This window comes from Jaculus jaculus, chromosome 1, assembly GCF_020740685.1.
Source record: "Jaculus jaculus isolate mJacJac1 chromosome 1, mJacJac1.mat.Y.cur, whole genome shotgun sequence".
Taxonomy (NCBI): domain Eukaryota; kingdom Metazoa; phylum Chordata; class Mammalia; order Rodentia; family Dipodidae; genus Jaculus; species Jaculus jaculus.
The window spans coordinates 110,042,842-110,114,930 of NC_059102.1; the positions used below are offsets into that span (position 1 = coordinate 110,042,842).

The following is a 72,089-nucleotide window of genomic DNA, read 5'->3' on the forward strand; positions in this document are numbered from 1 at the left end:
CTACTATGCCCTGAATTCTTATATTGGATCTTTTCATAGTGTCCCGAATATCTTGAAATTCCCACTCATACTTTTCTATAAGTTTGTCTTTCTCTTTGTTGGACTGTATTAGGTCTGCCACCTGGTCTTCTAGCTTAGATATTCTGTCCTCTCCCTCATCCATCCTACTGGTGAGATTTTCTACAGAGTTTTTTATTTCATTAACTGTGTTCTTCATTGCTAGTAATTCAGACTGGTTTTTCTTTATTATTTCTATTTCCTTATTTATGTCTTGTATTGCCTTCTTTATTTCATGAAATTGTTGTCCTGCATCTTCTTTGATTCCTTTGATTTCCTCTTTAAGTTCCTCTTTGACTCCTTTGATTTGTTCTCTGACTTCTTTGAACATATTAACAATCATTCTTTTGAACTCTTTCTCAGGCATTTCCTCTAACTCTTTCTCACTGGAGGACATTTCTGATGCATTAATACTTTTAGGTGGGTTTATATCGTCTTGTTTTTTAGTGTTTCTTGTGTTATAATGTATATATTTTTGCATCTTGGATTAAGTTAATGCTTGGGTTTTCTAGCTAGCTGTGTATTCTTAGCTGTATCAATTGATTTGATGTAATATATTTTCAGGGTAGGACCTTAAGGTGTTAGGTGTGGCTCTTAAGACTCTCAGAGTATCTACAAGATGTTCTTAGGGGTTGAGTTTCCCTGCTATAGGAGTATTCAAGCAGGCTGAGTGGAATAAAATACAGGGACATTCTAAAATTTAACTAAACACTGTACACATTCAATCAAAAACAGCCCCAAGTATGTATGCAAGAGTAGTTATTATAATGACCAGATCCTCTATCAACAAAGGGGTTAAGATTTCTGGTCTGTTGAGGGATCCAAGTCAGCTTGTGACCAAGTGAGACCCTTCCCTGTTGCAATCCCAGTTACCTTGGATGATTTTGGTCTCAGTCAAGTTGCTGCCTGGGCCGTCGGGCTGCTGTTCTGATTTCTGGAGCTGGGCACTTGCTTTTCCTGTAGGGCAAACCGAGCCTGGCAAGTGTGGCCCTGCAGATCAGCACCCCTGCTGCTGGAACTGCTGCTGCTCAAGCTGCCCCTACTGGGACTGTAGCCACTGCTGCTGAAGGTGTTGCTGCTGGACCCACCGCTGCTGCTGCCTCTGCTGCTGCTGAAGCTGCCACAGCTGGAGCCGCCACTGCTGCTGAAGCTGCTGCTGCTGTGTCCACTGCCACTGCTCCCCCTGAAGCTGCTGCTGCCGCCGAGTCTGCTGCTGCTGCCACTCCTGGGTCTGCTGCTGCTGGGGCCGCTGTTACTGGTGCTGGAGCCGCTGATGTTGCTGCCGAACTCTGCTCCTGCTTAGGTCCCGCTGTTGGCGTGGCCGGGTCCCGGGCTGCTGTTCTGTTCTCTGGAGCTGGGCTCAGGTGGTGGGGGAGGGGAGGGAGCCGCGGCTGCTCTGGTTCTCTCGCTGCTCCAAGCGTTCTTCTACCTCGCGGTCTGCTCCACCGTTGCTCGCTGCCGCTCTCCCCTCACGTTTCCCGAGTTGCGGAGAGCGAGGTGTGAGGGGAAGCTCCGGCACCTGGCTTTTCCTGCGGCTCGAGCCAAGTCTGGCGGCTTTCTGGTGTGCCGTGGTCGCGGCGGTTGGCCGAGCTGCCGGAGCCGCTTTTCCCGCCTGTGCAGGCTCTGGACGCTCTGGAACTCTTCTACTTCACTGCTGCCACTTCAATTTCCTATACACCTCACTTTTTAGTAAAAGTGTGTATTTTGCTGAGTTTTTTTGGTCTTTTTTTTCCCCCCTAGGCTGCTTTGGCGTGGTACCTACGCTGCCATCTTAACCAGAAGTCCCCTCTCTTATTTTAGAGCTTTAAGTGAAAATTAAGTGTGCAAGGACCCCTAGATGCCCTGAAGTGGTAGTCTATTCACTCACTTACCCATTCACACCTCACTGTGTAAGCATTTGCTGTGCTGGAAAAGTGTTGGCTGTAGGGGTAACATCAGCGAATAAGACACAAGGTCCCTGACTACCTATGATTCTTTGGGAGCTGAGCTTCTTCCCTTACTTTTTCATCTATTTTTGCTTTGTGCTCATTTGTAGTTCCCCCTAATTATCAGTTCTTAGGAAATGAGTGGAAGCCCAGATTCCAATTCTGTGCAAGGCACATACATTGGGTGAGACTGGCCATATGCCTCAGTTGGCACATATTTCTTTTGTCAGGAAAGGATTTGTTATGTCTTTAATGGGATCTTAAAAAATAGAGCAGTTTTTGCAAAGGTTCATTATAATAAAAATTAACAGCATGGAAGGCAATACTGAATTTGGTCAGGGGGGATGTTAGATGAAATACAGTATCTGAGGCACATTCAATATTGCTTGTTTCTTTCCATGAAATTCAGATTTATCTGGGCATATTTTTTCTAAAGTTTTCAATCTTATCAGACATAATAAATTTTATTAAATGGGTTAGATGAACAGTTAATCTGTCAGTATAGTACAGCTCCTTTTCCCAATCACTATCATGCAGGATTATATTAAAAGAAAGCTGAAGGTTTTTGAGTATTATAGGGAATTCTGTCCTGACCTTACCAAAATGTCATACTGGGGATCCTTAATTATGGTGAGTAACACAGACATCGGAAGTGGTGCAAAATATTTAGGAACAAAAGAACTTCCAAGCGCCTTTCCTATCGTCTTGGGCTTGAGCGAGTGATACTGGTGAGTGTGAAACTGCTCTATAGAGGGCAGGATGAACACAGAGTTCACAGCACAAGCATTTCTTTACATAATGTTGATCTCAGAGACCAGAACAGCTCCAAAGGAACTTCCCTCACTTGCCAAGAAAGAGCTATTTTTAAAAACTCTTATTACAAAATACCCCTCTATTTAAATATCACAGCACTAATCCCTTAGGAAAGGTGTTGTATTATCAAGAAAATGGTAAGATAAAAAGATTTAGGAAGGATTCTTAAGGAAATTCCTCTCTTTTAAGCTGAGACTTTCTGAACCTTCATAGATAAATGACTTCAGAGATTCAATATGTGGTTTGTGCATGAATATTTTATGATGAGTTTAGAGAACAGATGTTCTCATATTTTATCCTCTTGAAGAATTTGAAAATAATCTTTAAAAACTGTGTTTGGTATTCCAAAGTACTTAACCTTTGCTCTAGGGGTAATTGCTGGTAAGCATCTTACCCACTAGGTGGGTTTTTGAGTGTTCCTAAGTCGCCCAAACATCCATTGCTTCTGGCACCTGGTGATCTTGTGGAGTAGGCTAGGGTTTGCTCTGTACAAATGTCCCATGATGTCATTGCCAGTAGCTGATAGTCCTTCCCTCTAGAAGTAGAAGGCAGAGTTAATCCAGCCACAAAGTAAAGAACAGAAGAAACGGGGGATGATGCTGTTACAAAATGAGGGTAGACAGACAGAAGAGCTTTCATTCAAACCCTGAAGTGTTCTTATGATTACGAAGCAACTTCAATGGACCAGAACATCCAGAAAAACTGACCAGAACTTAGCCTGTGCTTCCACTTTCCTGTGATATTGGAATGGAAATAGGACGGGACAATTGGGTGTCAGCTGTGATCCATCCATAGGGGAGTTGTCAAGAGAGAGCCTGTTTCTTCAGTTCTATAATTTATGGGTCACATACATTAGCAATAGTGAAACCAGAATGTGCTATTTCAAAACCCTAGACCCCAGGGAACCTTACTTGCATATGAATCTCACTCTAGCTGTATGTTCTTGGAAAAATCATGGAAGCTTAGATCATCTATCATTTACAAAGCATTATTGATAATCAAATAGCATATGAAAAATATACCAGGTATTTAATAAATACCTAGTTTAAAAAGGAACAAAATTAGATAGATAAAACCATTCCAGGTGGGCTTGGCTTTATGTTTCTGAAGTCTTGGTCTTTTCTTAGAACATCACAAATAGACTTGTTGGAGAAAAGGTTGGAAAAAGTTGGTGGGTGGAAGAGGTAGGTAATCTAACCCTTGGATTCCTTGGAAGATGATGCAGATTCTGTAGTGAGTGAATATCTGAGCCAGTTAATGGTGTTGTGTCTCTGGGTTTATGGGACATTAGAATGTGCATGAAAGGACTAGGTACTTAAGCGATGGCCTACTTTGTAGGGTAAGTTTGGCTGGAAAGACAGTGGAGAAGGAAGAGTCTTCTCAAAGAAATAGCATTAAGTAGATGGACAGACAACATAGATAGTAGGTGCTTGACAGGTGATGAGGATTATTGAATGATGGTACTGGTGCTACATTCGTTACAGTATACTAGATGGGTAGCAGGGAACCTTGGTAGATGGTGGGGTGCTGGATGGATGGTAGGGGACTAATTCTGGTGCCAGTGATGAGCAGGGGACAGTCGTGGACACTCCACTTGAAAACCACAAGGGTTCTTCCCTGCCTAAGACCATTTTTTTGAGGCAAGCCCAATAGACTGACCGTTTTGTTTTTAAGAGAAAGAGAGAGAGAGGGAATGAACTGGTGTACCTCTAGCCACTGCATTGGAACACCGGACGCGTGTGCCCCTTGTGTGCACGTGCAACACTGTGCACTTGTGTCACCGTGTAGTAGGCTTATGTGGGACTTAGAGAGTAGAACATGAATCCTTAAGCTTCACAGGCAGGCGATGGGTTCTAACACAGTTTACACTTAATTTGAAAATAAATGATGGCTGTTTTCCTTCATTGCTGCAGTGTAGAATTCCTGGCTCCCTATGGCCTTCCTGTCTGCTTTCCCCTGGAAGTTTCCTCAGCACTCTTCTTCCTTCTGGGCTAGCCTCTCCCAGACTCAAGTCCTCAAATGTCCTCTTTTCCACTGCAGATACTAGTTCTCCTCCTGACCACCCCACTCTCAGTCTTAGAGGAGGTTGTGAAAATACCAGGGAAGACTTTTATTTTGCCACAATATGTATGATCCTTACACAGCTGAAGCATCTTTCCTGCTTAGGCCTCAGTTACTGTCTCTTTAAAATGCCTAGGTTGGAATCTTTACGATTCTTTCTAGTTCAGAAATTCTATGACACAGTTGAAAAGTACTCTTTGGTCATATTTACATTCACAGTGGTGAAATGAACTCGCTGCGATGCTTTGGGAGTTTTAGCTGGTGTAGTGGAACTACTCATGCCAAGGGCTCACCCTGGCAAGAAGACGTGGGGTGAGTGAAAGGAAGATTTCATTTTCACCCTGAAAAGCACTGCAGGGAAGGGGTCTCCAGCCTCAAATTACTTTAAGACATGAGGCTTAAGTAAATTCTTACTGTAGTTATCAGCCTCTTAGAGGGCTATTGAAAGCTAAATGTTAAATATTTTAAACAAGCCATCACCAAAGTCCATAGAGAAAGCACTCTTTAAGAACACTCCTGACTGGGGATGTAGCTCTGTCGGTAGAATGCTTGCCTAACATTCACAAAGCGCTGGATTCAATCCCCAGTACTGCAGAAAATTGGGCCTGGTTGCACATACCTTTAATCCTAGCACTTGGGAGGTAGATACAGAAGGATCAGAAGTTCAAAGTCGTTCTTGGCTACAGAGTGTGTCCCAGACCAATCTGAGATGCATGAGACACTGTCTTAATAAACAAAACCAAAATCTTCTCTGGTGTCTTCTAGAATCTTCACCATCTTTTTTTTTTAATTTAATTTATTAGTTTTCATTTCAGTGAATACAGGCAGTTTGGTACCATTATTTAGGCTCATCTGTGATCTACCCCCTCCCATTAGACCCTCCTTGTTAATGAAAATGGGTCGTGCATTGTGGAGTTAGCCCCCAGTTATTAGCATGATAAATGTCTCTGCAAATCATGACCCAACATGTAACTCTGACATTCTTTCCGCCCCCTCTTCCGCGAGATTTCCCTGAGCCATGTTGGGTTCATTTTTGGTCTGCTTCAGTGCTGAGGTGTTGGGGGATCTGACCATCTTTGTATATGTAGTGGGGTAAAAGATTGCAGGGTTGTTGGGAATAGGTATAAACCTGTCTTTCGTGGCTGCTGTGAATAGAGAAGTCACTGCTGTTAAGTCTGGGCTCTCACACCTGCTGTTCTGCTTACCATTGCCAGGCATGGCTTCACCCACCCTCCTATTCTTCTGAATCCTGAAAGTATCTTTTTCTTTTCTTTTCTTTTCTTTTCTTTTTTTTTTTTTTTTTTTGAGGAATTCAGTTTCATAGCCACAAATACAATGAGCCCAGGGGGAGTTGTCAATCTGCTAATCCATTTCCTTGGAAGTCTACTTGTAGGCTTTTCCATATTTAATGACATTCTACCAGCAGGATAAACATACAAGCAAGGTTGAGTCATCTTTCCTCTCCCCTTGGATCAGGAACCCAAGAAAACAGGTGCTGAAAGCAGGTGGGAATGCTGGTGAGCAGGATGTTGCTTACCCTGTGCTTACACTGCTCAAGGGCCCCAATGGGGGAGGGCAGTGGGAGAGAGGAGCAAGGGGACTCATCAGCCAACCAGGGGCTCATCTCTATAGTGCTGGAGCATCTGCAGAGAAGGGGAACTGTGTGGGGTGCCTGCTTGAAAGCAGTTTTCCCAGAAACCCTTTCAATCAAGGCCAGAAAGAAGAGCTTTACACTGCAGTAGCTGAGAGCACCTGGTGTAGGATGGGGAGCTGAGCCGCCCTCTGGGTTTTCTTAGAGATTTGGGCCACCACTGTAGAACCTATATGATTGGGCCTTGAGAGGAAAGAACTAATTATACATCCCACAATTGCAGTTTGCTCTTCTGGATGGTGAACAAGAGGTGGGGCCCAAAAAATATGACCTTGAGATCTTTTTGAGAATATGGAATTTTTCAAACTGGAAGACAGAAATGAGAGAAGAAAACAGGCTTCCAATAAGATGAACAGAAATCAAAGTATATGAAAGGGAAAGTGGGAGAAGGTGACATCATAAAATGCTTATGCATACATCCTCACCTTGTTCCACAGTTGACTTTGGAGAAATTTACACATGTATGTAGCAGTTACCATCTAATTGCTGGGACAAAACACCCAACCAAAAGTAGATAATTGGGAGGAAAAGGTTTACTTTAGTTCTACACTTTGGAGAGAAGTGTCATCACGGTGAAGAAAGCATGTAACTGGCTCACATCTTCATGCTGCAGGGGAGTGGCAGGCATGAATGAGCTAGCTTGGCGTTGTCTGAATAGCTGGTGGACAGGCTAACAAACCCCAGGGCCTGTCCCCAGAGAAGCACCTGCTCTAGCCAGGCTCCACCAGCTGGGAACTAAGTAGGAAGCTTAATCACAAACACTTGAGGTGATGGGGGCTTTTTACATTCAAGCTGCCCACACATGCGATGCAGAAGGGTAAGAAATAACTCAAAGGATTTGGGTTTAAAAAGGGCTTTGGGACATCTGGTAAAGATGGCAACATAAAGGCATTAATAGTTCTTGTCCCTTCTTAGAAACACACTGAAAACAACAATGAGAAAAAGAAAAAGGAAGGGAAGAAAACCCTTACCTCTGTGAGGCAAGACCATAACCCCCAACCACAAACTCTGAAGCCTGCCTCCCACTCCTGTGGAATCTGCAGAAACATTTAGATGTGGGACAGCTCAGGTCTCCAGTAGTAACACAGAGATTTCCCTAAAGGGGAGAATTACACCCTGGAAGGAACCTTTGATGACTGTAATTCATGTTAGGATGGGGTGGTCACCCAGGCAGGTAGGTCAGCCCTATAGAAGGCGGATGGGTTGGAAAGAAGAGAAATTGTCACTAAAGGTGAAATTACACACTTACCACTTGTATTGTCTAAAAGCTTCTGAAGGCCACCTGCCCAAAGTGACGTGGGGGGAAGAGGTGGAGGAGGCAGCCTCTGCTATTTTTCAGATTGTTTACATATTTTTAATGTGGGTTCTGGGGATCTAATACTGGTCCTTGTGCGTGTGAGACAAACACCTTCCTGATTGAGCTATCTCCTTAGCTCCAGCCTGGCGTTTAAAACTCTTTTCTGAAGGGCATGGACCAACAGCTGAAGAGACATGGGCACTCAGAGTAAAGGAAAGAATAGACCTGAGGGAAGCCATGTTGAGATAACAAACCTAAATTCAGGCTCCTTGCTCACGTCTATCTCTCCTGAATGAATTTTTCAATAAATAGCCGATTTCTTGAAAAGTCAGGAAGGAACAAGAACTAACCCACACAAGATTTAAGTATATTCTTACAAAGGAAGGAGGCATATGACTTATAAGGGGGCACGAGCATGAGACATCTTGGTTATGTTTGCAGCCTCCAGGATGCTTCCCACGGGTGCGTCTGGTGATGCCAAATGAAAGCATTATTTCTGTTGTGAAAAAAAAAATAGACTTGGTCATGGACTCGAGCTAGCCAAGTAAATATTTTCTTGGCAGTGTACAACATCAGTGCAAAATGCCCATTATGCATAGTCTATAATTATAGCATTCAATTAACATTCTCAAGTGATTATCATTTTGGGCATGGCGGTGGCTGGGATTTGGAAGATGTGAGCTCTGCCTGAGATTTTTGCTCAGAAACCACTAGCTGATGTTTGACTTTGGAGGTTTGGTATAGGCACACTGGGGGAGAGGAGAGGATGCCCAGGGTGTGTGAGCTGTGGCAAGTTCACATCATAACCCATTGCAACTTGTCTAAACTTTTCAGTGAAACTGATTTTAATGAAAAAAATATCTACTTTTGAATCTAATAAGTACTTTCCAGTATTAATTTACTCAGTTCATTTCTGGGCCTGTGAGGTTTGAATCAGAATTTTCAAGAGGTACTATAGAAGGAAACATCATATATGTAGAGAGCAAATAAACCCTAATGCAGGAGGGCAGTGATTATCTGGATTCCTATTATGAGCAATTGGTAACTGTTTCTCAAGACTCTCTGTGAGGACAGTGATGGATTAGTTTTGCATCTCTGTGACCAGATATCTGATGTAAACAACATAAGGGAAGGAGCTATTTGATTTCTGGTTTCAGAAATGTCAGTCCATCATGGTGGGGAGGCATGGTGGAGCAGAGCAGTTCATGTCACTGTGGACAAGAGCAAACGGGAAGAGGTTAGGGACAAGATATTACTAAGGGCCCATGCTTGTCATCTATTTCCTCCAACTGAATCCCACCTCCCAAGTCTCCAGAACCTCTGAAAATAATGCCACCAGCTGTCACTTACACTTTAAAAAATATTTTTATTTATTTATTAGAGAGGGAGAGAAAGAGGAAGAGAGAGAGAGAGAGAGAGAGAGAGAGAGAGAGAGAGAGAGAGAGAGAGAGAATGGGTGCACCAGGGCTAGCTCCAGCTCCAGCTATTAGAAACAAACTCCAGACATATGCACCACCTTGTACATCTGGTTTACATGGGTCCTGGGTAATTAAACCTGGATCCTTTGGTTTTGTACTAAGCCAGTTTTTCACGTCCCAAGTTTTAATAAATAAGACCATGGAGGATATTTCACATTAAGTCTTAACAGGTGATATTATTCCCCATTTTACAGAAGAGAAAACTGACTCAGAGAGGTTAAATAATTGGGTTAGAATGACACAATTAGCACCCAGAGGAGTCCAGACTGAAATCTAGTTATGAGATACTGAGTCAGTTAGCATCAGAAGAGTCAGAGAACTGAGTGTTCTTTTGTCCAAAATGTTTCTTAAAAGAGCCTATCTACTTCAATACTTTGATGAGGTCCTAGACAATAATATGAATATATGCATTTTATTCCACCCTTATGCAAAATTTCATTACAATAGCCAAAAGGCTATCAGAAGAGAGGGAAAAAACCAGTGTGAACGAAAATGGTAAAGGGTACTTTCTACTCTCTATATAGGGCAGGAACTTTCTGAAAGTTGCAGTGTGAGGGGAGTTCCCCATTGCCTTTGTTTTTTCTAATATTTTATTTATTTGGGAGACAGAGAGGCAGATACACACACAGAGAGAATGGGCATGCCAGGGCCTCTAACCAATGCAGATGAACTTCAGATGCATGCTCCACCTTGTGCATCTGGCTTACATGTGTTCTGGGGAATCAAGCCTGAGTCCTCAGGCTTCATAGGCAAGTGCCTTTATCTCTCCAGCCTGTCTCAGTTTTTTTTTTTTTAATTTTATATTTATTTATTTGAGAAAAAGAGGGAGAGAGAGGGAGAATGGGCATGCCAGGGCCTCCAGCCACTATAAACAAACTCCAGATGAATGCCCCCCATTTTGTGCATCTGGCTTACATGGGGCCTGGAGAATCAAACTGGGATCCTTTGGCTTGCAAGCAAAGGCCTTAACTGCTAAGCCATCTCTCCAGTCCTGTCTTTCTCTCTTTTTTATTTTTCAAGGTAGGGTATCACTCTGGCTCAGGCTGACCTGAAATTCACTATGTAGTCTCAGGGTGTCCTTGAACTCTCGGCAATCCTCCCACCTCTGCCTCCCAAGTGCTGGGATTAAGGGCGTGTGCCACCTTGCCCGGCTGTCTCTGGTTTTTAATGTAGCCTGTGCTTGGCACTAGCAGGTGGTAAGAGTCAGGCCTGGAGTCTCCTCACCTGAGAGGCTGATCACTTACTCAACTGGTGCTGAGGCCACAAGGATAAACTGGAAAGGATCTTATGCTCCAATGGTCTAGTCTTTTGTGGGACACAAAATGATCTGACCTGTGATAAATTGTAGGGAAGGACTTGGGAAACCCAGAGGAGAGACTGACTGTGCCAGGGGCCGGAGGTCAGGAAAGATGACACGGCTAGACATTAAAGCTCACCAGGTGATATTCACCAGGGAGCCAGAATGCAGCTCTGAAGGGATGGAGGCTCAGGAGAGGGAGAAGAACACATAGTACACAGACTGTAGATAATTGGAAAATGGAGGGGACTAGGCAACACACGCACACACCCCCTCTCCTAACAGGCACACCTCCAGGTTCATGAGGAAAGTTTCTTAGCAGGAAACTGAGTGTCTTATCAGAAGCGTGGATGGCAAGCAGTGCTCTCCTATGCGTCAGAGTGTTTTGGGATATTTCTGAGTGTTCTGACAAGAGTCACCATGAAGGTATTCTGGGAAGAGGTTGGGATTGCTAGAGAGGGCATAGCATAGTTTTGTACTCATAACTAATCTGGTGGGTTCAATGATGCCACATCCCTAGATCTCAACAAATAAGACTGAGAAGCAGTCACATTAGTCCTGGCTAGTACCCACTGAGCATATTTCCTCATCAACATGCTCATATGGTGTCATAATCCCATTGCATGTGGTGGCCAAGATGCACAAGAAAGAGCCTTGGCATACACAGCAGCTCAATAGCTGGAAGGGGCAGCCTTGAGTTTTCATTGAGTTATTCCTGAACCAAGCCCAGTGTGTGTGTCTTCCACTACTCATTAATGGTCTCTTTTGGAAGAGCAAATAGAGAAGCAAACAGTTTCGCATTTCATTTTTCCAACACCTTAAATGTCTGCTGTATTTCTATGTGTTTGACCAAGGTTTCTCAGACTATACCTGTCCTGATTTAGTATATGTTCTCTCTGCCTGAAACTGCCTTCATTGCCATTTCCCCAATTGACTTGTCCTTCAACACTTAGCTCAGCTGTCATTCTGCTCCTTCATACACCTGCCATGGAGCACCATCATCTCAAATTGCAGCCATTGGGACATCTGCCTCTCTTCCGAGTCTGGGAACCCCCAAGGATAGAGGCTGTGACTCATTTCTCTTTACCTATCACCCAGTGTATAGCAAACCTGAACAAATGTTGAAGATTGTCTTGAAGCAAAGCCCATGAATATTTGGAGGAAATTACAGTTTTAAAAATTCTTTGCTTTGAACTACTGTGTACATTCCTGGTTTTGAGTCACTATGTACTTAAAAACAAAACAACTCTCTGCTTCACCCCCCCCCCCCATCTCCACCTCAGACTCCTCTATGCTGGTATTGTTCCAGGTTCTAGGATATGGAGGTGAGTGACAGAGGTAGTGTCTGCGCCCAAACTGAATGAGGGAAACATGACACCTCCATTTCTGGTACCAGAGGGAGGAGCCATTGATGTTTCCCCTATATAAGAAATTAGGGTTATCTTTCTCCCCCAATGTTGTCCTCTGATGCCTATTTTTACAAAGAGTTGCTCTAGTGGTTAGATAGGGAAACACAGAGCCATTGGACTGGGTCTTCACAATAAGTGCAGACATAGGTGTAGAAAAAAATGGTGCTCCAGGCCTCAGGAGAACCAGGTTCTTGTGTGGGTTTCATTTTCAAAGGCCACATGAATTTAGGGGGAGCACACTCTCCTTTGGCCTCAGTTTCTGCTTACACAGAAAGAAGAGTTGGGTAGACAGTCTGTAAGTTTCCTTCCAGGAAACTTGAGTCTGGACATATAACTTGAAGCAGGTCCTGAAATCCATCAGCAGGCATGCTCTGATTGGGAAGAAACCCCATGGCCCACAAATTGGACCTTTTCCTTCCCCAGCTGTGTGATTGGCACCTCATCCATAAGGTCATAACATCTGGCTTAGGGAATCAGAGCACTGTCTCCAAATTGACTGTCAGCCTTATTGCCAATCGGTGAAAGCCACCTTAACATCTAAATGAAAGTCCATGATATGGTCCAGCATCGTGGCTTCAGAAAGGCAGGGGCAGCATTCTAAGCACAGGGATGTGAGTCTGTTTATTTGTTTCCTAATTCTAATTAGAGAAAGGAAAGGAGTGTCAGGAGTCTTTAGTGATTCACATCTTAATAGCCTGGTTATAATTTATTAATCCCTTTCATCAAATTTTCAGCATCCCTTTCCCCAGGAGCCAAAGACTGACTCAAACATATTTATTGTTTCTAGGTGGGGCGTCATTAAATATTTGGCATCTCCTAAAGCTGTTGGGAAACTGGATTATATGCCCTGTGCAGGCACATGATTTTTGAAGGAAGAAGCATGAACTGATGAAACTTTAGTTAGAATGAGTGGTCTATGCAGATATGCAGACATTTAGCCTTTAAAATACTGTGACCACATACTCCTCTCTAATCTCATTTTTACCAGAGCCACTGTGTCATGTTAATGTGCAATTTCCCATCACTAGCAACTCATTGACTCTCCTGAGAGTGAGGTGCCAGCACACACAGTGTGGCCTGCTGTTACTCATCCGTTTCTCTTAATGTACACTGCACCAGAATATATGCCACCTCATCTAAGCTCAACCATCACAGAGAAGGAGGGACTGCGGCGGTCAAAAATCAGGAAACTGAACAATGGATAACGTAATTCAGGATCATAATGTCTAAGGTGGAAAAGGCTTTTCCGAGGCTTTCATTAGTTTTCTCTGTGTCACTATGGCCACAACACCCAAGTGAAACAACTTAAAGGAAGAAAGACTGGTTTCCGAGCGTTTCTGTTCATCATGGCATGGAAGGCATGTTGGTGGGTACATGTGGCAGAGTTTTTCACATCACTATAGACCCTGAAGGCTGGAACCAGGAACATGGGGTATTATCTTCAAAGGTCTTCTCCTAATGACCTACTTTTGCCAGCAAACCTCCACCCTGGAAAGTTCTACAGTTTTCCAAACCATGCCTCCATGTGGGGGACAAGGTTTCAAAAACGTGATCCGTGGGAGAGATTCTAGATTTAAACCATAATGAGAGCTATAAATTCTTCTAGGCATTTCCACTGAAAATTGCCCCCCCCCCCCCCCAAGACAGACAGAAGTTTCATGATCTTTGGAGGCAGGTTTTTCAGTAGGAAGAGCTTCTTCCTCAAGCTGAGATTAAAACAAAAACAAAAGCAAAACTTGTCTTGCTTTTCTCTTGTCTGCAGTTTTCCTCAAGCAGTTCTTGGCTTTTTCTTTTCTTTTATTTTATTAAATAGAAACTTTGTGCGGACATGTCATGTGTACCATCATTTCCCTCCTCTCTGCTCCCACTCCACTGAGGGCCTTCCTCCTCAGTGGGATTGCTGGTGTTCACCCTGGAGTTGTGGGTTATGAATTGTGAGAGCAGCAGTCAGTCATTGTGTGTGTGTGTTGGTGGGGGGGGGGCAATCTTGATTGCAAATGGTGAGCTGAACTGTAGGTGAGGGCAGAATAGGGAGAATATGGAAGGAGACCCAGCCAAGTTCAACACAAACACCAGAAGCCTGAGGCAAAATTGACCTGGGTACAGTGGGATATTACCCATATTGTGATGGTATGACTATGGTTCACCCTCACTCACAGTCATGTTGAGGCTTAGTCCTCAGTGTTAACAGTGCTAAGAGTACAGGACTGGTGCCATGCTCTTGAACCTTAGATATGTGAGCTACGTAGTTTCTTATTTATAAAGTACTTAGCCTCAGGTCTTCTGTTCTAGCAGTAGAAAGTAGACTAAGACATGTATGACTTGTTTTGATTAGGAAAGGAATCTCCTGTATAATCCAGCCAAATTTATCCAAATTCTAGAATATATTTTTAGTACCAAAGCCTCAGCTATTAATGTCTTATTTTGAAACTTGTGGGGCATGACACCTTTTGAACTTCTCACAAGGAAAATGTGGTTAGGCCAAAACAGAATCTAGAGTTTCCTGGTTCCTTTGACAAATGCCATTTTTTTCTTTTTAATTTCTTTTATTGACAACTTCTATACTTACAGACAATAAGCCATAATATTTTATGCCTCCATTTCCTCCTTCACAACTCTGCTTTCCATCATATCCCCCCCCCTCTCTGTTAGTCTCCTTTATTTTGATGTCATTGTCTTTTTCTCCTGTTATGAGGGCCTTGTCAAGGTATTGCTATGGACTGTGAGGTCATGGATATCAAGGCCAATTTCTGTCTGGGTAGTTGCATTGTAAGGAGTGGTACCCTTCTTTTGGCTCTTACACTCTTTCAGTCACCTCTTTGGCAATGGACTCTGAGCCTTGGATATGATAGAGATGTTTCAGTGCTGAGCACTCCTCTGTCACTTTTTTTTTTTTTTGAGGTAGGGTCTCACTCTAGTCCAGGCTGACCTGGAATTCACTATGTACTCTCAGGTTGGCCTTGAACTCACTGCGATTCTCCTACTTCTGCCTCCCGAGTGCTGGGATTAAAGGCACGCACCACTATACCTGGCTCTTCTGTCACTTTTTGTATCACTTTTCAAGCTCAAGACTTCTGATATATTGGACATTGAAAGGGTCCATCCTTAAACTCACCTGACTTGGATTAACCTTGGAGTAGCATAGTACATGTATGGATTTAGACTAATCAGTTTCAGAGTTATCTATGAACTCTAAGATGCTCCATTGGCCACCCTATGACATCAGCCATGTCTTTGGGCCTTATGCTTCTGAGTTATTCCACTTTTTGTAAATCAGAGGGGTACAACATTTCTTTATCAAGTTACAGCCTGGCCAGCCTTGGCTTTCTTACCTACCCAGGTTGTCCTGGGAGAACAGGGGCTTCAGAATTGATAACATGTCTTAGAAATTCACATCCTTCAATTACAGAATCCTCTTTCTTTCTTTATTATTGTTATTTTCTTAAAATTTGAGGTAAGCCCAACAGAGTGGCCTTTTGTATGCAAGAGGGTGAGAGTGAGAGCAAGAGCAAGAATGAACAACAGAGAAGATAGATAGATAGATAGATAGATAGATAGATAGATAGATAGATAGAGAAATGGCATTCCAGGACATTCAGCCATTGCAATTAGACTCCAGATGCATGTACCACCATGTGTGCATGTGCGATCTTGTATGCTTGTGTCAACCTTGTGTGTCTGGCTCATATGGCACCTGGAGAATTTAATATAGGTTCTTAGGCTTCACAGGCAAGCACCTTAACCACTAAGTCATCTCTCCACCCCCCTTCTTTCTTTCTTAATAATAATTGATACTGTTAAGCTTTGTGAAATCAGTTCCTTCCCAGGAACTGAACCATCTACACATCTGTCTCATTGCAGTATATAGGGGCCATTTTCATGGTAGAAGCCAGAATACACACCCACCACCCAGCTTGTTGCCAACCCAAAAATAGTTTCTCAAAGGGCCACAAAGTCTTCCCGTGACTAAACACCACACATCTGTGTACATCTCCCAACCAGCTCACTGAAGAGCAAGTGTTTTCTGGGGATGCTTACCCTGAACCTCCAGAAATATAATGAAAACCTCACAAGGTACAAAATCTAGGAAGCAAAGTGGCTGACATCAAACTTTCCATTACAAGCAACAAATTCATTTGAGCAATGGGGTGTGGGATGGACTGTGTATTGAATTTCTTACTAATGGGATGCTAGAGGAGATTTGTATTGCCTGATGCTGTGCAGCTATTTCCTCAGAGAGTTACCTTATGTTTACCACAGAATATGTTACTTTGGCCAAAACCCAAATAAAACGAGGCAACATGTGGTCTTCAAGTGAGACTGGTCATTATTATTATTATAATAGTATTAACCATATGTATAACAGTGACCTGAATCCTTGTGTTGCAGTCAGCTTCTCATTGCTGGCACAAAGCACTTGATCAAAAGCAACTTGTGGAAGGAAAGAATTTATTTTGGCTTATAAACTTGAGGGGAAGCTCTATGATAGCAGGGCAAACAGTGGCATGAGCACAGGCTGGATATAATCTTCTGTCCAACATCAGGTGAAAAAAGTTGGAGAGTGTGCCAAACATAAGCCTGCTCCCAACAACACACCTCCAACAAAGTTAAAATTTCCCAATTGCCATCAGCTGGGGATCTAGCATCCAGAATACATTAGTTCATGGTTGGGGGGTACCTAATTCAAACCACCGCATTTTGCTCCTGTCCTCTACAAACTGATAACTATGCATGATGTAAAGTTCAATGCATTCAGTCCAATTTTAAAAGTCCCCATAGTTTTTATCAATCCCAATGCTGTTCAAATATACTCAGAGCCCAAGGTCTTTTACCAAGCCATAAAATGAAAGTAACAACCCCGCCCCACACAAAGAACCACCATAATGGCACAAAACAAACTTTCACTCTGCAAAAGATGGCAAAAGACACAGCAAGGAAAGATTTAACCAATATAAGATCTGAGACAAACAGGGCAAATAACCAAGTTCCGTAGCTCCAGGTCCAACATCTCTAACCAGTCTTTGGAGTTCCAATTCCACCCTTTCAGCTAGGCTGCTCATAGCAGGGGGAACAATCCCAAGCTGGCAGCTCTCCTTGGCAACTATCTCATAATCTTGGCATCCCCACTGGGTCTCCACTGGAACCCATGGTTCATCCACATGTGTCCATTGGGTCTCCATGCAGGGGTTTCCAACAACCCTGCTTCACATTGCCCATGGCCATTTCAAAAAACAAAACCTTGTTGCAAATCCAATGATCCTCTCTTTCCTGCATTTGTTATACTTCATAGTACAAGGTGGGCTACCAAATTTGTTAATCTGGGGGTGATAAAGACAACTTTGAAGAGCAGGACACTCTTTCAGCATTCTGGCCCCTTACTTTCACAACATCCAACATTCTTTCTGTTGTCCCAATGCAGATCAGCTGTCCCAGTCTCAATAGTTTCAACCTCTAAAACCACTGCAGCTGAACAAAATCTCTATTCAGCCTGAAACTTTCATTTAATTTTGTGCCATATATTTCTGCTCACACCAGTTCATTCCTACACAATGCAACCTTGCACAAGTTCTCAGGACACAGGCAGGCAGAATGCAGCCAGTCACTCACACATACTACTTCTAAACCAGTCCAGACAAAGCTCTTTATCACCCTCATAAGCTGAACCTCATAGTTCTCATTGCATTGAGGTTCTCCAACTCTGACCACAATCCATAAAGCTGTACTTACAGCACTTCAAGGAATCTCTTAGACCAAGGTTTAAAATACTTCCGCATCCCTCCTGCAATCAGTTCCAACAGGCCAACAATCAGGTTTCTAGCAACAATGACCCCATTTCTTGTCACCAATTATACTGTTACAGTCAGCGTCTCATTGGTGGCAGAAAGCACATGACCAAAAGCAAGTTGTGGAAGGAAAGGGTTTATTTTGGCTTACATGTTTGAGGGAAGCTCCATGATTGCAGGGATCCCTTGGCATAAGCAGAGGTCAGACATTACCTCCTGGCCAACATCAGGTGGATAACAGCAGCAGAAGAGTGTGTCAAACTCTGGCAAGGGGAATCTGGCTATAACCCCCATAAATTGCTCCCAACAACACATCTCCTCCAGGAGACTCCAATTTCTAAATGACTATCAGCTGGGGACCTAGTATTCAGAACACAGGAGTTTATAGGGGACTTGTAATTCAAGCCACCACACCCAATCACTTGATATACATTATCTTTGTTACATTTTCATAATGTTGGTTGGTAGTGCTAAGATAGTAAGGTATTTTACTGAGCTTTCAAATCCACAAGTCCTTGGTCATCTTTCCACCTTGTCTAGCACCAGTCTGAACAAGGTATGGATGGACAAAGCTAGTCAGAGAGAAAATGATTATAATAGTAGAGAAAGTTTGGTCTCAGCTTTTCCTGCCCTGAGGAGGTGAGCTATATTACACTTGAGCAGAAAGACCTAGCTTTGTATCCTGAGTACAATGAAGCCACTTCAGGCCATAGCAGAAGCTGCTGTTTCCATGGGCAGAATAAGGAAGAGCATTCCCAAGGGGGAGATCACAAAATGTGAATAGTGGCTTTCTGATGTCGTATAGCAGTTTAAACCTCCTACCCCCATAAGATGAGCAGTGTGAGAGAGGCCTCGTGTAAGTTCCAGCAGATCAAAACCTTCCAGAAAATAAAAAGCATTGAGGAGCATTTGCCAAGCATAAGTAATCATTTTTGCTTGTGTGTTGTGTGTGTACACACATGTGCACATGGAGGCCAGAGGTTGAAAAGAGGGATCTTTCTCAGTCACTCTCCCCATTATTTTTAAAAATATTTTTATTTGTTTATTTATTTGAGACAGACGAGAGATAAAGAAAAGGGGGGAGAGAGAGAGAGAGAGAGGGAGAGAGAATGTATATGACAGAGCCTCCTGATAACACAAATGAACTCCAGATGCATGTGCCTCTTTGTGCATCTGGATTTATATGGGTATTGGGAAGTTGAGCTCTACCATCAAGCTTTGCAAACAAGCACCTCTTACCATGGAGCTATCTCTCCAGCCCCAAGTCTACCTTATTTTGTGAGACAGGGTCTCTTCCTGAACCTAGAGCTCACCAGTTTGGCTAAGACTAATCAGCCAGTGAGCCCCAGGAATGCCCTGCCTCTGCCTCCTCGGTCCAGAGACTGTAGGGGTGGGCGATTATGCCTTGCATCTTATGTAGGCTACAGGGATCTGAATGAAGGCCCATCTTCCCAACCAGAAAGTGTTATTTAGCTGTTTATTTCTCCCATTGAAAGCTCTTATTGTTAGCACAAAAAAGGTAAGTGACTGAGATATGTGCAGATGCTCTCTACTTTTGAACCAGGGCTAGCATCCCAAATCAGTGATGGCTCTCATCCCTGCCAAGCTCAGAATCATTCTCTGCATGATGCCCTAAGCATCTGTATTAGATGATTGGAACTGGCAAGCATATGAACTCCTTTTTACCATCATTACCTTAGCACTCCAGTGGAGCATCGCCTATCATCCGGGTCAGAAGAGCCCTGTTTAAGTGGAGTGCGTGAGAAGGTGTGAGCAGATATGTTGGCTATCCTCCCCAGGTGGAGCCTGCAGCCAACATGCCCCTGAAGTTTCCTCTTTTCTAAGTTAAGGAATGTGGCTGTTGTACTCAGGAATTAGAAAACTCTTGCCTGAGCCTTCACGAGGCCTTTTCTCCAGCCCTTGCCTCTTCCCTTGTATCCAGATCTGGAACCAATGACTGGGCAGCTCGGCCTTTTCCTCATGGTGCATGTGCTTCTTAGGCCTCATAGTCTCACCTGCCCTGATGTCCACCTGGAAGTATGCTCAGCACGGCACAGTGCAATAAGCAGATAAAACAACTCATATCCCAGATAAGTGCTAAATCTGACAGGAAGTCAGTAAGCACATGTGGGGTTTGGATGAACACCCCTGATATAAGATCCCCTTAGCTAGCATAACAGCATCTCCAAGATGTGGCTGATGTTATCCCCTATGTACAGAAAATAAAACTGAAACCTATGGGGGATTAATGTACCTTCAGATCTCCCCTTTCGAGTCCTATCTATTTGGTCTCATTTCTCTACTCTACAAATAAAAATAGCCTGAAATGCTCTTGATAAATGCTTATAGCATGTGGCCAACCAATACAGAGAATAGACAACCCAAGAAGTGGAGACAAAAATTAAGCTGGCCCCTTCCACTTAGATATTCTCAAGTTGAAGAGCTGGACATTCATCTCAACCCCATATTTCCATCTCCTGGAAGCTGGTATGTGTAGCTGGCATTGAACATCCAGATAGGTTTGCTATTTAGATGCTACAGGTGAGTCCTGACACAGTCATTTCTTTTGTTGACATTTTGAATGCTGGAAGAGCAGGACATGTAACAGAGCTGTGTTGGAGCACCTGGGTTCACCTGGGGTGGTGCAATAGGGTGCAGAAAATGGTGGAAGCCCTGGTCTGACTATGGCTCCTGAACAAAGTATCCAGTTTTCTACCAGAATCCTATGTACCTATGGCTGGGATCCATCAGAGCAACAAGGAACAAGAGGGAAATGGATATCTAGACCTAATTTAAGAGTGATTTGTGACAAAGTGGGGTTATGTCTAATATTTCTGTGGACTAGTTAAAATAGGAAGGGGTGCAAAATGATAGCTTGATTGAATGGTGGCAGACTTGGGGTGTTTTGACTGCAATCATGGCTTGCAGCTTTTGGATATCCTTTATGTAGTCTTGAGCTTGTTAGCCACATGGGTGGTAGGAGAGAACATAACTTTTTAGCCAAGAATAGGAGTGGGGGGATAGCATGGAAGATGTGTTCACCAAGGTCTTGAGAGTGTAGACCTGCTGTCTCAATGGACCCACGTGGGACCAAATGGCAACAGTGAACAAGGACAGAGGAACAGTATTGCCAAGAGACTACTAGGACTGTTCCATGATGGATAACTTTTCCTCTTGCAGGTGACAGTTCTCTGTGGTGAACCTGGCCGTAAGTCATGATAGTAACTAGAAAGAAACAGAAAGTCAGCCTCTGGAGAATATAAGAGATACCACCTATTTTTTTTGGGGGGGGGGTCAAGTCAATGTCATGTTTGGATTAAGGACCAGCATGGTGAGGGGCAGGTTGAGAAGTTGTGGCAAGTAGCAAGATCAATAGATGCAGCCCTTCTCTGCGTCTCCTCTTAGGGGATCCCAGACTGGGGCTTCTTTTCTGCTGGAGTTGTGGGCCAAGAAGCATCTGTGGGTTCTCCAAAGGTCGGCAGGACCCAAGAATAGTGCTGGAAAGAACAGTGTGGGCGAATGACTTGGTAAGGCAGCCTAAGCTTTAGGGAGTGGCTTGCTTTCCCTGCACCAAATTTAGGGCCTGTCCTTATGGGTCAGTCTGTTCTGGCCAAATATTCAAACCAGAAGTCATGTTATCCCAGGTTTACATTTCAGCTGACCCCAGTTATCAAGACACTTTTAGGGTTTTGGCTGTGATTAATGATGAAGATGGCAGGTGTCCACCTGCCTTTGTTTACCTTCAAGGATTACGGGTCCACAGTGAGCAGCTGCAGAGATCCAGAAGTTCTAAGCCTGCCTTCCACAGACACAGCTAACTGTAATCATCTTCAGGATACAGATAGTCCTGTGGCCCAGAAGGTAGAATGATGGTGGAAACTTGGCTCCAAGTTTCCTTACCTGACATTTCTGACCTTAGTCTTTCTTCAAATCTGGCATACACACACACACACACACACACACACACACACACACACACACACACATTGGTTTTTCAAGGTATGGTCTCACTTTAGCTCAGGCTGACCTGGAATTCACTGTGTAATCTCAGGGTGGCCTCAAACTCATGGTGATTCTCCTACCTCTGCCTCCCAAGTGCTGGGATTAAAGGCATGCACCACCACACCCTACTTCAAATCTTGTATTTAAGGATGTGTCACTTTATTACCATTCCTAATGTCCTAATGTTTTCATTAAAGGATTTGGCATTTTATTTGTTTATTTTAATTATGTTTTATTTATTTATTTATTTGAGAGGGAGGGAGAGAAAGAAGGAGAAAGAGAATGAGAACGAATATGAGCATATCAGGATCTCTTGCAAACAAACTCCAGACCCATGGGCCACTTTGCGTGTCTGACTTTATGTAGGTACTGGGGAATTCAACCTCAGCTGCCAGGCTTTGCAAGCAAGTGCCTGTAACTGCTGAGCCATCTCCTAGCCCTGGCTTTGACATTTTAATCTCCCTTGAAGAAAAAAAAAAGGCATCAAATCAGGAATTCAAGCTTGTAGCCAATGAACTTTCCACCCTTTTTAGGAGAAACAATCTCTAGGATCCCAAGGAAACGGAGGTCGAGTACTCACCCCAGGGGAAGAGTCTGCATATGTATAACTTATTTTGTCTTAAAAAAAATACCCCAAAACTTTGTGATGTCCTCCCCCTCCCACCTCCAGTGACTTTCAACTTCCTTTCCTTTCCAAAGTCGTCACAGAATTTTAGGCAAATTAAAGCAGGAACATTTGATCTTCTCCCCAGATGTTTTGATCACAGAAGGGCCACATATGTGCACACATTCCTGGGTATTTTTAGAGTTTTTACAGGATCCAAAATGCGAATTTTTTTTTTTTTTCACTCTGTTCTTTGTGGCCGATGCTGGCCGAGGCTGAGGCAGAGGGCCTGGCACAGAGAGGCTTCCAAACAGCCTCACTCAGCACTGTGACGCTGGGCAGGAAGTCACTCTGCACCGCTCTTGGAGGCCGGGATGCTTCAATCCCTGGAGCCTCTGTAGCCACTGAAAGCAAACAAATCACTGTGTTGAGGAATTACAGTTCACACTGATACTTCCTGGAAGAGTTCCGGCTACAATTCCCCAGACACACATACACAAGTCTCCAGGAAGGGATGCCAAGTAGAGGGGAGGAAATGTTGGTCAGAGAGTCACATGCGCCTCCTGTTGGTTAGACAACCAGCCCTCTCTACTCTGCCTAAGTCTCTCCACTTGTAAACTGAGATGAACCCTACTTACCACAGGGCTCTGAAAACCATGGCCTGCAAGGGGGCTTCCTGGTTTTGAAAATAAACTTGTGTTTGGGATAGTCACACCCATCTGTGTGTGCATTGCCCTTGACTGAGCTGCAATTGTACTGTTGGCCAGTTCTGACAGAAAACAAACAGGCACAGATATAAGCTAGTTACTCTCTGGCCCTTTAAGGAAATGTTGGCCTACCCTATCTTGGCCCTTCCAGGAATAACCGAAGGTTTCCTCCAGTCAGCCACTGAGACATCCTTCCTTTGTCTGGGGCGGGAGGGGGTGCGGTGGGAAAATCAGTGTTTCCCAGAGGTCACCTTGGTGTCCACCACAGTAGCCTGCTCATCTCCGCGTCATGGCTTAGCTTCTTTCCTTTTTCTTCTCTGACTTCCTGTCTCCCCTTGACCACTAGTGCTTCCAGTCATCTCTCCTCCCCACTCAAACCTCAAACTGTCAAAGTCATTGACAGAGCAGGGCATGCGCTGTGTTCTGAATGGGAACCATGGTGCTGAGCCACCAATCCCAGAAACAAAGGGGAGATTGTTCTCCATAAAGTGAACCTTGCCACAGGAGGGAAGCTGTCACAGAAATGTGCCCTGTCTTTACTTTCCTCAGCTTCTCTTTGCAAGCATGTTAGGAAATTTCTAGGTGTTGAGCAGGCACTACTGTGAGGAGACCTACCATGTCTCTTTGGCACCTTTTTGGGCAGTGGTGCTCTGCATGTCAACCTGTGAACCTCCTTGTCCTGCTTCCTACTTTTCTCTACCCACACCACTGAGTTTGCCATGCTCCAGTCAAGTCCCACAGGTGTGATCCTTGCCTCGGGCTCTGCTGTCTAGAGGACCTGGGCCAGGCGAGGGGTCAGCTTAACTTTCTATAAGGATTCTGTTGACTCTGCTACATTTGACTTGTACTACATTCCATTTTTCACAAACCTCACAGAGATTAGTTTCTGAGGTGTGACAGAGGTCTTTTTTTATTCATTATGACTTAAATTTGACCAGGGAAGATGTTTCAATAATTACTAATAACATTTATTACTGTGAATATGTGGGACCTTGGATTGATTCCGATTCAAGATTTATTGGATTCTGTTACACTCAATTTACCCAGGAGGAAAATAAAGTTTAGAGAGCATAAGCCACTTATCCTAAATTGCATAGTAAGTGGCCAGGCCAGGCAACGAAACCCTATCTGATGGATTACAAAGGTTATGTTCACAACTATAGGCCTTACTTATATGGATGGAAAGTAAGCATAGGAAAAGATGGTCAACATCACCAATCCCCAGGCAAGGCAAGGAAAACCTTAGCATGATACCACCACTTGCTCACTGTTGCTGCTAGCCTGTAAAAGGCTGGCCATACCTAGTGCTGGTGAAGATGTGGACAAACCATAGTTCTTGTACACATTGATCCTATAATTCAGCCATTCTTCCTAGTTATTTACCTAATAAAAATAAAGATGTTTACACAGAGACTTGTGTATAAGTGGTCACGGAAGCTTTATCAGTAATAATTCAAAATGGGAAAAAAATCCAAATGTCCATCAACAAGCGAATGGTTAAACAAACTGTCATGAAACCATACAATGGAATGCCACGAGGCAATAAAAAGGAGTGAACTTGGGCTGGAAAGATGGCTTAGTAGTTAAGGCATTTGTCTGTGAAGACCAGGAACCCAGGTTTGATTCCCCAGTATCCATGTAAGCCAGATGTACAAGGTGGCACATGTGTCTGGGGTTCATTTGCAATGGCTGGAAGTCCTGGTGTGCCCATTCTCTCTCTATCTGCTTCTTTCTCTCCAATAAATAAATAAAGAAAGAAAGAAATAAAAATTAAGAAAAGGAGTGAATTCTTCATACATCTAATAAGATACTTAATCCTTGAAGTGAAAAAAACCAGACATAATACATGTGGTAAGATTACATTTATACAAGGCACTGGAAAAATGCCAGTTAAATGGTGGGCAGGTCAGTGGAACCTGTGAAGATAACACAGAGTAATGGGCACGATGGATGACCAAGGAACACAGGCAGCTTTTAGGTGTGTCGTCTCAGTTATGGGAGTGTTTTGTGAGTGCACATAAGTCAACCCTAATCCAGTTGTACACTTCCAATGTGGTTGTCTTAGGTCAGCCATGTCCCAATGAAATGCCCCAAACAAAGACCAAGAAACATCATTAGATAATGGTCCTTTGCTGCTGTCTCTTGGGATTGCTCGTGAAAGCAAAGATGAGAAAACAGGCCAGCATATCTTGCCTTGGCAGATCTGGAGTCATGTAGCTAGCAGAGAAAAGGAGGAGAGGGACTTCTTTACTTGGCAATTTTGAGACTTCCCATTATCTCCTTGAGTCTCAGCATTTCCATCTATAAAATGGAATGCATCTTTCCACTCTACCTTCTATGAGATTTATTTGAATAAAACAAGTGACCATGTGTACATGAACAAATTTCCCCAGCTGCATGGCAGTCAGTGCCAAGCACTTTGTGAAAATTCAAGTCTTGGATGCTCTTTGTCTAGCCTGAGGTGTGTTGGGGGCCTACACATCTTCCCCTGGAAGAGGCTGTCCATCTTTCTTCTGACTGCTCACACTCACTGCATTTTTGTGGCTTTACTTTGGACTGTTTCTGGCTGGTCCTTCCAGACTCTTTCCTGCCCCCATCCTTATTTTATTGGCCTGGCTGGCATCCTATCTTCTGTACATTGTTTTACCTCCTCAAATATCTCCTGCCATTGAGAGCTAGGTTGACCCATTCACCATATATCCAGGGAGATACCAGTGGGTGGCCCTATTATTTATGTTCTCCTTAAGCACTGGGGACAGACCTCCAAATGTCAAGGGAGCCCACAGTTTGGTGGCAGACCTACCCTGTGTGACATACTGTGGCAGAGGAGCTATGTGCTGGCTCCAATTATGAGAGATAGAGGATAGCTATAAGGAAGGGCTGCTAAGAAGAAGACATGTCACAACCGGACCCAAAAAGTTGGCTATTTGATAGAGAGAAGTGAGAGAACATTCCAGACAGGAAGTGGGATCTTTTCCTCATAGACTAGCATCTTGGAGTATTTAAGACACGTGAATGATTTAGTGTGACCATAACCCAGAAAAAGGTGAGGCAAAGGGGAAGTTGGGCCCAGGTCATGTAAAGAAATCTTGGTGTATGTGTGCTGAGGGCTTAGGACTGGGATTTGACACGTTGGGCAGGTGCTGATGTGTTTCAAATCGTGTGGGCTAATTCCTGGGACTCTATTCAAATATTCTCCAGGGACTCTTTCTGTGAGGGCCCAGACTTCAAAATGGTGGCTCCACATTGGGGCCAGATAGTGATACACATTGTACAACACCTTCCCACAGAATCCCTGGTCTTTGCCCACTAGATAACAGCACTAGCCCAATTGTGACAAGTGAAAAAGTCCCCAAATCTTGCCACATTTCTTCCCAGGTAGAAAACAGCTCCCACCTGAGAATCACTGTGCTGGGGTCGGGTATTTTTGATGTATTCCTTTTGAGGATGCATACAGACAACACCTCCTGTGTTTGCATTCTTTGCTTTTTCTTGAGGTCCAGCAACCCTTGGCCTCCAGGCTTTCCATGAGGTACAACAATGGTGTCCTTGGCTGTCTACAGAGCCTCACTCAGCACCTAGGGCTCAAACTCTCCACTCATGGGGGCACTGGCTGTGGCTAGCTGTGAGGAGCCAACTGCCAACAGCTCTGTCCACCTCTGCTTCAGGCCAAGGCACCAGATTCCCTGTGGGGCATGCCACAGAGACTCTTGGATAAGTTTCCACCTTGAGGTCAGCTGGGACAGAGCTATCCAAGCCTTTTGGCACTGTCCCTTAGTTCCCTTATCTGCCAAGCCATGGCTTGGAGGGACAAGTCAGCTCAGGAAACTTGCCAGGGAGAGAGTACCAAGCTGGGGACACAAGGCCAGTGGTGGCAGCTGGAACCCATGTGACTTGTGCAGGCTGTGTGAGTGTCACAGGGCAGAGCTGGCCACTGGCTCCTTCCTTGGCTCCTTCTGAAAAGCTATCACACGACTTCTCTATGGGATCTTTGTGTTAGGGACGTGAGAGGGAGGTGTGAGGGAAGAGGGAAGTGCTTTTAGGATCCAGGCTGAAAATATAAAACACACATGTGTGTCACAAGTTGATACTCATCACATGACCACATTGGATTTGCAATGCAAAAATTAGGCTTTGGACATCCAGGAAAATCCATCACAGTGCCTGCTATGTGGAGGCCGGGGTAGCTGAGAGAAATGGCCCACCAGGAGTAGAGTAGAAGGCTGGGTTACAAACCCCATCTCCCCCAAAGTTACCACAACAAGGGATAAGGAGATAGCTAAGTTGGTAAACGGATTGTCTTGAACACATAAGGACCTGAGTTCAATCCCTAGAACCTGTATGAAGAAAGCCAGGTGTGCTGGAGAATGCTTGTAATTCCATAGCTGGGGAGGCAGGGACAGGTGGATTCCTGGACAGCTGGTGAGTTCCAGGCCAGTGCGGGGCCCTGTGTCAGAAAAGGGGGAAAGCACCTGAGGACTGACATCTGAGGTGGTTTTCTGGCATCCATCTGTGCACACATTCATGGGCCTGTGCATCCCCACACAAAACGTGTGCAGGTTTGCACACATGTGCGCACACACAGTCACGGAAACGACACAAGCAGCTCAAGTTCTTTCCATATGCTCACTCCTGTGTTAACACCACAAAGCCCCATTCCCCAGTGAGAAAAACTGAGGCCCATAGCCTTCACAACCTGCTGCATTTTCTCTCTTCCTTTGGGCTTTAAAAATTTTTAACTTACAACCATGGCTCAATTCACCTCTCTGTACTTCCAAACTGCACACACTGGATAAACCTTCCTATTGCAGGGTTATAGTGGGGGATCTTAACCTTGTCCCGCCTCTGTGTGTTAGAGCTACAAGTCGGCTGGAACTCAGGATCCTAAGTCACCTACAGCTTAGCTTAGCAGGAGGCTATGAGTCAGGCTGATTCCACGGGCTGTGAGGAGGGGCTTGGCAGGCCCCTGGGCAAGGACAGGAAAGCCCCGAGGGCTCCCTCAGCAGGCCCAACTCAGTCCTCAAGGGTCGGGTCGGGAGCTTTTTTTAGCTGCCCCCAAATCCTAGCAGGCCTGGATGGTCCTCCTGAGCTGGCGTCCTTGCTGCTGGAGAGGACAAAGGCTCATGAGCAGGCTCTGCCCCTCTGGGAAGACAGCCACCTGCCTCGTGCTTGCCCGGTGTTTCATCTCAAGGGCTCTCACTTTAAAAATGTTTAAAAATAACATTTAGCATATTTAATCTCATTATATAAGCAGGATACATCCAGTGTAGAACAATCAGGAAACCTAGAAAAGCATAAAGAAGCAAATTAATAACTCACCATCAGCTCACCAGAGAGCAGCACAGCTAGAATGTTAGTGTGTTGTCTCTCACCTGCTCTTGAGTGGAGGATGTGTATATAGCTCTAAAAAGTAAAAAAAAAAAAAAAAAAAAAGGACTCATACTTATCAAAAACTTAAATAAAAGAATTATGGACTATTGTACATATAGTAAAAGACACGACTTTTCATATTGCTCAATGCAGTACATTTTTGTACATTTTTTGGGCATATTTCCCCCTGTGACAGTTCCAGGGCTTGGTATATAAAACTTTCCCAGGTCCTGAAGGCTTATTGTACCCCTTCTTGGTTTGTAACTGTACCCATCTCTGAGATGCCATGAATGTGCTGGCTTCCATCATCACAGAGTGATTTGCCTATTTCTATTCCTTTGAAAAATATTTTTATTTATTAAATACTTCTATAAACATTACTTGGCAGTTGTAGTCACACTTCTGTACATGGAATGGTAAGCTATATTCTATGAAGAGTTAATATAGTATCTTAGGTTGATTTCTTTTTTGGTCTAGTCTTTATTTTTTAAGGGGGATTGGTCTATTCTTGAGTGTCACATGAATGGATTTGTATGGCATGTACTTTTGTGTCACTTACCTCATATGTAGCATCTACCCCAGCCCTAAGGTACTTGTCAGTGGTGTTTAATTCTGCTTTGGGTACACACTGAGCAACTGAATGAATGAGCAAGTGGATGAAAGAACAGATTTTGCTTATGGTGTGGCCTCCTAACAGGTCGCTGTGTTCCCAGTAGCCACCTGACTGTCCATGTGGAGAAGAAAGAGCAGGCAGGTGGCTCATGAGAACAGACAATGACCTGGATCGTAATGGGGCAGAGGGAAGAGTCAGGAGGACACAGGTTGTCCATGCCCCTGGCACATGGGCGGTCTGGGCTGCTGTCCCATGAGTAGCAGGACCAGGGCTTATTTTTAGAAACCCTATCACACAAAGCAGCCACTTGACCCTGTGGTTACCTCCTGCTCCAGTGCCCCATGGCTCCGTGCAGAGTTCCTACCCTGAGTCAACCATTATGCTATGAGTCTATGATCCCCCGTTGCCCTCCCGAGAAGAAAGGAATCATGTTGAGCAGCTGGCAGTGGAGAGCAAGCCAGAAGCACTCCATGAAAAATGCAAACACTTAAGAAATGGGCACATTTGTCCTGCACCGCAAGTAAGAGATATTTAACTCTTTGGGACAAGACTCGTGGCTCTGCTCTAAGCCTATGTAGCCCCTCATACAGCTGAAAGATGCTGGGGTATAAAAGAGCTATTGAGACTTGAATGTAGCATATCTTTTGGAGGCTCACATATTTGAACCTGATTCCCAGTTGTGCTCTGTGGGATGCTGTGAAGCCTTTAGACGGTGGGTCTTAACTGAAGGAAGGGGGTTCTGCAGGGCGGGCCTTGTGGGTTATAGCCTAGCTCCACTTCTGGCTCCAGTCTTTCTTTGCTTTCTGGACTGACCCACAAAACACTGTCCCCCCTTTCTACCATGGAGCTGTCTGCTGCCATGATTTCCTGCCACAATAGACTGAATCTTCTCAAACCGTGAGCCAAAATAGCTACTTCCTCCCGCATGTTGCTTCTTGCCAGAGAAAAGAGCAGCTAATACAGGAGCCCTCTCATGCCTCTTTAACCACCTGGTGCTTCAGCCTCTCTGACTCTCTTTGTAACACATGCCCGTTATTCACCTCTCCCTTCCCTTACTTTGTAACCATCATCCCAGCCACCAGCGTGTCCCATGTACCCTGTCAAACCCGTCTCCTTTGGTGCTCTTGTTCCCTCTTTTTCATTCCCCTCTCCACGCAGAGATATGACATGCTTCAGAGCTATAACCTTGGCAATGTGGCCAGATCTGCGGGAAAGGGAGCCACAACGCAGGGTTGTGATAGCCCCGAGGCGGCAAGGGAGAGCTGCGGAGCCATGCTTGCGGGAGGCGGAGCCACCGAGAGGCCGCACACCCAGGGTCTTGCGAGACCCTGTAATGGGATAAGAGGCTTGATGGGGGCACAGACAGATTTAATGCCAGCTAGGATTTCTGTTACTGATTAAGATTCATCACCTTTGGCCTTTTTCTTGAGCTCGTAAGAAATGGGTTGTGGCTCGGTGCAGGACGTGGTGGCACACACCTTTAATCCCAGCACTCGGGAGGCAGAGGTAGGAGGATTGCTGTGAATTTGAGGCAAACCCTGAGATTACATAGTGAATTCCAGGTCAGCCTGGGCTAGAGTGAGACCCTACCTTGAACAAGCAAGCAAAACAAACAAACAAACAGACAAACAAATATATAAATAAATAAGGGCTGGAGAGATGGTTTAGCGGTTAAGCGCTTGCCTGTGAAGCCTAAGGACCCCGGTTCGAGGCTCGGTTCCCCAGGTCCCACGTTAGCCAGATGCACAAGGGGGCGCACGCGTCTGGAGTTCGTTTGCAGTGGCTGGAGGCCCTGGTGTGCCCATTCTCTCTCTGTCTCTGTCTGCCTGTTTATCTCTCTGTCACTTTCGAATAAATAAAAAAAAATAATTATAATAAATAAATAAATGAATAAAAATTAAAAAAATAGCTTGTGGGAGATGAGTGAATGGAAAAAGGGCTTTTTTTTTTTTGCCTAAATAATGACTGCAAAACTAGGGGTGGGTTTGAGAAGATGTGAAATCAGGTCTCAATGAGCCATTGGGGTCAAGGATTATCAGTTATCATCTCAATAACAGACAGCCTTGAACAAGCTGTTAGAAGAACCAGGGTTGATTATGGGACTGTTTCTGTAGCATGTGACCTGGCATGGATTGTTCATGCCCAGAACAGTGACACTGCAAATCACTAGTACTTGGGGGTTCCACTTGGAAAGTGCCTACCCCTCAGGTGACTGTGCTGTCCTCCAGTAAGTGATGAGTGGTCAGATATGGCCAGTGGAGGGGGAGCAGCCTCACGACAGGCACCTGTGCCCATCTGCCACTTTGGAAGGAGGGCCAGATCACAGGGTCAGGAATGCCTCCTGGCCAGAGAACATGAGCCGAGCAGCTGTCCCTGCATGCTACCCATGAGAGGCCTTCTGACCAACTCAGCCTCCAGGAGCGTGAGGGCCCCTGTGGTCAGCAGGTTATGCGACTGTCCTAGCTCAGGTCAGAGGGAGGCCAGGAAGCCTGCTCTTGGCCCTTCACTCAGACATGAATTTGGAAGGCTGGAAAAGCTGCAAAACACTCCCTGCATCTCCTGTGGCCCAGAGAACAGGTCTTTGGAGCATTCAGGGCCCAACAAGATAGGAGGCGAGTGTGTCACACATATAATTGCCGGACAGCAGCATACTTCTGAGATTTGTTGTTCTGTTTGTAAGATGAGTAAAACGCAGTGAGGGTCAAAGTGGACTGTCAGCAAGATGAGGCTTTGAATCTAAGCATTATCTCTTCAAATTTCTTTCCATCAGAAATTTTGAGAAAGATACTGGATGCTGGCTTTTCACACATATTCTCACAGTACATTGAGGGGGCTGACTGAGACACAGGGAAGGGGAAATCTCCAACTGTGGGACCTGACAGCTCTATTGTCTCCTGATGTCCCTCTCTGGATGGGATGTCCTCTGGGCGTGACTCAGCACAGACCTCCATCCTTCATGATACCTGCCACTCGCCTCTGGAGGAAAGAGGCTAGGGACATCAGAACAGTCTACAGTGGTCAGAGCTTCCTCACCTTAGCCCAGTGCACACTTTTCTGTGAGGCTCACCTAAGCACTTTGGGAGTATGGCAGAATTCCTGGCTTTTAGGTAATAGTTGCTAAAGGTGCTGCCATGCCTGTCTTTGGAACAATAAAGTGTCTTCAGAGAACAAAAGAGCCCCTGGTTACAGCTGCTCCTATTACTTCAGCCTTTGTACTTCCCTGCCTGCTGGGGGCTCTGGACACATACTTCCTTAAGAAACAAAGTTTGTACATTTCTCTAGACCTTTGTGTTCACAATCACCCCCTACCACTCCCACATTGGCTACTTCATAAAGTCCTGGTTCTCCTTGAAAATTAATCTTGAGCCTGTCTCTCTTGAAGACGCCAGCCCTGACCCTCTCTTTCCTAGATAGCAACAGTGCTTACAGACTACTTTGGGGGCCCTGGCTGCATGGATCTCTTTTGTGTTTTTATATATTTACTTTTGCTTTTGATGATCTTTCCCATTGGACTGAAAGCCTCTTGAAGCCTCTTGAGGACAAATTCCACATCTCCCACCTTTGCCTGATACCCAATGCCACACAAAGTGGATGCTTGGTGAGCCACTAGTTGGTGATATGGTTTCATGGATGGCTGGTGACTGGTCACAAATGCACATTACACAAGTCAAAAGGTTCATGTGCAAAGCCCTAGTCAAAATCACTTTCTACATCTTAATAAGGCAGAAGGTCTACTATGCCTTTCTCAGGCAGCAGGGCACAGTGTCATATTTGAGGTAGAGCAAATTCAACTTGATGTTTTTTTTTAAATTAAGTATATACTTTTGCATATATTTTGTGTAATGTGTTGGTACCATCATTTCCCTCCCCCCTGCCCCCACTCTACTGAGGGCCCTCTTCAGTTAGATTGCTAGTATTCCCCGTGGGGTTGTGGGTTATGAGTTGTGAGAGCAGCAGTCGTTGCGGAAGAGGAGGTGGAAAAATTGTAAGAACCACAGGTTGTGAAGGAATATCCAGAGGCAACTTGGAATCTAGAGAAGTAAGAAGGGATCCTCCTATGGAAACATCTTTCTGGCTCTGACTTTGAGAAGACTCTGCAGCTGTTGCAATAAGTAGCACCTTCTCTCTGAAATGTGTCTGAGGACAGGCACTGACCTATGCTTGGAGCCGGGGGCCCCATCTCTTCCTCCGATGCAAATAGGATCCATTCTGCCAATGGCAAAGCCCCGCTCTGCTGCTTCCCACACTCTTGGCTGTGGCGCTTTAGTTCTCTCCTCTACATTGTCACAAAGGGAACAGACTGCGCAGAAGGAAGCGTTTGGTGCTGAGACCAGAGCCAGGGCAGCACGAGGCAGATCCAGACAATCTGCTCCTACTCCTCCCAAGGAGAGAGGAAAGGCTTTTCTTTCTTGCTGACAACTAAGCCAGTGATGGAAATTATGGGGCAACTGAAGCTAAGCAAAGCCAGAGAAACACGCCCCAGAGTAACGCATGGCACCAGTCCTGCACACACTGAGAGAAAACTCATGGACGTTCGGAAATAAAAAGTCACCAGGTCGAACTTCCACTGGATTGCTTCTATCGTGCTGCCTTCCCCCCACGGCTTGCACACCTTTGCTGATGGATTGGGACTGCTCTCTGCCTTATCAAACATTTGTGCCGTTGCTTGGTTTGGAAGAGAGCTTCTGATTCCTCTAATAACCCTGCATGGGAAGTCTTAGCTCCACTTGGAATGGGTCCAGTCCTTCTTCTCTAGGAAACATTTGCCGAGGTAACTACTTTACTCACTCTTCTGGTGAAAGAAACCATTTCAAGTGCTCTCCCCATGACACAGCTTTGCCTCCCATTCCTTCCCAATCCCTCCCTTGTAAGCACAGTAGGTAGGGTCATACCCTGCTGCTCTGTAGCAATCAGAGGGTATTTTGGGATGGATGCCTCTTCCAGAAAGCTGAGAAGTAACAGCTTGAATAAGCCTTTAAAAAGACACAGTGGAAAACTTGGAGTGTGTGGTGGTGGTGGGTATGTCCTTTTTAGACTGTTTATAACCTTGAAAATTTCCCCCCATATTTCTCACCACATCTGACTGTGCCTCGCCCTTTATTTCTCACAGGCCTTCCTGCATCTCTTAGCGTACCACCTTCCAACAAGCCTGATTTATTGTGCTGTCACTGCAAAATTAGGACCACCCAGAGGTAGGCACAATAAGATAGACGACACATGGATGTGACAGAGGTGCCTCATAGTAGCTGAGAAGTTCAGCCATACTGGCAACATATGTTCCACAGGGAAGCTGTGAGGGAGAGACTCTGGTGACCTATGGGTTGGGTGAGGTGCTCCACAGACTCCTCTATGCCTGTGAGTTCGTGACTTTGGGAGACTCACCATTGTGGCATTGATGCAAAACTAGGACACCTGGGTGTCCTTTGACAGACAGCCGTGAGAGAGGAGACAGAGAAAATTCTTTCAATTGGACAGCTGAGGGGAAGGGGACTAGAAATTGAGCAGACTTTTGCCCTGACCTATGACAGTGCCACCCAAGAGGGCACAATGTGGTAACAAGTGATGGGAGAGAAGCCAGGCTTTGTCTCCTCTGTTGGAGGACTCGAGGGATCGAGAAGACTTCAAATACTTGTGTGTCGGTCCTCCTTACTCAAGGTATGAGTAGATCATCTGGTTGGTTTGTGTGCTAGTTTGGATGTGAAATGTCCCTCATAGCTCCAGGTGTTTGTGATTAAGCCTCATGCTCAATCCCCAGCTGGTGACAATCTGGGAGGTGGAGTCTTGCTGGAGGAAGTGTGTCACTGGGGGTCTTGAGGTTTATGAGCCCAGTTCCAAGTCCAGTACTTAGACTGCTTTCACCCAGATATGTAAAAAGAACCTGCTTGGGCCAGCCCTGCCCTGCCATGATAAAACTTCCCCTTGAGATTGGAAGCCTGAAAGACCCTTTCCTCCCATAAGCTGCTTCTGGTTGGGTGTTTTATATCAGCAATGAGTACAATAGTCTTGGGGTGTGAATAGTTATGGAAAGAGTATAAGATCCACAGGGTGGAAGGGCATATCCAGAGGCATTTACAATGCCTGATTATTGCTCTCACAACTCATAACCCATGTAGTGGTTTGATTCAGGTGTCCCCCATAAACTTAGGTGTTCTGAATGTTAGATTCCCAGCTGATGGAGATTTTGGAATTAATGCCTCTTGGAGGCAGTGTATTGTTTGGGGGCAGGCTTATGGGTGTCATAGCCAGTTTCCCCTTGCCAGTGTTTGGCACACTCTCCTCTTGGCCAGGGGGTGATGTTCACTCTCTGCTCACACCATCACTTTCCCTGCCATCATGGAGCCTACATCTTGAGCTTGTAAGCCAAAATAAACCTCTTTTTTCTCCACAAGTTGCTCTTGGTTGGGTGATTTCAACCAGCAATGAGAACCTGACTGCAAAAACTCACAACTCCGTGGTGAATACCAACAATCCTGCTGATGAGCATCCTCAGTGAAAAGGGGGCAGGGGGAAGGAAATGATGGCACCAACACATGATGTGTCCATGTAAAGTTTCTACTTAATAAAATAAAATATATTTTAAAAATGTGTTAAGGGTGACACTTAAGAAGTTGTTCTGGAGCCACTGACAAAATTCATGGACACTAGAGTGACCAAAAGTCTTTTAAATACTGTACATCAGTATTTTCACAGATTCCTGAATCTAGGGTTTGTGAGGGACTCTCAAAGGCTGGCACACCCTCCCAAGCTGTCACCCAGCCTCCTCCAGCACAACTCCGTGTTTGATTAAACGGGATGATGAATGGAAATTATCTGTCACTGGGAGGAAGACAAATGTCTTCACTCCATCTTTTTTTCCCCCCTGTGAGTGACAGAAGGAGCACCGCCCTCTGAGCCAGCTCACTTCATCTTTGGATGTTCTTGGATGGAAATGGTTGTGTCTAGTGCCCTATAGACTGTAGTCTTAATCTTATGTTGCTCATCTGGGGAAATCAAATGTTATTTGTTACCGCTGCTTATGATAAATACTAATAACAGCAATTGTTTAGTGAGTAGAACCCTGTTGCAAGTACCAGCTTCAGTACTTCTAGAAAGCACTGTATCCACTGTCTAGCATGATAAACAAAGCCAAAACACTAAGCCACCAACCTAGCTTTGTCATGGGTGGACAACACTGGAGAGTCCTCAGAGCAGGCACGCTCACAAGGCTTTGGGCACTGCTGCTTCCTGGAGTTTCCAGGAAGCCAGTTCTGCATGAGCACCGTCAGGTTAGTGGCTTGCTCTCAGGTTGACCCGGAGGGGCTTCACTGGACTGGTCCATCCAGACCAAGGGCAAGGACGTGGGCAAAGAGAGCTGTTCTGCGAAGGCCAGGGGAAATGAAGGGACTTGTCTGGCCACCCTGGCCTGCAGAGAGGAACAGTGCGATCTTTTGACTAGCTAAGCCTGAGATAGGGGTCTAGGCACTTGTGGTTCACTGGGGAGAGTGCTTCAGGAAAGATCTGTAAGGAGAGAGGGAGGTGGGGAGCCAGATAGGGGCAGAGAGAGGGGCAAACACACATGCAGTCTGGATGTGAGCAACCAGACACAACACAGGATGCCCAGACACATTTTGCATTTCAGGTAAATAGGTTTTTTTTTTTTTTTTTTTTTTTGATGGCATTCAAGTATTTAGTGTTTCTACTAACAATTTATTCTTTGTTAATCTGAAATGAAATCTTGTATTTTTCTTTGCTAAACTGACCCCATTTTTCCCAAATTGAGGATGATTTGGGGATGTGAGACTTGCAGTGGTAAAATGTAGGCTAGCCACCTTGAATCATGGGTCTCAGGGCAAGTCTGACTCCTTGGGGCAGGGTAGAGGTAGAGGTAGGACTGATCCTCGGGTGCCTAAAGCTCAATGCAGAGGGAAGGAGATGTGCTACTTAATTAAAACTCATGGTGGCAATACTTAAAGCTGGAGGTGGGGAGAGGCAGCTCCAGGCTTCCGAGAGCCATTCTCTGGAGGAAGGCAACAGCTGTGAGTCATTAGCTGGCAAAGAAGTGACACACAGCAGCTAGGGGTGGGAATATAGGTCTCTACAAGAGGAGTCCCACAGTATCTACTATGCTATTTACATTCCTCCAGCCCAGAGACTGGAGAAGAGGTAGATGCTAAACCTGTCTCCAGCCCTGCCGTCAGCTCTGCGTGACTCTGTTGCAGGCTGGTGCAGGATTCATGCCAGCGCAGCCAGCCTGGGATTGTTGGATGTTCACAAAAAGTGCTCAAAGCCCAGAAGAGGGGGCTGATTACTCAGGACTGGGAAAGATGACCAGGATACATTAAACACCCGGTGGAGAATCTGAAACTTGAAAAGAGGCCGTTAGGAGCAGGGAGGCAGAGGGGTGGTGGGAAGTGTGTGGTCAAAGCACAAAAGGCTAAAGCATGGAGGTTGTCCATTAAGTCCTCCGTAAAGCAGTCACACAGAACCTTAATTCCGTGCCCACAAACTGGCCCTGGCACAGGGCAAACAAGGTCTACTTGGTTGCAGACTAGATTCTAGGGAGGCTTTGCTTGCACTGGTTTCTGCAGAGGACTAATGATTTATTTTCTGACTGAAGTGACTACTTTGGAAAAGTGCTGGTGGCCCCACTGACCTGGGGATGCCCGGGCACCTGAGGAACGTCCCAGCTCCTGGCAGGGGAGGCCCCGCCACCCAGCCTTGGCCACCATCCATGGGAAGACAAGTTTCCTTCTCACCTTTCCAGCATATCCTGAAACCAGAAGCCTCATGACACCAGCTCCTCTTTCAAGGCTCTGGGATTTCGGCTCTGGCTGAGGCAGGACACCCACACTGCTGGGAAGCCTGAGAAGCTACCGGGACAAAGGTGCAGGGGTTCAGCTGGGGAGAGAGAAGGGACTTATCCCAAAATCAGTGTCCCCATTTCTACACTGAATATAGTTCAGCATTCCTAAGGGAGTCGGGGTTGTGGCACCTTTATTTTAACCATTGCATTGCTGTGTGACCTTGTATATGTCCCTTGGCTTTCCTGAGCCCTGCTTCATATCCATGCTAATGAGACAGACATCAGCATTGGCAGCTCACTGCCTTGCCGCATTTCCCAGCATGTGGAGCAGTGCTCATCTGCTTTTATTTCAATGTGTGGCAGGTCGCGAAGGGGGTGGGCGGGCAAGGTGGTGCTAGTATCTTTGTTTAAGGAAGAAGAAAGTCAATGAAATATAAGCAGTGTGGCTTGTCCTAATGTTACAGCTCCTGGGCTCTGGACTCCAGGACACCAATAGATAATATCTCTTATCGTAGTCTCCAGGAAATGTCTGAGCCTGCATTAGCCATGTTCAAAGTCTTGATTTGGGGCACATCGGGGGCATTTGGTTTCTGCATGTTTTCTGGAACCCATGGAAGCCCAGCTAAGGAGGGCAGGAAGTCCTGCATTGACTCTGCATTCTGTCTCCATGACAGCCTGTTGTCGATATAGATCTCCACACCCTTTGCTCTCAGAAATGCAATCATATTTCCCTCTGAAGCCACAGAACAGATGGATTGTTGAGGGAATAAAATAAGACTTGACACAGGGGTTTTATCTGGGACCCAAGTGTTCACCAGGCTTTTGGATCCTCAGTCACTGCTCAGAACCTGAGGATGTTGACCCAGAAATAATGTTGGGGTTCTGAGCTGGGAAATATGCCTTCTTGTTGAGGATAGCTACAAGGAGGCAGATAATAGAGATAACACCGATGTCAACTGTTTGCGTCTTTGCGGATGGGGCAGAGAAGGTATGTGATGTGGGGCCAGCCTGCAGTTTATGGGCAGAGATTTCAGTCCCAGTTCAGCCACTTCATCTAAGGAGACTCACTGGAGCTTTTTGGGCTCAGTTTCCACCCTTCAGCTTAATTGTTGAGACACTGGCCTCCACAGGGCCTCTTGGTGCTTGGCTACAGCAATACCTCATGTAGGTGAACCCCACTGATTCCCATTTCCTATCAGTAGTTAGTGAATGTAGAGAGTACAAGACATTTCCTCATTCAAACAGAACTTATCTTAGGCAAATCTGTTAAAATGAACTTTTATGTTGAAAAAGAGTTTACATGAATTATGGTCCCACTGGCTTATTATTTTTCTCTGATCTTTCTAGTTAACACTCTCCTGAATATAACACACACGCACACACACACACACACACACACACACACACACACACACACACTTTGAGTGACATTGGGGACGGGGGAGTGACAGCCCCATCTACCTGCACAGAGGCAGAACAGTCCACAATGGAGTCCCCAGGGACTTGGGTCTGCGCCTGGTCTCCTGGCAGGCACTGACAGCAGACTACAGGCCTAGCATTGGCCACATGGGCCCCTGTGCTCCACGGTGACGGGGACCCGGGTGTTCCCTGAAGGATTCTGGAAACACAGCCTGCCAAAGATTCCAGTGTGATTTCCTTTGGGGAAAAGAAAGGAAGGAAATTGGAGAACAGAGAAAGAAGAGAGGAAAGACAAGTGATGGAGAGAAGGAGGGAAGCAAAGAGAGAAGGATAGAGAGCCGGTACAAGTGTGAAATCAGAATAACAGACTGGGGATGGTGAGATGCATGTGAACAGAGTGTGACGTGGGCAACCCCCACAAATAGACCTTCTGTTAAAAATAGCCTTTGTCTAAATGTGGAAAGGGTGTAAATATAGTAGCGGTTTCGGCTTACTACGGAGCCGCCCCAGCTCCAAGTAACAGAGGCTTATTATAGGACGCGTGCGTCAGCAGCAAGGGGAGGGCAGGGCAGGGAGGGGAATGCAGGGAGCAGAGGGGACCACAGGGCTAGGCCTGGGTACAGTACCCCCAGCAGGCTGGGGTCAGCTGGCTCAGCAGCATGGCTCCAGTGTGGGGAACCAATAGGGGCAGATCCCTCTGTAAGGCTCGCAGAGCTGTGCTGGGCAGAAAACTAACAAGCTGAGAAAGGAAGGAGGAAGGAATCGCTGGGCTGGAAAGAATGTGGTCAGAATTGCATTGAAAATGATGGCTCACTCTCATCTGGTCTTCATCAGCCTCAGCCCACTGTTGCTCCTGGACATAGAGGGCAGCATATTTTCTCAGGTCCCTTCTAGAACAAACAAATTGTTGACAAGCCAGTGTCCTTTGCCTTGAATAAGGGATATGAAATGCTTAACAACTGTGAAAGGTACCTGAAAAAACTTTGAGTTTTGAGTCTTGAGGTTTAAACTGGGCATGGTGATACATGCTTATAATCCTAACACTAGGGCTGTGGAGGCAGAAGGATCAGGAGTTCAATACCAGCCTTGGTCATATAGTAAGTTAGAGGATAGCCTGGGCTATATGCTGTCTCATACAAAACAAAGCAATAAGCAAAAAGTTCGAGCTTTAAAATGTCTATCTCTGGTATTTACTGTTTAATAGGCATGAGGAGCACGGTGGCTGGGTTCTTGAGTTTGACAGCTGGGGTGGCTGAGGACACTGCCTTCCAATATAAAGCACACCCAAGCAACTGGACTACTAAGCGAGACTTCTAGCTCTTCCTTCTCTTGGTATATATGACCAAGGTTCAACTGCCCACATAGCTGCTAAGATCTGCTCCTGGTTCTCTGTCCCATCTGACTGGCGCTGGAGTTCTTCAAGATCTGTTGCCCTTTAACTCCTGACCATCCCTTCTTGCATGTGTTTATGCACATGCCACACACCAACACACCAGCCTTTTCCAGTGCAGCCTTCCACCCCTGGCTCTGCTCCCACCTTGGCCTGGCTCACATTGAGTGCTTCATTTTATTAGTTCCTCCCTTTGGCTCATCATTGGCCTTGGCCTTACTCCTAGGATGTAAGGCATACGTTGCTCTGCTAGGTGGCCTTGGACTTTCTAGATATGACCAGAGCTTCACTTGGATGTTGTCCCCTCAAGCTAACCCAGTGGCCATTGACTTAGTACTTGCCCTATACCAAAGCAGATGCCTTTGTTATTTTTCCACATTTGTCCCACAACCCAAGACAGACTCTGGTCCTTTTGTCTCCCCCAGAACACCTCTATTGTTTCTAAAATGCAACAGAGGCTAACAGGGGACAGACCTACTCAAAATGCTGGTGACATATACCCTTTGCCTATGGATCAAAGTCTATACCTATCATGGCTCCGACTTGGCCCCCACCTGCTTTTGTAGCTACCTATCCTGCTATCTAGTCTATGCACTTTCCTCACAGGAACTGGGACTGTCCCTTCTGGGCATCCCCTTGACTCCTGGCTGCACAGGAGCCATGCCATGTCCTCAAACACAATGCTCCTTTTCAAGTGTGCGCATCACCCTTCAGGGTCCTGGAAGGAAAAGGCTATCTAGCTCTTCTAGGAAGCCTGCCTAGGATGGTAGCCATGCCTTTGTTTTCATTCCTACCCCAAATCCTGTATCACTTCTGCACTGGGAACATTAATCCAGAGGCCCAGCCCTACGCTGGGGTGTGGTCCCTCCGCTGTGCTCGAACAGCAATGGGCTGGCCTCTACCGGAACACTGCTGCTCTGAGTTGGAGCTGAACTCTCATTCTCTCCCACTGCTCTGACTGTATGACGGGAAGGATCTGGGTAGTTTTCTTCAGGTCATGTTCCCAGTGCCCAGCCCACTGTCTGACTTAATACCCTAAAGGAAATGAGCGTCCAGGATCTGCGTCTAAATGACATGCTCCTTTCCACTTCACAACTCATATGTGGAAACTCTCATCCTAGGGTGCTACTTTTTTAGAGAAGAAGCATTTGGAAAGGAAACAGATGATGGTGTGGAGTTGTCAAGATTGGATCAGTGTCTTTTAAAAAATTTTCATTTTTATTTGAGACAGAGAGAGAATGGACACACCAGAGCCTCCAGCCACTACAAATGAACTTCAGATGCATGTTCTACCTTGTGCATCTGGCTTATGTGGGATCTGGAGAATTGAACCTGTGTCCTTGGCTTTTCAGGCAAGGGCCTTAACCACCAAGCAATCTCTCCAGCCCCCCCCCCTTTTTTTTTAAAAAAATGTATTTTTATTTGAGATGGGGTGGGCGGGGAGAGAGAAGTCTTTTTAAGATGAAACATGAGGATGGAACCTTGCCAAGCTGGTACCTTGATCTTGAGCTTCTAGCTTCCAGAATGGTGAGAAATAAATTTGCTATTGAATTCCTTAGGCCTGTGATATTTGTTATAGCAATAATTTCTTGACCTTTTATAGCTGTTATCTGTGTGAGGGCTGATTTTTCTACTGGTTCTGCCTTTGGCTCTGAGGCAGGTCTGAGGAGACCACCCAGGTACACCTCTGGGATGTATGCATGGTGTCGAAGAACTGGGTGGGTGTTTCTCAGCTCTGCCTCTTCTTAGCTCTGCACCATTAGAAGTTGTTTTACCTCTGAACAGTTTTCTCTGCTGTGAGAGTGCCTGCTATGAGGACTAAAATTGTAGAGATATAGGCATTGAGCGAACTGCACAGTGTTCTCCAAACACAGACCTTCACTGCAGCCTTCAAGGCTCTCCACCAAAGCTGGGCTTTGGAGACCGGCAGCTCTGTGCATTCCACCTGCCCCTAGCCTCCCAAGGAAAATACACTTGCCTCCTCTCTCTACCTTAACAGAGCAAAATCTCCAGACTCTTCTGATTACCAGGTCCCTTGTGAGCACATGATGGTTTTCTGCCCCAAGATTCTTAAAAAGAAAAACACAAGCCTGAATAGCAGTCAGTTCTGGCAGAAGTTGGACTCATTGTGAACCAAGGAAGGAGGCTGCAAAAGGAAATGGGAAGAAAGAGGATCTACCGATAGTCAGCTGGTGCTCATCCAGGTAAGTCTACCTCCCTGGCCCCAAGTGGCCCTGCCCTGGGCTTGGCTGGTCCTGCAGCCTCCCAGGATTCAGGAGAGCTAATGGAATGGCTTGGAAAGCAAGCTTTGGGGCAGATGGTATCTTCTGCCTAGAGAATGAGAACACAGTGGAAAGAGTGCAGAGCCCAGCTCCAGCCCCTGCTCCCCTGCCTGCTGTCAGAGTAAACTTGGGCAAGTCTCCTGACCTCTTAGTGCCTTGGCTCTTTATGGAGGACATGAGAATGATTTTGATGTGAGCCAAAATCAAATGGGATTATTTGTGAGCATTTTAAGCACTGTACCTGTTCTTGATAAATGGTAATTGAAACAGATTCTATTTCTATGAGTTTGTATTTCAGGCTGCCAGGAAAAAGAAGCAACGATAAATGATTTAGAAAAATAAAATCTTGGGGGTAGAGTTTTTTTTTTTTTTTTTTTTTTAACATTTCCTATCTAGGACACAGCAATCTCTATGAGGCAGACTGAAAAATTTGCCATGGGAGCAAGGATATTCAGGGAAGGACAAGAAAAAGGATTTTTGTAGGATCATGCTCAAGAATTGGGGCCTCGTCATAGTTTGTATTGCAGACTACTGTGTAGAAAGCTTACAGCTAGATGATGCACAATCAGAGAACTTGATTTGAGAGGGTGGCAGCTTCTCAAAGCAATCCTCTCTACCAATTAATCCCTAACCAATCTATTCTACCTCTCCATGTATGCTTCTTTCCCCATCTTAATCTTTCATGCATATACATACATATGTGGCTTCATACACACGTCATATGAAGAAGGTGGAAGTGAGGTGTGGTGGGGAGGACCAGAGCTCAGATTTTGAAAGAAAATATTACTTTTTGACACCATGGTTCTTCCTCATGTTATCTGAATAACATGCTAGGGAAACATCTGGGCTGAAAAGAGGAAGTATCCATTCACAGTCTCTACCCATCCTACCCACCCTTTGCGTGTGCCTCAGACAGTTGCAATGATCCAACTGCTCTGTGCAAAATACTTAGCATTGTAGTAATTCCATCACTATATAATGTCATAACACATTCGCACATAAACAGAAATTCTATTCACTTGTGTAATGTACCCATTCATGTCACATAGTCAGGGATCCACATTGGGCATTGCTGTGCAGGTGGAGACATGCATGTACACCTTTGCTGTATAATGCAATTGAGACTGTTTTTGTGGACTTGGAGTTCTGTAATGTTCTGCATTAGGGGACTTTGCGGGGAACCACCAACTTCTGAAGTAGAGGCATGGGATGACAGCCATGTCCCTGAGGTGGCTATCCATAGAAAAGATGTCAGAATGGCACTGGCAAGGTTGAAGAAGATGCTTGTGGATGGGGAGCCCAGCAAGTGGAGGCCCCCAAGCAGCTTGCACCCATATATATGTTAAGGCCACATCTCCATTGTCTTTACCCAGCCAATTAGTGACTGAATGTGGCAGGGATGCAAGCAAGGCACACCTGTCTCCCAGAGTCACAGTGTGTCTGGCAGGTAGGTGACAATGGCTCAGGAATACCTGATGGCCTTGTTGAATATTCCTAGATTGCCGACCATTAAGAGCTTCCACTCAATCTTCCTTCCATCCCTTCTGTTCCCAGGTCAGACATGTGTCCTGCTGGATGGCCTTCCTGTCCTCTCCTGTTGTCCCATTCCAGGTCTCTATACACTTTGTCACAGTGGTTTCCATTGGTAAGATCTTGAAATACCTAATGCTATGTTTATCTCTGCTTCTAAAACCACAGGGAAGAGTGTAGTCCTAAGTCCTATTGGAAGCTCGGGATTAAGAAGTCTCACCAGCCTGGTGTGGTGGCGCATGCCTTTAATCCCAGCTCTCGGGAGACAGAGGTAAGAGAATCGCCATGAGTTCAAGGCCAGCCTCTACATTGTGAATTACAGGTCAGCCTCGGCTAGAGTGAGACTCTACCTCAAAAATGTCTCCCCCCCCCCCAACAAAAAGAAAAAAAGAAGTTTCATGAGTCCACAGGAGAGAGGGAGGAGGAAGGGGAGCATAGGGTTGCACTTCTGATCATGCGCTGAGGACTCTGTTCATCTGCCAAACCACACTGTGAGGCAGGTGCTAGAGCTTCCCTACAAGGTGGGGACACAGAAACCCGATGGGCTCTATGATTTGTCCAAGGCCATGAAATTTGACAGAGCAGAGCCTGGTCAGGAACCAGGCCTTCTGGGGTGTCCAAATCCCTGCTCTCTTCTGCATGGTGCTGCCCACTGGACACCTCCCAACATTTTTTCCAAGTATTTTCTCATATCTACAATGGCCCCTGGGAAGAAATGATGTGTATCACCTGTTCACCTGCCCCTTCACAGACCAGAAGCTAAAACTCAGGCTAGGTCAGTGACCCAAGGTCTGGGAAGGACCCAACTAAGAGCCATATCTTCTGTTTTTTTTTTTTTTTCTTTGTGAATCCCTCTCCATACTATGTAAGCCTCTGTGAGTCATGTGGGAGCTGTCTGCTTTGCCTGCAATGACCCATAAATTCTCATTTCTCCTCTCTTTTTGGCAGCACAAACTCCAGATCAGAGAAAGGCCTGGTAGTGCCTGGCATCTAGGAGCCAGAGGAGTTGAGGAGAAGCTCTGGCCTCCCCCCACTGGAAACTCAACACCAGCCTCCTTCCCTCTTGCTTGAAAGTACTCTAGAGTTTCTGTGCTCACAATGCATCTCTTTGGAAGGCTGCCCTCCAAGGGTTGCCATGGTGACTATTTTGGTACTGCATGCTAGAAAAAGCTGAGGCACCTGCTGGTCACACCACCAAAACTTGTCTCTGAAAAATCAGCAGATGGCATTTGTCAGAAATTCCGACTTCTTGATTAATTTGGGGAAAAAAGGAGTGTGTGGCAGTGCCAACATCCTTTAACCTGGATAGTTTTTTGTTGGTGTTTGGGGAAGATGTGGGGCAGCTGTGTACACATCCCATGAACTTCCTTCACAGAGCTGGGTCACTTTCTTTTTCATGGAGGCAAAGAAGTTTGGGAATTTGGTTTCTAGTAAATAAAAAGAGGAAGACCATGATTTTGCTTTTATTTTAAGATGGGAAATTTCAGGCTTGGTTTTGGAAAGGCCCATGCTTTACTTCTAGTAAATTCCATGAGGTTTTTGGGGACAAGAGGGTTAGTTGATTTTGAGTTTATGTCTAATACTGTAGTGTAGCAGTAGTCTAGGTTCCACGGAACTCACTATGCCATCAAGGTTGGGCTTGAATTCATGATAATACACCTGCCTCAGCTTTCTAAGTGCTGGTATTATAGACATGGGTCACCATGCCTAACTCCCATGAGTTCTTAAATATGCCTCCAGTTTGGTTTAGCTCACTTAAATCTCAGTTTCCTCATCTGTAAAATAAGGCTATTTATCTCACAAGGTGACAAAGAATAACAAATAAATGAACTATTATTGTTCTTACTATTATTATCATTGAAAAGAATTAAATTTAGTATGGAGGAAGGTGCTAGTTCACGAATTGGTATATGTTTTAGTTATAACTTTTTAGCTGTGCTTATGAAAATAAATCAATTAATTTCACTATCAGTCTAAGCAACAATATTATAATTGAAGCAACATAAAAATACAATAAAGGCTAGAGAGACGGTTTTGCAGTTAAGGTGCTAGCCAGTGCATCCTAAGGACCCAGGTTCGATTCCCCAGAACCTACATAAGCCAGATGTATATGGTGGCACATGTGTCTGGAGTTTGTTTACAGTGGCTAGAGACCCTGACACACCCAGTCTCTCTATCTGTCACCGTCTTTCTTTCTCTCATAATGAATAAATAAAAATAAAATGTATATTTTTAAATACAACAACACTTCTGGCTGCACACTTTCTCTCTATGTCATTACCATCTTGGTCTGCTTTTCTAGAAACATATTCCCCACATCTCATGTCTTGCCTGTCACATACCGTTTTTACAGTTTGCAATGCTATTTGTTCCCAGCCTTGCTTAGAAAACTTTGACTAGAGGTATGAACTGGCTTCTGATTCAATGCATTGACTGAATTTTGGGTTTGGCACCTTCAAGAATCTTCTTTCAGGGATGGAGAGATTGCCTAGTGGTTAAGGCATTTGCCTGCAAAGCCAAAGGATCCCGGTTTGATTCTCCAGGACCCATATAAGCCAGAAGCTCAAGGGGATGCATGCATCTGGAGTTCATTTGCAGTGGCTGGAGGCCCTGGCATGCCCATTCTATCTCTTCCCCCCCCCTACCTTTTTATCTCACTCTTGCTCTGTCTCTTACATAAACAAACAAACAAATAAATAAATAAATAAATAAATAAATAAATAAATATATTTTTTAAAAAGAATCTTCTTCCAGAGCCACTTCTGTAGTTTTCCATGTTCACCACTTGGTTCTGTATGGACACTGATCCCTGAATTCTCTGCCAGCGATTTGGTCTTATAAGCTTGGTAAGTTAGGGCTGGCAAAGCTAGTGCTACTCTTCTCTCCCCATTTCTAATTAACTGTAGCCCTCTTCTTATTGTGCCCATGGGGTTAGGAGCCTTCATGAAGTCTGCCCAATGTACCCACTACAAACTGATGAGAGCAAAGGAAAGGATTTGTCACTTTTGGTATACAGAAAAGAACCTAGGAATAGAAGTAAAAAACTAAATAAGCAAATATTACTTCCAGTTCTACCTTGAACTAGTTGTGTGAGCTTGGATGAATCTTGTTTCTCTGGGAGCTTAGTTTCCATACTTGAAATGATCCGAATAGTTCCTTACTTCCAGTTTTAAGTCTCCACAATCTTACTAGCCAACCCACAACCCCCACCATATATACACATTTTCTCCCATCAGGTGGGCTCCCAAAACCCAACACAGGCTCTGATCTTCCCTTCTTGGGATTTGTCCAAATGATCAGATTTTATCAAACATCCTGGGATGACTGAGGGCCAAGTTAAACAGTCTCAGATGGTTGGGATTACCAAATCATAACATTTTCGTGATGTAATAAAGATGAAAGATGAAGAAACCAGAATAAGAGAAGGTTTAGGGAATTCCTTAAGGTCACATAACAAGTCCCAAGTTGATAAGATTTTAGGACCTAATGTCTGGGACACATTAGGTCCTAGATCAACCTTAATTTTGAGAAGGGCCAAGCGGACCCTCTTGAAGGGCAAACCAGGGAAGGTGCTGTCTGTCTGGGCTCTCCTCAAGCCCAAGAGCTGGTTGGATGTCACTGCACATATTTGGAGGGGCCAGGAAAGGCTTGTGGGATCAAAGGCTGAACTTAGTCTGCTATGTGTCCTGAGGGGGTTCTTGGATCCTCTCTGGACCTTTATTCTCATTTGTAGGAAGAGAATGTCTCATTTGGACAAGTACTGGCCTTCACTGGTCCTCAGGCCTTCCAAGCACTAGGATGCAATAATAAGAGCAGCAGTAATGTGCAACCTGGATATCACAGACCTGGAGATCTCCATTCCATTGGCCTGGGTAGGCATTGGCACCAGTATGTGCGTGTGAAGGTCTGCAGTACTCTATAGCCAGGTGGAAGGAATTAAAAACCATTCTTCTCTCAAAATATGTACCATTCTTTAATCCCAGAGTCTGTAAAGGGTATTTTACTTGGACAGGGGACTTTTCCAGATATTTAGGCTCCTGAGAAAGAACAAAACCTCTTACATTATTTGATGCACCCCAAATCAATATCCACATTTGGGTTAGGCATAAGGAACTCTAACAGAGAGACGGAGGCAATATGTTTCTCATTACCTTGACAAAATCAGCTTCAGGGAAGGTGGATTTATTTTGAATCAGTTTGATTTAAGGGGATGTGGCTCAGCACAGTGACAGAAGTAGGAGGTGGTAAACCACATGGTGCCTACAGTAAGGAAGCAGAGAGGGATAAATGTTGTGATCAGTTTGCTTTCTCCTTTTTATTCTGACTCAACCTCCAACCCATAGAATGGTGCAACCTACAATTGGCGAGGTTGTGAGGAGGGATCTTTCCATGCCAATTAGCACAATCTAGAAAACTTCCTAACAAACATATCCAGAGATTCATCTCTAAGATGATTCTAGAGCCCATCAAGTCGACAATATTCACCATCACAAATCCACCCCTTGTCAATTTCACATGCAAACATATCACTTTAAAGCTATGACCTTTCACCCCTTGTCTCAATAGGATCATAGCCAGCCCATAATGCAAAATGCATTCAGTCCAACTTCAAAAGCCTCCCTAGTCTCTCACAATTTCTTTCCCTAGATTCTTCCTTGGAAGGTTTGCACTTGACAATCAGAGCTGCAGGCTCACTTTCTCCCAAGGGTGCTTTGTGGAGTGATACAATGACTGTCAATCAAAAACAGCCAAAATGGATGGGAAAGAAGGGAGGGAGAGAGGAAGGGCAATAGAGAAGAGAAGTAGTAAAGAGAGGATTAGCAGTAGGTTTTCCTTCCCAACTCCACATGGCCATTATCTGAAAGACTTATTTGACATCCTGAAAAGTGAGGCTGGGAAGTAGTTGGACTAGAGACTAAGACAGACCAGAGTACTGGTGCTGACTTGGCCACATGGGCCTATTTCCTTTATCCTGTGTAGGTTAAGTGTAGGCAGTCTCCATTGTACTCTCCTGGTTCCCAGTGGCAGTGTTTGAAGTCTCTGAAGAGTGTATTGGCAAAGATGAGCCGTGGCTCCCAGGGGAAAAATTGAGTTAGCCCTCAGCCACTAAGCACATTTTGTATGATATACCCCTGCTTAATTTGTACTTCTGCTTTAAGACATCTTGTGTGTTTATTTATTTGAGAGAGAGAGAGAGAGAGAGAGAGACTTGGCACACCAGGACCTCAGCCACTGCCATAGAACTCCAGACACTTGAGCCACCTATTGGGCATGAGTGTCCTTGCACTTGCCTCACCTTGTGTGTCTGCTGGCTAACCTGGGATCTGGAGAGTCGAACATGGGTCCTTAGGCTTCTCAGGCAAGCACCTTAACCACTAAGCCATCTCTCCAGCCCATATCTTGTTTATTGTTACTGCTGACTTGCTACCTCATGGCCAATAGCACTTCAAGTCATGCCTGAACAAAGCTCATCTAATACATGTCTGATGTCTGTAAGAAACACTGCAGCACCTTCAGTTTAGTCCAGCACTTTGCTTGGGGACCATCTCAAGCAGTAGTATCACCACCACCAAGAAAACACAAGAATGTGAAAAATGTACTACTAAACAGACCACAAAAGGGTGCTTGTGTGTGGTATGAGAGCTGAAACAAGGAGGCCGAGTATTGCCGTGTTTGACCTCGGCTGAGAACATGTGCATTGGATGTCTCAAAGTTTTCACTGCTGTCCTGCCTGCACACAGTGGCAAATGCAAGCGGAGTACTGATTTGGGGTTACAAATAGATCTTAGTGTGCAGGCAAGCTTGTAAATATGGAATCTGAATAGTGAGGGCAGAAATATGCATGTCTACTTATCATGCATGGTTTCTTCAAGACCAAATGTGCAGTGGTCAAGCAGAAGGCATTCTACAAATGGAGGCAATGGAAATATCATTTCCCAGGGTCGGCGGGGGGTGTCTGTGCTCAATTCAAGGGTCACCTTGCTCAGGCAATCTTATTCAAGAGCAGTAACTAGACTGTCAATACAAACTAGATCTGCTTCCCAAGTGGCCTGGATAAAGAGAAATAGGGTCAGCAGGACAACCTCGGGCCCATCCCATTTCTCATCATGTCCAGGAGCCTAGTTGCAAGGACACATGATGTAAGGTCAGGATTTGCATCTAAGATCTTATGCCAGAGCTAGTATCCTTGAACTCTAGAATATAAAAACACTAAATTTAACCACATCATCACTGAGGCAAAAATACGTCCCTTCAAAGTGATGTCTCCAGCACATTAGAGAAGCATCACTTTACTCTAAGTCCCACTTCCTACTCCCCTTGAAGCTTGTCCCAGGGCCCAGAAGGTGATAGTGAGATGATGTCTTCAGGATGACAGCTGCATGGAAGGAAAGGTTTTTGCTGGGACATTGTGTGAGGTGGGAATTAGCTGGCTCATTAAAGGTCAAGAATAGAGATAGGGACTAGCAGTTGAATAGGCATGAACAGAGACTAGCAGCAAAGATATTCTGAAATGGGGGCATTACCCCATTCCAGCCTCAACTCCCTCCAGTACCTGTGAGTTTATGAAGCCATGGCTCTGTACAGAGGTTCTTGCCACTTGTAATGGGTAGAGCTCAGTTATTCCACAGTGGCCACTTCAATCTAGGATTTGTATATCATGTGTTAGGGCACACTGGAATTAGGACTAGGGCATAGCTATATCCCATCTCCTTTAAGAAAGACACTAGGGGCTCACAGTTAAGACTTTTCTAGAGCCTTGTTGGCTAACTTCCTGGATCCGAATCCCTGTGTTATTTGACCTTTCTATGTCATAGTTTCCTAGTACATAAAATGGACAAAAGTCTAATACTTACCTTACAGAACTGATAGGAAATTGGACAAAGATGGTTAATATATGTAAAGATTTTGATCAATGACTACTGTGTATTAAGTATTAATTACTATTTTTAACATAGTGGGCCAGTCCTATGTGAGAGGGGTATCTGCTTAAGAGAGCATAGAAGACGTGAGTTTGAAGTGTCATACTGATTTCTTGGAGGTTTTTTTTTTTTTTTGCCACATAAAGGAACTCCTACTTAATAGAAACCTTGGAGTATTATTATTAGCATTAGTATTAATAGTAGCAAATATTTTTATTAAGCATTATCTGCTTATTACTAGGATCACATATCTGATAAGAAGCAGTTTAAGGAAGAGAAAGGTTTATTTTGGTTTACAGTTCCAAGGGGTACAGTCCCTCATGGTCGGGTGAAGGCATGGTGGTAGGAGCCAGAGGCTCTCTGGCCACACTGCATCGGCAGACAGGAAGAAGAGTGTTGAGCAGGAAATGAGGCCAGTCTGTAAAACCTCAAGGCCTGCCCTCCACCAAGTGACCCCTTCCTCCAGTAAGGCTCTACCTCCCACATGTCCCATGACCTACCCAAAGACCACCACTAACTGGGGACCAAGTATTCAAATGCATTCCAGTGCGTGCTATTTCACATTCGAACCGCAACGTGTATGCACATTTTAGTCCACGGTAACTCCTGTGTTATGTAATTTAATCACATAATGACCAGGACTGACAGGATTCCTGTTTTCAGATGAGAAAATTTAAGTGCAGAGCAATAAAACAATTACCAAAAGTTACAATCAACACAAGGCTGGGTGGCAAGGTACACTCAGGTTTCATATGTGTAAATGCTGTGGCTTAGTCAGTGAACTATGTTGTCCATGGAGAGGCCATGACTGAATGAGGCATCTGGCAACTTTAAAGAAATAAATGTTAGATTTTGGAAAGGTTATAGAAGTGGTGGTATTGTAACTGGGTTTTTCACATACCTATCCTCTTCCAAGCTCTCTTGTCTGGGTGGCAGGGCATAGATCTCACCATCATGGTTCTCTCTGCCCAGGTAAGATGCTCAAGAAATCTTTTCTGGTTGGGTTTCATCCAACTAAGTTGCAGAGACTCTTTCATATGGTGGTACTATGTATTTGAGCTAATGTTTTTTCTAGTATGGGTTATAAGCCCTAAGGGTATGTGATTGTTTCTGAAGTTGGAGCCAGAAAAGACAGTGTTTGTAAGTCCACCAGGATGCTTAAAATAAGAATGATGTGGATTATAGCAAAATTGCTAAATGTGGACTCCTTTGGTTTCTGACCAAATCTGCAGTTGTCTACCTCAAATTCTTGTATGTTCCAAAAAGCTCCTGGCTACTCTACCTCCCTGAGTAATGGACTGAAGATGAGAAATAAGAAGGCGAATTTCACCTTTGCAGTGGAAACCTCATGGGTTATTTCACACATAACAGCTGTGTGTTAACTGACTGTCTCCCTCATCCACCACACTCACCTTACCTTTTCTGGACACACAGAGACCTTGAGATCACCACCATTTATTCTGCCTTTGGGAAGTTTGAAGCCACAGGAATGGTCCTCTTACTTTCAACTGTCCTGCCCCTCTGACCCAAGCCCAAGGAGACCCCATCACTTCTTTTGTAACAGGACAGTGCTTTAGAGATGGATGTCCACCTCAACCGTATTCACAGTTTTCTTTATCGTTCAGTTCCAGAGTGTCATTTCCACTCCCCTGACCACATGCCCAACATAAGTGGCTATAAATGTGAGGCCCAGATACCTAAGTGTTCCTGGGTAAGCCATTTAGTCCAATCCATACTTCTGTTTCATCTTAAAAATGGGGTGACAAGCTTACCAAGTATTTCAAAAGAAAATCAACGTAGATGATCTTCATGTGCCTGGAAACAATATTCACTTTCCACGGTCAGTCATGGTTGGTTGAGGCCATGGTGCTAGGGCCCAGAGCTTATACTTCATGACTCACGCACACTGGTCTATTTCCTGGAAGACTTCCTGGGATAGGAGGGAGACAAGGCCAGCATAGAAAACAGAGCACATTGCCAGAACAATGATGGACTGCTGAGAGACTGGGCAAGGCAGAGCCCAGAGGCTCCCTGGAAAGGTAGAATTTGAAAGGTCCTTGCTAGATGAGCAGATTTAGTACAGAGAAAAAGAGGAAAGAAAAACCTGGTGTTTGTGGATTTCAGGTAACAGAAAGGGATTTCCCCAGGACTCTTAGCCAGATCTATGACTGTCAAGTGCAGGCAGTGGGAAGGTCTTTTTATAGGTTCTGGAGAATGTACAATATGGGTGTGAAAGGGAGGAGAGCAATGGTAGAAAGGCCAATGGAGAGAAGGGTGGAGGTATCATAAGAAAGTCCAGTGGGGCTAGGACAGGCATGGAAGAGGAGAGGGTCAAGAAATGCAGTTTAAGATAACACCAGGACCCTCAAAGGGTAAGATGAGAGCGGCCACAGGAGTCCTTATGAGGGTGTAGGACAGCGTTTCCATGACGGCAGGATAAGCATGTTCCTTCTCAGTTCACTCTGCTTTCTCTAGAAACTAGGAGAGATTATTTCCTGGGAGTTAGATGCTGGGGAGGAGGTAGAGAGAAAGAATTGTAGTATCAAATGAAATGATGCTGGGGTTCAAAAATGGAGGGTAGACCACAGGGGGAAAAGGTTGCAGACCATTATTAAAAAAATACCTGACACACTTATAAGGCAAGAATTTTCACTTATAAAGGAAAGAAGTTTAGTTAACGGACAGTTTTGAGGTACAGGTCCAAGGTTAGTCAACCCACTGGCTTGACTGCTGGTGACAATGGCCAGAACACATATACACTCACATTTCAAGTCAGAAAAGAGAGAAAAAGAGGAAGAAGAAGGAGGGGGAGGAGGAGGGGAAGGGAGAAGAGAGAAGAGAAGAGAAGGGAAGCGACGAGATGAGAAGAAACTTTTGCAGGAGTGGACTTCCTTGTTTTCACCCTTCACTTCCCCAAGTGTCTCCTAAGAGAAAAAGGCTAAGTACAGATATGCCACCAGACCTCAGAGAGATGGCCTGGGTCTCTTTGGAATCTTCTAAAGGCAGACATGATTATCTAAACTGTTTCTGCAAACTTGAACTCAGTATGTTGGCAGAAAATAATAGATGTGAAATGCTCAGGAAAGAACTGCCATGTGTGCTATGCCAAGCCACTGTTTCCTTTCTTTGTTTCATTTTTTAGGCATGCGCCTTTCTAGAATGTTCAAGATCACGGAGCCAAAGGCTCACGTTCTGCCACAAAAGAGGCACACATTCCAGAATGGCGGATGCTTCCACAGAAGGAATGGGGTCCTATGGGAGCACTCGTATTGAACACTTAGCTTCGCTGGGGCACCAGAGAAGACCTCCTCAGAGAGGCTTCTAGTCCAGATGGCAGGAGCCCCTTCCTGCCACCTGCTAGTTCCCAAGACTCTCACCACAGCCCGGAGCAGCTATGGGGGTAGCGTGCTTTTGACCAGCTTCAGTCTCTGCCCACACAGCTTGCCTCACCAGCACATTTCTGCTTCTCTGGCCTCCTTCACCCCGGCCCTGACTCCTCACTGAACTTGTCCCTCACGCATTCAGGCACACACACACACACACACACACCCTGGCTCATAACCGTGGCTGCCCAGAGAATGGTGTTAAAGGATAGAAAGCTCTTAGGACACTTTCCTGGGACTAGAATTTCATTGTGGAAAATCTTCCCAGGCTCCAACTGCTGACTCATCCTTTGAGCCTTGTCCAGGAAATCAGTTTCCAAGATTGCACAAACTCACATGCAGAAAAGCTATCAATATGTTCACATTTGTATCCATGTCAATCTCCTTTTCTTATTCCTTGATATAATGAGTTGTCTAATTATGGTGACATCTGTTGAGAAGGCATCTAACTTCCCTCTCCCCACTCAGAACCCACTATAGGGCTCATATGCTATGGGGTTTGTACAGAGAGGCAGAAACTCAATAGGAGTCAGCCATGGCTACCACATGGCTTTCATTACCCTCAGTATGCAGCTACCTGATATCTCCAGCACCATCCTAAGGAGGGACAGAATCACAGACAGAGCTGGTATTAGGAGCTACAGGCCCATTGCCCTCAGGTCTCCATACTGTCAGCAGAGGCTGACTGAGGAACCAAGAGGAGGGAAGTAAGACTACGTGTGAGTGGGCCCACCTTTACCTAATATTCAACGTGGAAACAAATTTTCAATGGATCAAAACCACATGACCTACAGTTCTTTTTCTCCCATATCAATATTCCCTAAATCCAGATTTGAATGCATGGACAGTATCCATTCATTCATTGAATATTTGATGAGCATCTACTAGGGGTTGGGCTTACTGAGACAAACAAGTGCAATCTTTGGGGAATCCAACATCCAGTACCGCAAATGATGACCTCATAAGGCAGATGGTGCCAAGAGCTAGAGAAGGTTCTGGGAGAGACTTAGAAGACAACCATCTGATCTAGATCTCCCATTTCACCATAGCCTCAAGGCATCTTTGGAAGCCACAGAATCTTCACCTCTTAGCTGAATCCCAAAAAGATTCATCATGACATGGCCCAATAACCCAAACCACAGCTTGGGCAGGGTTAATGTCTCCCCTCTGAACTTGGATGCATTTTACTGGTGCTTCTCCTTGCTCTTTTCCCCAAGAGGTTTCTGAGCAGTTTTGATTCATGTTTTCCAGTAGTGGGGGAGGTGTGGCTGGTACATGTACATTTGATGTGTTAGCCCTCATTAAAACAAAGGAGCCGTAGACCTATTTCTAACTGGAGCCCACACTGTTTGATAAGATCTTCTCAATGTCCTAGCACTGAAAGTCCTCAGGAAATATTTTTTCAATTAAAAAAATTCTTCCACTCATTTTTCTAGGAACTTCCTTATAGTGCAGTCACTAAAATTTAAGAAATTGAAAATCTACTGATCTCACTAATGGAACTTTAGGACTATATGGGACCCCCCAAAATCATTTAACTGAACTTCCTCATTTTTTCATGTGGGAAAATTAAGACACAGGCTAAAGTTTTGAAAGCATATACTACAGGGTTTGGCTGCTGTTCCTTGTGACACAAGCTCTTAGTATCCTGTCATTATTCACATACCTTGTTTTTCCCTTTAACAATCAGGGTATCAGGGCTTGGGAGATAGCTTGGGGAGGGGGGCAGTAAATGCTTGCTGTGCAACCATGAGGAACTAAGTTCAAATTCCAAGCTGGGGAAGCAGAGACAGGATGACCCCTGGGACTTGCTGGCTAGCTGGCTTAGATGAATTGGTGAGCTCCAGGTTCAGCAAGAGACCCTATCTCAAAGAATAAGGGGGAGAGCAACTGCAGCAGATGCCAAACATTGACCTCTGGATTCCACACGCATATATGTGCACACATACCTGTATGTACATGTGTCCTCACACATATTTATGTGTATACACACATACATGTCCCACACATACACACATGCAAAAAAATCAAAATATCCTTGAATAAAATTTTTGTTTTTACCTCATCATAGTTAATTTCCATTCTAATGACTGCATTGTCCCTTGCTAGCCCCTGAGGGATTGGTTTCAGAAAACCTCATTGATACTGAACACTACAGATACTCAAGTCCCTTATATAAACTGGTGTGGTATTCATGAGCTAACCATATATATGTCCTTACGTGCTTTAGATCCTCCCTGGATTGTTTACAATACCTGGTGCAGCATTAAGTCTATGCAAATAGTTATTACACTGTATGGCTTAGGGAAGATGACAAGAAGACAATCTGCACATGTGTGAGACAGCTGTAACTGCTGTGGCCCATGTCAACAGTATTTGAAGCATTTTTTGGTCCATGGTTGATTGATTCTGAGGGTGGGACACTTGCAGATATGAAAGACTGGCTGCAGATTCATTATTTACTCATTCCACAAGCAGGTATTGATCACATACTAGGTAAATGCGTTTCACTACTCACCATGGAAGATACTACAATGAATGAGACCCTGTCCATGTCCTCAAAAGCCTCAGATTTATTTGCCTTGGCAAGTAGTAGAGATACCATTCAAACCCACACTATCTGATGCCACAATAAAGGGTAACCATTGCTTTTTAAAATATATTATTTTTTAAGTAATTCATTCATTTCAGACAATGACAGAGAGAAAGAGACACAGAGAGAGAATGGGCAGGCCAGGGCCTCTAGTCACTGCAAATGAACTCCAGACACATGCATCACCTTGTGCAGCTGGCTCATATGGGTCCTGGGGAACTGAACTGAGGTTCTTTGGCTTTGCAGCCAAACACTTTAACTGCTAAGTTGTCTCTTCAGCCCACCATTGCTTTTTGGAGTTGTGAGAGCTCTGAGTTAAAAGGAATGTTTCCAGGTATGTCAGTATATCAGGGAAGGCTTCTTGGAGAAGGTTGGACCTGAGTGGGGTTGATTTATCAAAGAAACATACTATCTCAAGTCAGTGACCCCCTAGTATGGATTAGATGCAAGAGGTAACTGCATGAGGGTGATGTGCCTCCATGTGCAAACAAGGGACATCCTTAGAAGCAGTAGTCCAACTAGCACTACTTATATTTACACTCTACTGCTCCTATGCATTCACTAGTTTTACCTGGAAAGAGATAGGATTATGCTTTCTCTACTTAAAACCCTCCTGTGTCTTCCCAGTGTCTCAGACTTCAGCAATGATTCCTGCACCTGAGATCTGCCTTTTCCTATTCATTCACATTTGCTTGCTCATTCATTCCTTCCTAACCTGACTGCAGATGGGCTTCCATCACCATAACAACAGATGACTTAGAAACCTTCAGTGGTCTCCCTTTGTCCAGAGTACCAGTTTTCCAGTACCAGGCCTTCAAGGTTGTCCATGGCCCAGACCTGCATTTCTATCCTGCCTCTATCCCAGGAGATATCCTTCTCCAGTTGTGTTCTTCATGCTCAGGAACACAGCTTATTTATGGACAGCCTTACACCAAAAAGAGAGTGCCATGGTTCAGCTATGGGTTAAGTGTGCTAGAAGCTTGGCCTCACTGTGGCAGTGGACAACCTAAGAGGTAGGATTTATTGATAGGTAATAAGGTCAGGGGGTCCTGCCCTCATAAAGGACCAGTGATGATCTCTTAGAGGGCATTGATTCTTGAGCGAATGGCTTGTTACAGAGCAAGGCCACCCACATACTTAGATCCTTTTCCATGTGGCTGGTTCCCTTTTCATTTTTCTACCACGTCATGATACTGCCAGGACACTGGCGCCATGCTATTTGGACCCCTTAGGCATCAGAATCATGAGCCAAATAGATACCTAGTGTCAGGCATTCTATGATGGCATTTCAAAATGACCTGGAACAGAAAGACATGTTTCCCTCTGGCCTCATCCAAGCTGATTTGACTTCTTTCCTTTCTCAGCTCTTTCACTCCTGGCTGCTCACATAAACCATGCCTTGGCCTCTGTGTCGGACCTCACCCAGCAGCAATTCTGGGTCCTCAGGCATATCCCCTGAAGAGCCACAGCTAGCCCCTTTATTTCCACAGGGGTGTCTGGAGTGTCAGCTCTGGGCCTTTGCAGAGCTGATGATTTTATTTCGATGTGTTTTTGTTGGCAGCGGTCTGATGCATCATCACACATCCGACTCAATGTGTGATGTGCATCATATAGCGAATGCTCTGATGAGAGGAGTAAACAGTGAGACGAGCAAGTGGCTGTCATTTGTCTCAAAATGTCTCCATTCTGAGAATTGCAGACTACAGATAAGAGCTGTCAATCAGCTCTCTCTCAAACATTGTTAGAACTGGCAAGACTCTCTGCAAACTTTTTTTTTCTTTTTCAAGGTAGGGTCTTGCTCTAGTCCAAGCTGACCTGGAATTCACTATGTAGTCTCAGGGTGGCCTCAAACTCACAGTGATCCTCCTACTTCTGCCTCCCAAGTGCTGGAATTATGGAATTAAAGGCATGCACTACCATGCCTGACCAAACTATTGTTTTTTTTTTTTAGAGGAAATGCAAACCCTTAGCCAGGTCTCTATAACCAAAGTCTCTTAAGAGTTGGTTATCAATAAATCCATGAGTTAATTAAATCAATAAGCATTGATGGATTTTCTACCATCTACCAGGCATGTTGCTGGGTTGTCACAGAGAGTACTGAGCAGAAAGACAAGACCTTTCTGCTCCTTGAGTTTGCATTTTAGTAAAGCCCATAGGTCAAATCATCCTTGCTATTGTTGTAAATAAAGTTTTACTGGAACACCGCCATATTCATTTATTTACACTGTCTGGGGCTGTTTGTGCACTACAACAGCAGAGTTGAGGAGCTGTGATGGAGACCGTATGGACCGCAAAACCTAAAATATTTACCATCTGGCCCTTTGTTGAGTTTGCCAACCTATAGCCCAGAAGAATTATAACCTGTGTGTAAAATACATCAGGTTGTGATTCGGTGTGAAGGCAGAAATGACAGGGATGATAGCCGCATGACCCTAAAGGAGGGATCACAGGAAGGGAGACAATAAGCCACAGTAACAAGTAACTGAGGAAACAGGACTCAAAGGGGAGCCAGCAAGTGCCAACTAGGCCGCATCACCATGCCACCAGGCATGCTCAGAGCCGTGAAGTCACATGTGGCCATCAGCATGAGTAAGGGGAGAAGAAAGAGATGAGGGCTGAGAAATGGTGACGTCATCTGTGGTAAACTGGCAGGAACTTTGGTTGCAATCTGAATGGGATGGGAAGCTACTGTAGGTCTGAGTGGGAAACAGGTTTACCTTGCATTGGGAAGATCTCTCAGCTGCCCGGAGAAAGGGAGGCAAGGCCAAGAGTAGAAGTAAAGTGGCCAGTTAAGAGATGGCTGGTAGGGCTGGAGAGATGGCTTAGCGGTTAAACGCTTGCCTGTGTAGCCTAAGGACCCCGGTTCGAGGCTCGGTTCCCCAGGTCCCACATTAGCCAGATGCACAAGGGGGCGCACGCGTCTGGAGTTCATTTGCAGAGGCTGGAAGCCCTGGCATGCCCATTCTCTCTCTCTCCCTCTATCTGTCTTTCTCTCTGTGTCTGTCGCTCTCAAATAAAAAAAAAAAAAATTAATTAAAAAAAAGAGATGGCTGGTAACCTCGGCCAGGTGTAGAGCCCCAAACAGAGATGTGGTCCAATTCAAGATGTTTATTTTAAATATTTATTTATTTGTTTATTTAAGGAGGATGGACATGCCAGGGCTTCTAGCTATTGCCAATGAACTCCATATGCCTGTGACCCCTTGTGAATCTGGCTTTATGTGGGTACTGAAGAATCAATCATGGGTCCCTTGGCTTTGCAGACAAGCACCTTAACTACTAAGCAATCTCTCCAGCCCTCAAGATATGTTTTGAGGGAAGAGTTAGGTTAGGATTGGGGCTAAGTGACTCCAAGGTTCTAGGCATGAGTGACTTGAAGTTTCCACTGATGAGATGAGGAAAGTAGAGAGAGGTGGATTGAGAGGGCAAGGGAATGATGCTGGGTTTCGGCTCAGAATGTTACAATTTCAAGTTTCTTTCTCTCTTCCTTTCTGCAGGGTCTGCCTATGTAGACCAGAGTGGTCAGTGACCTTCCTACCTCAGCCTATTTAGTGCTGGGATTCCCAGTATGCCCCATCATGCCTGTCCTTCACATGTGTCTTAAGTAGAGGTGTGGAAGAGGCAGCTTCGACCTCTACCGCTGTACTTTACTTGCCTGCCTGTGGCCTGCAAGGGCCTTCCTGCTCAGGCTCCAGTGGCCCTCCAGTTTGCTTTCTGCCCCCCACTTCTCACTCTTTTACCCACTTGCTCTTCTGCCCCTGCCTGCCTCTAACTTTGGGAGCAGCTTTCTGCCTGACTCCCTTCATCCTCCTGTGAAATATTACAATATTGCTGGGCCATCCTACCTAAGCAAGCCCCCATGCCCTTTCTTGTCACTCCACTTCAGCCTCCATGTTTTGCCTTACATGGTTGTCACTGAAGATGATCACTTTATGAAAGGACAGTTACCCTGATACCTCAGTAATAAGAGACCACTTAAGGTTGTATGTAAGTAGTTTACTTAAAGCTTCCATTTTATTACTGTTGTTTTTCCTCACTGTCTGGGGACTGACTCTCTTCCAACTTCCAGCCTTGCCATTCCATTTTACTTGTCAACCACATAAGGTGTCTTCAGCAGTCTTACCACTAACCTTTGGTGGGTCATCAAGTACTCTGACAGAAATCTGTCTTTCTTTTAGGAAAACTTGTAGGTCTCTCTGATCAAAAGCTCATTGTGGATGATAGCCACATGCTGGTAATGGGAGTTACAGGTCAGTGCCCACTAAGAAAAGGAGGAAAAAGATAACTAATATACAAGAGCTAGAGAGAAGAGAGAGAAAGAGGAAGAGGGAGGGCGGGAAGCTGTAGAAGACTAAGGTTAGTCTTCATCATACTCTCTCCAGTGTTTGTGGTTCAGGTGTTCCCTGTAAGGGCCTAGTGAAGGTTCAGCCATTTGGTCTGCCTCTTAGGAAGTAGAATTTTATGGTACCATTGCAGTTTGGGTCTAGATTTGTGTTTTCCACTCCTCCGTTGCCCTCCCCTCCCTCCCCACCCATCTGGAAGAAAATTTAGGAAGTACTTTCCATGATATAGGAATGGAAAAAGACTTCCTGAACAAAACCCCAGTAGCTCATGATCTTAAACAGTCACTCAACCAATGGGATCACATGAAGCTGAAGAGTTTCTTTACAGATAAGCATACAATAAGCAAAGCCAATAGATTACCCCCAGAATGGGAAAATATTTGCAGGTTATCCAACTGATAGAGGCCTAATCTCTAGAATTTACAAAGAACTCAAAAATCTAAACAGTAAGAAGTCAACCACCTCACTCACAAAATGGGACAAAGGCAGTTCACAGAGGAAGAAACACAAATGGCAAACACACACTTAAGAAAATGTTCATCATTCCTAATCATCAGAGAAATGCAAATTAAAACAACTATGAGATTCCACTTAACCCCAATAAGGATAGCAAGCATCAAAAAAATCAAATGAAAATAAATGCTGGCAAGGATGTGGAGAAGTAGGAAACACATCTACTGTTGGTGGGAATGTAAGATGGTACAACCACTTTGGAAAGCAATATGGAGACTCCTGAAAAAGCTGACTATAGAAATACCAACAGACCCAGTTATTCCCTTACTGGGCATCTACCCTAAAACCTTCAAACCACAGGCCAGAGAGATTTGCTCAACCATGTTTGTAGCAGCTCAATTTGTAATAGCTAAGAGCTGGAATAAATCCAGATGTCCATTATTAGAAGAATGGATAACTAAGATGTGATGTATCTTCACAATGGAATTCTATATAGCAGTAAGGAAAAATGACACAATGAAATTTGAGGAAAAATGGTTGAACCTGGAACAGATCATTCTCAGTGAACTTACCCAGTCACAGAAAAAAAAAAAAAAAAAAAAAAAGCGCCACATAGTTTCACTTATCTACAGCACCTAACCCGAATCTACCCAAGATACCTTACATACCCAGCAAGCATCTCTTGGACTAGACATCCAGTGTTTCTGGACCACCTAGATGGCTTAGTTCCTGGGCTCTTATTTTTCCAGGGAAGGCTTAGAAGATGCTCTCTCTATCCTGTTTTGCTTATTTTCATGACACAAACTTTGGGTCATCTCTGTTTCCTGTCAGGAATGCATTTGATGTTGCACAGGCTGAAGAGATTTGGAGGTGAGGGGGTGGTCCTTGTGCACAATCCTGATGCTTGATGATACATGAATAATGAAGCTAGGTCTACTCTGTCAAAGCTATAATAAATCCATGCAGGTGTGCCCCACCTGTGACCTGCAGGCCACATGCATTCCAAGCCATGAATGCAGCCCAATACATTTGTAGGTGGCAACACAAGCTGCAATGTTAAAAGGCTGGACACCCATTTACACTGTAAAGAGTTTTGTCAGGGCACCCAATTTGACAAATGAACATTTACCAAAGCTTCAAATTAAACGCAATGGCAATTACTATTGTTATAGTCTAAACTGTCTGGCACAGGGCAGTTTGTTTGGATATACTTTATTATGTACTATCTCGCTTGACTCCACTGAGAGTTGGCAGGGGTGGATCATCAAGAAGCCCCGAGAGGTTAGTGGCTTATCAAAGGCACACAACAAGGCAGTTGCTTCAGGTGGCAGATTTGGGAAAACTGGCTGAAACAGTAAAGGTGGTTTAGTGTCTAATTTAATCAAAGACTGGGGCAAAGCCAGCTTCAAGGTTGGCTGATTCAGCAGCTGAAGGATCCCATTAGGGTCCTGTTCTCTGTCACCCTCGGGTTGGCTGGCGACAAGACAGCTGCAGGAGTACCAGACCCATCAACCAGCTGTGATTGCGGGCAGGTATCCTGGGACGGCTGGACAACTTCAACCAGGGGCTCAGTCCCCTTCTTTGATCCCAGCCATGCTTTGCTTCTCCTCAGCTGTGTCCGGAATACTTTCTGAAATAGGAAATGCGGTTATCCTCAGACCTTCCCACTCTGACCCTGGACCAGGGAGGGGTCACCTCCACTGAAGGCATGTGGCTAGATGGGTTGTGTTCACCCTAACCTATAATCTCAGAACTGGGATGGTGAGAAAACATCAAGCTCTGGAATAAGTAGAGACTTCAGATCAAGTAAGAAGAGTGATGAAGGTTCATACCCCACATTCCCCTTGGCCACTGCAGGTAAGCACACCCCACCACAGAAGGGCACACCCTGCAACAGGAGAGGGCATGGGGTGCTACACACACACATACACACACACACACACACACATCACATCACATCACATCATACTACACACACACAGGCAAAAATATACGTGAAAATAAATTCATGCCCAGATGGTTCCCCTGCTGCTGGCTTTGGGCTACCTGGACCCTGTGAGCTTGCTAAAGAAATAGGCTCTTTGCTCGGCCTTTCTGATTGAAGGGTCCCTATGTCCCCAGCTCATGGAATCCCTGCTCCAGAGGGTACACATGGAGTGAGTAGGCCATAGCTTCCTGTTACCCCCTCCTCCCAGTTCCCTGGTCCTGGTTCTGCTGCTGCTGGCTTGGGGCTGCTCAGACCCTGTGAGCTTGCTGCAGAAGCAGACCCATTGATCCATGTCCTGATTGAATGGCCCCTGGGTCCCCAGATCCCAGATCCCTTGCTCGGGAGGGTGGGCATGAGGAATGAGTAGGCCAGAGCTACCAGTTCCTTCCCTACCTCCCACTTTCCTGGTCCTGGTTCCCCTGCTGCTGCCTTGGGGCAGTCTGATCCCTGCATGTGGGCTGCAGAAGCAGGTCTTTTGCTTGGGTTTCCTGATTGACTTGTCCATGGATACTCAAATCCCTATTCCCCTGAGTCAGAGGGCTCACTAGCCACTGTAGGAGCTGGCCTCTTGCCCCTGGCTCTCCAGCTTCCCTGCTCCTTGCTCGCCAGTTGCTGATCCCTGTGTTCTGAACAGTAGAGCAAGTGGAGTGAGTAGGCCAGAGCTCCCAGTTCCCCAGGTACATTTGATGTACCTGCAATCTCCACAATCTGCACATCTGTGGTTATAACCCCATCACATCGCAATCCAGTTCGCATAACACAGAACACCCATTGAAGGTACTACAAAGACAAATACTTGCTTCCCCTTCAAGAGAATAAAACATTTCCCTAAGATGGGTAGACCACAATGCAACAAAACCCAACAAAAGTAGAAAACCGAGAACTCTTCATCAAGGATGCCTAGCACCACAATGGAATTCTCCAAGAATTAATGGAGAAATCATCAGAAAATGAATCCCAAAATGAAAACACAACAGCCAATGTGACCATAATCAAAAGAATTGCTGAACTGGAAGCAAACCATCAAAAACCCCCAAATCATGTCAATGAAATTGAGCTAATTGTCTCTTAGAGCACTCAGCTTTTGACACTAGGCTTAACTTAATTGAAGAATATCTTAGACACCTCAAAAGAGATATAAGTGAACTGGAGGTGAGTCAACAAATGGAAGACTCAATAACCAGTTGATTAAGCTTAATGAAGGCTTCATCAAATGCAAGAATGAATTCCAGGAAACATTAAGACAACCAAATATGAAACTGAAATTGTACCTCAAAAAAGAAATGGATAAGATGCAAAATAGCACATCAGAAAACAAAAATCAAACAGAGATTTTAAAAACCTCTCTAGAACCCCTCATAAACAGAGTGACTCATGTGGAAGACTCTGAGCTGGAAGACAAGACAGAAGAAATTGATCTGGAGGCCAAAAACTTTTCTAAATTCAAAAAATCATGCAAACAGCATATATGAGGTAAGACTGGGATACTCTAAAACAACCAAACATCCACATCATGGGTATACCAAAAGGAGACAAAATCCAGGCCAGAGACATATGTAACATATTCAACAAAATTATTGATGAAAAATCTGCCAGTCTTTCAAAAGAAAGGCCCATCCAGATGTAAGAAGCCATTAGAACACCAAACAGATAGGACCAAAGAAGAAACTCTCCATGGCACATCATAGTTAAAATTCTTAACAATGAAAACAAAGAGAAAGTGCTAAGAGCAGCAAGAGAGAAATAACTCACTACATACGAAGGCAATTTCATCAGAGTTACATCAGATTTCTCAATGCAAACCCCAAAAGCCAGAAAAGCCTGAAATGGAATACTTCAAACTCTAAAAATCTATGGCTTCCAACCCAAACTACTTCACCCAGGGAAAATGTACCTCATAGTAGATAGTGAAAGGAAAGCTTTCCATGGAAAAATGTCAACTCTACTATTATATTAATACAAAGCCAAACCTACAGAGAAAGCTCTAGGGAATACTCCACATAGAACAAACTACCAGTCTCAAGAGCCTATAAAGAAGGAGATCACAATAACCAAAACTAGATGAGGCTCAGAAAAGAACAAAACACAAGGAAGCACCAAACCCCATAAAGCACCTCATCATGGCAGGGATTAAATCAAAACTCACAGTAATAACCTTAAACATTAATGGTCTTAACTCACCCATCAAAAAACACAAGTTAAAATGGCAGATCAAAAACATGGACCTTTCTATCTGCTGTCTTTAAGAAACCCACCTCACCACTAAAGACAGACACCTCCTCAGGGTGAAAGGATGGAAAATGATATTACAAGCAAATGAAAAGAAATAAACAGGCATTGCTATATTAATATCTGATAAAAGAGACTTCTAGCCAAAGGGAATCAAAAGGGACAAAGGACATCACAATCATAAATGTATCTTTACCAAATACAGGTGCAGCACAGTTGATGAAACAAAACCTGCTTGATCTGGACCTTAGGTCAAGTAACTACAGCTACTTGATCTTTGACAAAGTTGCCAATAATGTAGACTGGAGAAAAGGCAGTGTCCTCAACAAATGGTGCTGGACAAATTGGATAAGCATATGTAGAAAAATGAAACTAGACCCATCTCACCATATGCAGAAATCAAGTCAAAATGGATTAGATACCTCAATATAAGACCTAAAGTCTTCTCCTACTGCAAGTAATGATAAGAGAAACTCTCTACAATATAGGTCTGGGGAAAGGCTTCCTTTGAAAAACCCCAGTAGCCCAGGAAATTAAATAGTCAATCAACCAATGGGATCTCATGAAGCTAAAAATCTTTTGCATGGACAAACATATCATAAGCACAGCCAATAGATTACCCACTGAATGGGAGAAAATCTTTGCCAGCTATACCACTTACAGTATCCTAATTATCTTGAATCTACAAAGAACTCAAAAAACTACACAATATAAAGTCAAACAACCCACTCCAAAAATGGGTCAGAGAACTGAATAAGGTGTTCTTAGAGGAAGAAATACAAAATGGCTAACACACACCTAAGAAAATGTTCAACATCCCTAACCATTAGGGAAATGCAAATTAAAACAAGAATGAGATTCCACCTTATTCCAGTATGGATGGAAATCATTAAAAAAAATCTAACAATGACCAATGTTGCCCAAGATGTGGGGAAAGAGGAAGCCTTGTCCACTGTTGGTGGAAATGTAAATTTGTACAACCACTATGGGAATCAATATGGAGATCCCTGGAAAGGATGAACATAGACCTACTAACAGACCCAGTTATTCCCTTACTGGGAATTTATCTTAAATGCTCCATGCGTCAATATAAAGACATTTGCTCATGTTTATAGCCACTCAATTCATTATAGCTAAGAACTAGAATCAACCCAGATACCCATCATTAGATGAATGATAATGAAATTATGGTACATTTACACAATAGAATTCTAGTCAGCAGTAAGAAAAACAATACAATGAAATTTATAGAAAAAAAAATGGACAGATTTGGAACAGATCATACTCAGTGAACTCACACAATCACAGAAAGACAATCTGCAGTTCCTAACCTGGACCAGCTCAAGTTGCTGACATACCTGATAGGCAACTCAAGGCCCAGACAGTAGGGAGGGAAGTGCTTGAGGGAAGGGGAAGGGAGATGAGGTCTAGCTGTAAAAAGTGAGTAACTGGCAGGCAGGTTATATTATAGCCCAGTCCTTTTTCTGGTCAAAACTCTTATTACTGATCCAAGATGAGAGAGGTTACAGTTATACACTTCTATCATGAACTTTGTCCTTTCTTCCTTGCCAGGATGAACTCTACTCTCTCAAATTGTGGGCCAAAATTAATGCATTTTTAAAAAGTTGCTTCCATTGAGGCATTGGGTCACAGTGATGACCAATGTAGAAAATAGGTAGAGAAAATTGGGGCCATTGATGTGATACAACAGACCATGTGACTCTTGGCCCTTTGGAGTATCTTAGGGAAGGAATGTGAGAGAGTTTAGAGCTGTGGGCTGGAAAAGCACTAAATGCTACAAGTGGAGTGTAATGGTCTATTCCTGTGGCAGCTTGGAAGGCCAGCATACTGATAGAAATTAGACCCTGAAAGCCAGCCTCATGAGGTTTCATAGGGGAATAAGGATGTTATCAATAATTAGGTAGAGTTCAGTTATGTTGTGATGTGATGTGATGATATGATAAAGACTCTGGCTGTATTCTGTTTATGTTCTGAAATTTTAAGTGAGGCTAAATTGAAAAGTAATTGATCTGGTGGAGGAAGTTTCAAGATAGCATAGCATTCAGGCTATGGCATGGTTACTACTCACTGCTCTTAGCCATGTTTATAGCAAGAAAGAGCAGAAAGTGAAAAAAATGTGCAGTTGGTCAAGGAGAGGAATGTGAATGAAATTAGAGGACAATTTGCTATAGACAAAGTATCAGTAACTACTAAAGAGATTAGTGTAATTAAAGTAAAAAAAATCTCACAATATTTGGAGTCATGGATGTTGTATTAAGGTTCCACAAAAATGTTGAGTAGATGAAGCACTGAGAGGCATTTCCTGCAAGCCATGAGAGACCATTGTATGAAACAGTGGAAGTGAAGACTAAATTATAATGGAGGCCCCAGGATGTTGGAGATTCTAGGACTGTTAAATATTTGCGGCAGAAAATTTTAGGCACTGAGTACAACTGGCCCAGTAGAGAGAACATGTATGCTACAGATAATTGAGCTATAGGGGTGGGGTTACCCAAACCTGTTGGAGCCTAAATGATGCCACCATGATCCCCTGATGCTAGACACAGAACCACAGGGTTTGGTGTTTGCTATGCTGGGTTTTTACTTGCTTGGTCTGGTCTTTCCTTGATATCTCCTTATTCCTCCCTTTTAGAATGGGCTTGTTTACTTTGTGCTATTGTATATTGAGATAGATAGATGGTAGGATAGATAGATAGATAGATAGATAGATAGATAGATAGATAGATAGATAGACAGATAGTTGATAATAAGTGTATGTGTGTATAAGTATGTATCTATCATCTATCATGTTTTTAGATTTTACAGGAACTTGCAGTTAAGAGGTTGCTTTTTCAGTTTCAAGAAGAGACTTTAGAATTTGTACTTCTGAATAATGTTGAGACTGTGGAGGCCTTTGAAGTTGTATGAAGTGTATTTTGCATTTTGAGGTGGCAGTGAGCCTATGGAGGCCAATAGCAGAATGCTATGACTTGAGTGTAAATATCCCTCATGGGTTCATGTGTTCAAATATTTTTTCTTCAGCTGATAGCACTGTCTTGGTAAGTAGTAGAACCTTCAGTAAGTGGGGTCTAGCTGGGAGAAATGGGTTTCGGGAGGGGCAGGCTTGGTCCTGGTTCCTGCCTGATCTTTCTGATTCCTGTCTGGTCCGCTGTGATGCAAGGAGTACTAGTCACATGTTTCAGCCATCATGAGCTGCTCCATGTCTTCTCCACCATGTATGTCTGTACTATCCTTTGAGTTTCCTTCTTGTCATGAACATTTCCTCCTTTGAGTTGCCTTTTGTCCAGTATTGGGTCACAGCAACTAGAAAAGGACCTAGTATAATCCACATCCTAATCTCAAATCAAAAGGAGACTTTGTAGGTGTGATTAAGCAAAGGATCTTGAGACAGGAAAGTGACCTAGGTGTCCCAAATGTGGCCCAAAGGATCTGTCCAAAAGGGAGGTGAGAAGATCAGAGTCAGAGAGAGTTGTAATAATGAAAGCTGAATTGGGAGTGACACCATTTAGAGAGGCGCCACCAGCCAAGTGGAGTTTTCCTCTAGTAGCTGGAAAGAAGATGAAGCAGATTCTACGTAGTTTCCATGGGGAACTGTCCTTCAGAAGAGACAGCTTAATCTTAACTTTGTAAGGCTCATTTTGAACTTATGACCTTCTTGTAGTTCAGTTAGATTGACTGAGTTCAGAGTATACCTGTAAGATAATATGTGTTATTTTATGCCACTTGGCGGCAATTTGTCATAGCAGCAATTGTAAACTAATGCAGGTCAGCAAGAAAGAGACCTTGAATGCATGTGGGTCTGCCTTTGATATCCACTTCATCATGGGCCAGGAGGCCTGGGTGCTAAGCCTACCACTGCCCCTTTGAAGCCTGACTTGCTGCTCTGTAAGATGACTGCATTGCAATTAGACTGCCCGACATCTTCCCTGGACCAACAATGGCTTGATGGAGACCCGCGTCACGGACAGGACAGCTGGGCAGCAGAGAGAGGGAGCTGGTTGAGAAAAACTGACAGAGGCAGGACTCAGTATTGATCTGATGTGACAGGCAAAGGAGAGAGAGGGGGTCCAATTATAAGCTTGGATTTGACAAGCTATGATGAGAAGTGTCACCTAAACAGGTCCACATTGGAGGAGGAGCCAGGTTTGTCATGACAATGTGGTTGTACTACAGACAGTTGACTATGCCATTTATGTGGAACTGACCCATGGGGAAGGTAGAGTGGTTTTGGGGTGCAAGTGTGAATTTGGCTGAGATCACCCATGGGAAGCGTATGTGGGAGAAGATATGAGAGACCAGAATGAATCCCCAGGGGAGCCCATGCAAGGAGCTGCCAAAGAAAGAGGAGACAGAGCAGAAGGCAGGCAGCAGGCAGCCAGCATACAGTTGTACCATGGAAACCCAGGAAAGGAAAGGGGTGGTGGGAGATGCCAGCCAGCATTGGCCAGCTCACAGAGCCAACCCGAGCTTCAACAAGACATGCCATCAGGTTTGGGAACTCAGAATCGATCGGTGACCTCAGGGAGAGCTGTTTCCATGGAGAGGCAGCGGAAAGCCAGATTGTACTGGGCTGAGGAAATGAAAAGAGGTGAGAATGCTCAGATGGCAAGTTACAGGGACATGTGTTTATTTCACTGGGGTATGTGATACAAACCACACTGACACCAGCCAGCAACCTTCCCCAACAACAGTGAGGAAGGGAAAATATTCTCTATGAAATGAAAAAACTCTTTGAAGTCTTGACATTAATGCCACTTGGCGATGGAGATGAAAGGCAGTGAGAGCCTTCCAGGAAAGCGGCAGCAGCATAGCACGAGGGACTTGAGGGTGGCCACTGTCACCACTGAGCTGTCCAGCCTCTGTCCTCAGAACCCCTGGAAAGCAACATTCAGACCAGGTCTCTTCGCAGCCCCAGGAGTTACAGGCCACCCCCGGACATTCACTTTGGGCAGGGGCAGATTTCCTGATCACTAGCTTTTCTGTACCATCTTGGCTTATTGGTATTGCTGCATGTAGCCATGCCGGTGTCCACAGGGAAGAAGGGCTACAGGCTCATGTAGCAGATACTGTCCATCCTGACAGCTGGCCTCAGCCCTCTAGTCTTTGTCACTTTAGGCACACAACCTGACTGCCAGCTGCCAGGGCCTATGGGTATTTGTGTGTGGCTTTCTCTGGCTCCCAGAACTGCATGTGAGTGATGGGGATGCAGGTGTATCCCTACCACCGTCCCTTCCCTTTAAACAGCCCTCAGTAAAGACTGAGGGAGTTGGTGTGTCCAGAGCCCAGTTCCCTCCCCACCTCAGGAAGGAGACGTTGAAGTGCAGGATCCGCACCTGCAGGTGGATTAAGCTGCACTTGCCCACGGTGCTGATGACTAATGGATTCATAACATCCTCTCTAACCTTACTTTTTTGCTTTCTGTTTTCTGAGATTACTTCCTCTGAAAGTTAACCTGACATGATTTGGAAGCACCATGGAAAACAAATCTCTGGGCTTGTCTCCAAGGGATTTTCTAGATTAGGTTCATTGAGGTACAAAAACCTACTCTCAATGTGGATGGCACCATGTCATGGTCTGGGAACTTGGGCTGCACTAACAAGAGAAAGCTAGCTGAGCAAAGTAGCATCCATCTCTCTGCTTCCTGCCTACACATGCAATGTAACTATATGCCTGCAGCTTCTGCCACCATGT

At 44.7% G+C, this 72,089-nt stretch overlaps 1 long non-coding RNA gene across 1 annotated transcript; it reads left to right on the plus strand.

Moving 5' to 3' along the window:
• Nucleotides 1-42,774: 42,774 nt before the first annotated feature.
• On the plus strand, nt 42,775-45,856 carry LOC123460042. The gene is made up of 3 exons (XR_006636754.1): nt 42,775-42,862; nt 44,639-44,741; nt 45,419-45,856. It is a non-coding gene; the product is annotated as an uncharacterized LOC123460042 (long non-coding RNA).
• Nucleotides 45,857-72,089: the final 26,233 nt, after the last annotated feature.